This window comes from Amia ocellicauda, chromosome 1 (assembly GCF_036373705.1).
Source record: "Amia ocellicauda isolate fAmiCal2 chromosome 1, fAmiCal2.hap1, whole genome shotgun sequence".
Classification (NCBI taxonomy): Eukaryota; Metazoa; Chordata; class Actinopteri; order Amiiformes; family Amiidae; genus Amia; species Amia ocellicauda.
The window spans coordinates 44,693,430-44,757,221 of record NC_089850.1 but is presented as its reverse complement, the minus strand read 5'-3'; the positions used below and the strand labels follow the sequence as shown (position 1 = coordinate 44,757,221).

At 37.5% G+C, this 63,792-nt stretch overlaps 1 protein-coding gene across 1 annotated transcript; it reads right to left on the bottom strand.

The window, feature by feature from the left end:
• Window positions 1-5,437: 5,437 nt before the first annotated feature.
• enpp1 (ectonucleotide pyrophosphatase/phosphodiesterase 1) lies at window positions 5,438-33,178 on the bottom strand. Its single transcript, XM_066706365.1, has 25 exons — window positions 32,876-33,178; window positions 30,079-30,151; window positions 29,769-29,894; window positions 26,923-27,048; window positions 26,047-26,107; window positions 24,281-24,378; window positions 22,131-22,207; window positions 21,925-22,044; window positions 20,267-20,376; window positions 19,988-20,053; window positions 18,913-18,985; window positions 18,174-18,282; window positions 15,209-15,337; window positions 15,081-15,112; window positions 14,572-14,699; window positions 13,725-13,794; window positions 11,760-11,847; window positions 10,455-10,636; window positions 8,139-8,178; window positions 7,604-7,761; window positions 7,179-7,314; window positions 6,805-6,879; window positions 6,406-6,538; window positions 6,058-6,214; window positions 5,438-5,680 (listed from the first exon to the last, which is right to left on the bottom strand). Exons 1-25 carry the CDS (start codon window positions 33,026-33,028, stop codon window positions 5,516-5,518), a joined length of 2,685 nt encoding a protein of 894 aa, XP_066562462.1. The 5' UTR covers window positions 33,029-33,178; the 3' UTR covers window positions 5,438-5,515.
• Window positions 33,179-63,792: the final 30,614 nt, after the last annotated feature.

The following is a 63,792-nucleotide window of genomic DNA, read 5'->3' as shown; positions in this document are numbered from 1 at the left end:
TTATTATTATTTATTTATTGGCAGACGCCCTTATCCAGGGTGACTTACAAAATATAAGCACAATACAAAGTGTTTAACACTTAGTGCAAACTCTGTCTGCCTGTGTCATCCGTTTTGATAATCAAGTTGTATAAAAACAAACATGCAACCTTTACAGTAAGAGGGACATACATTTTCATTCAGAGGACTTCAGAAGCTTTCACACGCAAGACCAGACAATGAGATTTGTTTCCAAAACAAAAAAGCTGTTTATTAATTTCAGCCATTTTTCAGGGGTAGCTGCTAACAGTAAATCTTAACCGTCATAGAGTTTCAGGTGTCCTATGGGACACTGTGAAGATAAATAAACACGGGTAATGAAATAGTCACTCTACTCAGGCAGCCGTCTTTTAATTCCGTCCCCAGCCTGATTTCTGTCAGGACAGACCTTCTCATCACAATTATGTTTTACCCTCACAATGTATGCTGGGACAGAAACATCCTGCACGATGGAGCCGTCCTCGCCAAGAGTCTGCTGTGACGGCCTGACCAGCGGCACTCTTGGCAGCTAGCAGTTTCATCTGGTCATGTGGAAGATGGTCCTACACCTTCCATCAGGCAGAGAGACACTCCTCTCTGGGCTTTAGGGTTGGAGATTGTGCTGGGAGAAGCACCACTGTGAGAAGCGGTTGAGCTTCAAACCACTCCCAACGAGAGCAGAGTGGGGGAAGCGGACATTGTCCCATAGTACCACACAGTCTGTGAGCTCTGGCCCCTCCAGTCCTCTCCCCTGCAGGGGTACAAGTCTGTGGTTCACCATAACCAAAAAAACACACGTAGGTGTGCTGTGCAGTACAAGCCAATGGTTGGGATATAGGAGGTGACTCCATTCCTGGAAAGAGCAGCACCCACAGAGATTTCCTCTTTCATGACAGTGCCTGGATTCTTGACACCTTTCCTATTGGGGCTCCAGGTTTTCATCCTTTTCTTTCACATACTCCCTTTCTGAGCTGCTCCTTTTCTCACCAACAGCTGCATTCACCTCCGGCCTCTTTTATTCTTAATTAAGATCAGATGGACAACTGAACAGTAGAGCAATATGGATTTCGACATGTGAGGTATACATTAATGTAACTGGATTCAGTCAGTTTTTGCTGCATACAAATGCTTTAATTTTGATTAAACAACACTCATTTATTTTTGGTGGTGGAGTTAAATGTTGAAACTTATATTAAGTGTTTTGTTAAAACATGTTTATGATTTGCATTTCGTGTTAAAAGAACCAAAGCAACTGACAGAATTAAGTTCTGGTTGCATATGTTTTTATGTCTTTGACAAAAGTTTAATTAACAATGATTTACCAGTTGAGAAAAACTGTAATAATAATAATGATAATAATCACATAAAAATGACCCAACCACGTATTAAACTACCAGAACCAAATCAAACAATATCTTAAGCAATTTTACTGCTAATCGCCTCTAGTTCAGACTTTTTAATTTTGTCTCATTCAAGAGCCCCTGTCCATAAGTACAGGAATGTGTGTAGTCTGGACATCGTGTAATTGCATGGCCTTATATTACACATAAAACATGTTCATTAACAGGCAGAGCACCACCACATGACAAATGCATTGGCACCCTCTAGTGGGTGATGGCGGAAGGTCATTCAAATTGTTAGATGATTTATTTATTGTTTATTAGTAAACTCACACTGTACAGCAGTACATGGCTAGGATCTGTGCTTTTTGTCATTAATCTTCTCTTAATCATTTGTTTTAGTAAGCATAGAAGACATATTCAATATTTTATAAGGTGTTAAACATATTGAATGACAAAACATGATTATAGCTTACAAAGACCAGCCACGTAGGGTGAATAAGAGTTGACTAATGGTTAAAAGTTGTATTGTTTTATTAGTATTAAACAAACGTTATAAATATACATACAACTGTTGGTATTCTATTAATCCTGACAATATTACACAGTGCATTCACACAACACCTGAATCACTGTATGATTAAGCAACATTTTAACATTTGAAAAGCTCTACACTCAAAGCATTTAGTATTATTTCTAAAATGAATACAATATTGTGAAGTGCACAGTCTATGGCCCATGTCTATGCACTTACCATTGCTATAAGCTAACTACTTTTAATACACAATCAAATTAGAGGTACCTGTGGTATATCGGGTTTCTGAAAAAATAAATTGTAACTTATTATTTAAACATGTTATGACATTGCACAACTATAACTTCACAACTTTTAACTGGCACAAATAAGATGCTTTTTAAGCACTTATGCCTGCAATTCAACGCAAGACAAAATATAATTTAGAATCATAGCATAATAATCATAATAATTGTTTTACTTAATCAGATTATAATCTTTACACTCTGTATATTAAAAAATGGCTTAGATTTCCACCATTTATTTGGCAATAGTGTAAACAATTATACACTATATGACAAGAACTATTGGGACAATCCCTCTCTGGCATTCATGACCTGTACTATATAACCCCATGTCTGGCCCAAACGCTTCACAAAGGCAATTCTGCACAGGGGTGACAATTGTGGGTGGACTTTACACAGGAAATTGCTTGGCAAATGCAATCGTTCTCACGCATGAATACGGCAGCGATCTGTACAAAGGTCACTAGACCATCAATGTGGGTTACACAACGCTGAGGAGGCATACTGGGAATTTATGTGTCACGCCAAGCATGTGACTGCAGCCCAGGGACTGCTTCAGTCCAAAGATCGCTGTTCTGGCTGCTCCGGGCGAGGGCATGATGTCACTGTCACCATGTGGGCAGGTTTCCCATTTCTGGAGTTGGGCTGTTGGGTTATTAAGTGTACAATAATGCCAATAAACACAGTGACATTTGTGGACCACAGTGTTCTGCCAGCTCTGGTGAGCAGTTAGCAGTCTGGTGTAGACTGCCCAGGTCAGCTCAGTCATCGTACTGCAGAGCACATTGCTGGAGGAAGCATTAAACAGCTCTGATCATCTATCAAAAGGTGGTGATAAGGGTCCCAGGATGGGGTTGGTTATTAAGGCAAAGAGTAGACCTACTCCACATTGGTTTCATTATTATTTTACAATTGTGTCTGTTGTACCAATAGCTTTTGTGATATAAATGTGTTTATGCTTTGAAGAGGCACTCCATTCCAGTGTCACTTTCGCTGTGTGCCTGGGGTCAGGGGCAGACTTGGACCAACAAACGGCCCTAAACTTATACACAGGGAGACAACGGCTGGTGAAGTCTGGGTCCCAGTAAAGTGCCGTCCGTGGGGGAGGTTTTGGCATGTGTGGTTCTGGGTGTCTACATAGGGCGACCGGGCCCACATGGGAACCAACCGGCCCACCAAACTAAAAACTGGACCGGCCCTTCTAGCATTTGCCAGAATTACCCGATGGCCAGTACGCCTATGCCTACGGGGTCATTCTCCTGCTGAAAGGTCAATCTCTAATCCCAGTCTTAGGTTTTTACAGACTGAAGCAGTTTTTTCTCAAGGTAATGCCTATATTTAGCTCCATGTATTTTGTCTCCTACCCAGAGAAGCTTCCCAGTCCAACACTGCCAACACCATGCAATCAGGGTTAGTGTTACCCTGAGGGATGTGCTGTGTTGGGTTTGCAACACACATAGTGCTTTCTATTTAGGCCAAATAATTCAATTTTGATTTCATTGGACCACAGAATATTTTGCCACTGTGGGACCTTACAGAGGTCCCTCATGTGAACCACCTCTATTGTACACAGATAGACTCCATTCAACTTATGAATGTGTGAATTCTGAAGGCAAAAGGGGTGAATACTTTTCTAATGAATTATTTTTAATTGATTGCTTTTTTCACCTCACACTTTTTTCCCCACATTGAACATGTGGAGTAGGTTGTGTAATTCAAAGGGAAACAATCCCATTTAAATGCATCAGTAACACAACAAAATGTGAGAAAGTCCAAGGGGGGGAGAATACTTCCTATAGGTACTGTATACACTGGAGGTTGAAATTATAGGGTCACTTGCAAATATTAATGAAATCCTACTAAGAAAAGCAAATTGTACATAAACCATAATACCCTGAGTGATAATGACCCTAAACACACAGCAAAAATAAATGGAAGAAAAGAATGGAAGAAAAAATGAATGAATGGTATTGGGATTGACACAGTGTCTTTCCTGTCACTGACCTAACCCCACAGTGTATGGTATGATAATTTGGTGAGAAGAGGTTCCAATAAAATGTCAGTAAAGTATAAACTCCACATTATTTTCTTTCCAATAGTTATTCTGTGTCTCCAATAAGGTTTCCAGGTGATATCATCATTTTGACCACCAGTATGTGTATATGCATTAATGGAAAATGCATATGCATATGTTTTCATGTGCATATTGCACTGCTTAAATATATAAAAAAACATATCTTGAAAAATGTACCAAAAAATATACTTTGATGTGCATTGAACAAAAATAGCACTTTTAACATTCATGGTTTAAAACCGCTTGCATTATCATCACTATTATTATTATTTATAGGCAGCATAATAATTTATAAAATTGCAAACCCAACTTCCCCCTCCCTTCTCGATTGTCTTCACGAAGAGCTATTGACAGGAGCATTGTGTGTTGTGCTTTGGCTTACTCTGTCTGTAAAGCTCAAGAAAGCTAAAAAATAATAATCTAGAATTAAAGCATTTACTGTGTACATTATAAGGCCACTAAATTACACTGATTTCTAATTTGTGGGAAATGAGGTTCCCAACATGATTCAGAAATCTTACATTATGTGCATTTTATGTTAATGAACTGTTCCTGAATTGAATACTGATAAATGTGTCAATCTCACAGGAAATGAATTTCAGTAAAAGACAATTTCATTTCTGCGTGAGATTATCTTGATTCATGTTTAAGATTGCAGTAGTTATTATATTTTACCACATCATGAATTTAAGTGACATATAATGAAAAGGAATGCCATTTAGTAAAAATGTTGCACTCTTTATATAGACAAAAATAGCTTCCTGAACGCCAGTCACTGAGTGCTTTGTGTTTCTGATGCAATCATCGATTCTACACCTTTTCCTACTGCTTTTAAAACTTTCACTAAACAAAAAGGACAGCTAAGCCCTCAATGCAATGTGTATTGTAAACAGTTTAGACTGAATAAACACTTAAGTTCTAGTTCAAATCAGAAACCTGGATTATTGTTGGGGCCAAGGAAATTAATACATGACAAAAACACAACAAAAAGAAGTAGCATAATACAAAAAAACACTCCTTCATTTGTTTGTATCAGACCTCTGTCAACATCAGAAACTGAGCTCTGCTGTCAAGAGAACAATTGTAAAATTGTAATATAAATGTATATATATATATATATATATATATATATATATATATATATATATATATATATATATATATATATATATATATATATAAAAGAGCAAAACATTACATCAATTAATTTCAATTTGAATAAGAATAAAATGCACTTAGATATTTGCACACTCTCATTCAGACATTAGTCTTCACTCTGAAACGTCTGTAAAAAGGTTTTCAGCTGCAAAGTTTCAGTAACTGACCCCAGTTTGTGGTAAAAGCTTAGTCCAGTTAGTAGTTCTATATCTCTCACCCGAACCACGTGGAACTTCAACCAATCCTCAACCCACAGAAAGTTTTCTCCAGTCTGGGGAAAAAAAAAAAAAAAAAAAGTTTGAAAAAGACTGAACTGGTGCTTGATTATTACTTGCATTAGTACTGTGTGTCGAATGGGCCAGCATGCAATGCTTAGAAGTTTTCTGAGCATTGCAGATAATCTCAAATCTTAATTCCTGCCATCTGTTATAATAAGATGTGTCAATTCATTACACAAAAATAAATGCTTCTAGATAGGGTAACAAGAAAATATGTTAACATTTTTTAAAAACTTACTTTAATATTAAATAATGGTTTTCATACTATGGTTATGTGTTAAACAGCACAGATTCTCATCATATCCCCCAAGAAATACAAAACTATTATTTTTGTGGAGCAAAGGAAAGGTGAGGTGAGAAAGGGACTCACAGCACAGCTCTCGCTGTTGTCTGGTCTGTGAGGAAGAACGAATGAGACGGCCTCCAAAGGTCCCTCACAGTGAGCAGGAGAGAAGGAGGAATTCATACAGCTTGTCAGAATCAGAAAATAGTGTGTGGGTATGGGAATCCTAGAGTCTGTGACATTCCTTCAAAATTAAAAGAAAAACACAATGGAGGAAAAAGTTCAACAAAAGTTCAATCACAATCACTAATCAATTCAGTCTGTTTGTTTTCTAATGCCCACAACAGCAAAATAATCCTTATTCCCCCTTCATTCTATATTCCCATTACCTACGTCATTTAAAACAGTCTCAGAGTTGGAAACTAAACTACTTACTTTTGGATTATATCCTTGGTATCAAAGTGTCCATTAAAGTCATAATCAAACACAGGACCACTGATGACATTCAGACCATTCCTTTCTCTGGAATATTTCCCAATTAGCGTGTCATGAATGTAGGTCCAGACATCTAAAAATGAAAGGAAACCTGATTACCAGTGTAAATTGGTCCTGTAGTCAAGCCTAAGAACATAACCACTAGGGGGCAACATTACTGCTAACAAAACCATACAAGCTACATTTATAAGTACAAATCACTTACAACACGCAAAACACTTATATAGTAGAACATGCAATAGGTATGAACTGAAACATTGAGAAAGGGTACAATATACTTGCTGAAACACGTGGGACATTTAAAAGTGAATTAACTGAACAGATATTACAATAATTTACCTTTAAAAGCATTGTACATTGGCACAATGTTGCTCGTAATTAATGAGTCAGGCTCTCTGCTGCTTGGCCCAAAATCTAAAGAAAAGTGGGATCACAGAAACAATTATTTTCAAATTATATGTGTATTGTAAACAGTACATGCCGCCAAACCTAAACAGCCTTTCCTTGAAATTGAAAAATCACTTGCAACACAGAACAATGCAGGGAGAAATGAGAGCAATGATGCACATTCATACGGATTGCAGTTTTACTGTAAATTTACTGTTGTTTTACAACAGACAGGAAACAATAAATAAGTGATTAAGAGTTTACTTGTCAGTCTCTGTGTAATTTAGTCATGTGTTGTCTAATGTACTGTTTTCAGAAATACTTACTAGGGGGATAGAAGAAGCCAAATTTGAAGATTTTATTATTTTTGTAGCTGGTACAGGTCTGGCTGTAGACGGGCAGGATTCGAGGATCAGCTCGTAAACAGTCTGCTCTTTCCTGCTTCAGGGAACTGATATTTGTCTGTTTTTGAAAGGAAATTTTGTAAGATATAAAATCAGTGGTTAACACAAGAATGCATTTGATACATAACTGCTGTAGGCGTTTTGTATACCACCACAGAACCGTGCAAAGAGATTACGCACTCAAATAAAAAATAACAATAAAAGGTATTTTCTTATTAGGTAAGAATCCCAGGAACCATTACAGAAAGTGCAAAGAACTGTTATAATCTGCAAAAAGTAATGGTCTGTATTTAATTTATTTTTTATGGCCTGTGTAATGATTTATAGAAAATAAAGTGATGACTTACTAAAACATGAATAGTATATGCAGTCCAAAGAGGCATGAACAGATCCTGGCTATATCCACTGATGTAGTCAACATTATTTAAAACGCAGTATCTGGCATCCCTCTGAAGAACTCTTGGATGTCCATATGGCAAGTGCAAAGTTTCGGCTTTTGAAATTTCTAAACAAAATAATTTTGAAAGAACAGATCAACTCTGAGATGTTGAAATACACATTTCAGCTGTAATGTCTTAGCCTGCCGGGTAAGCATTATCTCATAATTTCTCCTCTCTCTTTCTGGAAAAAAACTCCCCAAACCATTTACAACTCCCACAGCATTGGATCTCAGCTTCTCCCTGTTGCAATTCTCTTCACTGTATATGCACATAAACATTGTATAGGGCGATTACATTACAATTGTAAGATATTAATCTTTAAGCAAGCTATAGTTGACACGTTGAGTTTTGGGGGTCTATCTAAAAAGTAGTAAAGCGCTGGTTTGATTCCGAGACAGAATAATTTTATACTTAACTCTCATAACAAAACTCAGAAACTTACCACTCTCCACAATGAATAACTGTTGGTTCAGTCTTTCTACCTAAAATATTAAACATATGGTTCATGTTATTATTTAATAAAAGCTGTACAAAGAACACCAATGTATTTGATACATAAACTGATTCACTTCACCGTTGGGAATGAGAAATCAACTCTAATTCGCAGGTTATCCTACTCGAGGATTTACTAATTAAAGGGCAGAGTAATAATCAACGAACATTGGTACACATGTCCTGTTGACACTTAATACATAGTAACATAGTGAATATTAGGTCAATAACCCTAATATTTCCCCATCAGCCCCAATTCTCAAGATCGTCTAAGTTCTGTTCATAATGTTCCTTTCTGCACCAGACAGCCTGGTTTTAATAGTAAAGAGAGGGTGTCCTCCACGGTCGATTTCTTCATTCCTTTCTGGTTTTCTGGCCTTATTTAGCAGAATTTACGTGGAATAAGAATAAATGAAATGATCAGCAGGTCAACAAAATCAAATAAGAAAGTATAGATGGAGTCAGGAGCTCTGCAGCAGGACTCCTCTCAGACAGCTGCCATCAGGAGACCCTGCTTTGTGTTATCTCTTGTTTTGACAAGAAAGTGAAACATTAATTCTGTTTTTGACTTAAACTGATTTTCAAATTAACAATAAGTAATTCAATTGCATAAAAAAAAATCTCTATTCTGCTTGCGGACTCCATTAACTTTATTGTTTAATTTTTTTAACGTTATGAATTTGGGAGTTCCGGTTTAGTTCTGAGAAAAAAAGACATTGGGAATTAATGATTTTGAGGACAGTGTTCACAGTTAGACTTGCTTCCAAACTCCTATTGAAACTCTTATGGCTGGCCTGCTTGAATCATTACATAAGAAACATAAGAAAGTTTACAAACGAGAGGAGGCCATCCAACCCATCGTGCTCGTTTGGTGTCCATTAATAACTGAGTGATCCAAGGATCCTATCCAGTCTATTTTTAAATGTTCCCAAATTTTCAGCTTCAACCACATCGCTGGGGAGTTTGTTCCAGATTGTGACAACTCTCTGTGTGAAGAAGCGTCTCCTGTTTTCTGTATTGAATGCCTTGAAGCCCAATTTCCATTTGTGTCCCCGGGTGCGTGTGTGGCTGCTGATCTGGAAAAGCTCCTCTGGTTTGATGTGGTCGATGCCTTTCATGATTTTGAAGACTTGATTCAAGTCCCCACATAGTCTCCTCTGTTCCAGGGTGAAAAGGTTCAGTTCCTCAGTCTCTCAGTAGGACTTTCCCTTCAGACCTGGAATAAGTCTGGTTGCTCTCCTCTGAACTGCCTCTAGAGCAGCGATATCTTTCTTGAAGTGTGGAGCCCAGAACTGTACACAGTATCCAGATGAGCTCTAACTAGTGCATTGTACAGTCTGAACATCACTGCCCTTGTTCTCAATTCTACACTTCTGACAATATACCCTAACATCCTGTTTGCCTTTTTTATTGCTTCCCCACACTGTTTGGATGGAGAAAGTGAGGAGTCCACATAGACTCCTAGATCTTCTCATGCGTTACTTCATCTAGTTCTATTCCTCCCATAGTGTAATTATAGTGGACATTTTTGTTACCTGCATGCAATACCTTGCACTTGTCCACATTGGATTTAATCTGCCAGGTGTCGGCCCACAACTGAATATCATCAGGTTATTAAAGTCGCTTTGAATAACCCGTGCTGCCGAGATTGTATCTTCTGAGCCACCGATTTTAGTTTCTTCTGCAAATTTGACAAGTTTGCTAACTATCCCAGAGTCCGGATCATTCATATAGATTAGAAAAAGCAAAGGCCCTAGTACTGATCCCTGTGGAACTCCACTAACAACCTCACTCCAGTTAGAAGCAACTCCTCTAATCGACACCCTCTGCTTCCTATACATCAACCAGTTCATAACCCATCTACTTACTTCTTGTGGATTGGTATGACATTCGCCATCTTCCAGTCAGTTGGCACATCCCCTGTTCTAAGTGTCATTTGGAATATTTGAGTTAGCGGCCAATAAATAATTTCCCTCATTTCTTGAAGTTCTGTTGGAAATATACCAACTGGCACAGGTGATTTGTTTGTTTTTAATTCTGCTAGTCCCTTTAGTACCTCCTCCTCATCTTTCCTGATTTGTCTTAGACTGCTTGACTGGACTGACTGTTAACCTGGCATGTTCTCTGTTTTGTCTTTTGTAGAAATCTCTGTAAACTATGAACTGTTTCGATTCTTGATTACTACTACAGCATATTTCTTAAAAAAGGGCCTTTGTTTCTTAAGGAATGGGCGAAAAGTTAGTACTTATGAGTTATGAGAACACACCTGAGACTTAGTATAGGAAGTGCATGAACATCCCAGGTCATCCACTGTAGATGCTTGCTGGGAACAGTCCAAAGGAGGAGACAGTTCTGCCGGGTAGGTCGGGTTATAAAACGGTTTCTTCAGAATATGGTTCAGACTCCCATGAGTCCCGTTGTTTGGGGCAGGTGGGATTTTTAACAAGTCTGGACGAGAGAAGCAACAGGTATCAACACAATGTTTTGAGACAAATTAAAGTAAGCCCTTTTACTGGCCATGTCATTAAAGTAAAGTGCTTTTGTACGTGAGTGGAGGGCATCTGGCCATGGAGTCTGGCCTTGGTTAATCATTTCATAAACTGCTGGGGTGTCATGGAGTAAACCAATTCAGAACACACAGCTCTTGCTCTTCGGTAGAGTTTAATGCCAGAGTCATGCCTGTAGATTGTTTAAATGCCTGTAGATTATATAAACTTTAAAGGGGCCTAACTCTGTACACCAAATCAATCACTGGTGTCTAAATCTTAGGCCCAATATGGCTTACAGTAAATGTTCCACGGAGTATTTGAGAACATGGCAATATGCAGAGAAAATAAACTTACTTAGCCACTATCGTGAATGCAGATTTTAAATTTTCGGTATTGGAGGCGAGTGACACAGGTTTTAAACTGGACTTAATGTTCCCTGATTTAACCCATGGGTATTCCTTTTTGATGAAATACACAGTTGCTACTGTACCTGTTAACCATACTAAAATCATCAGATTGGAACAAAGATAACATTCATACTTGACCAAAAATATCATTATAAAATACTAATTACCATTATTTTGTTTTCATAAAATAGAAATTTGAATTATTGAAATCTGTGTTCTTAGCAATGTATTCTGCCAGCACATTCAGCATATTATGATGTATGTGCAGTCTGAAGTGTACCAATACATTAGTGTTATTGTGTTTTGCACTCTAGGTTGGATAATGGTTTGCGTAATTGTTGCCATTCCCAAAGTCAATTTCAACACAGCTTTTGACAACATAAAGAATTCTGAACACAATCCAAACACCACCACAAATGCCAAACAAGCATCAGAAACACCTTATTATTAAAATGCTTTACTAAAGCCTCACGCAGTTTCTGACAGTGAGGTGTTGACAAAACTGCACACATAATTACGATTAACATTTATCAATGTTAACCAACTTTGAATCTGAAAAAAAAAAGACAGATATGGGGGAGTAAATGTTCATCTGTGCCTTTATGAATATAATCGCATACTACCTCATCACATCAAGAAATAATTCAATTTATACAAAAATATGATTAGGCTTACCACAGAGAAGGTTATAGACTTCAATATTTTCAAAGGGTGCCACAGCGGTCTTTGATTTTATTTCTGGTCCATAGCCAATGAAAATTGCCTGTAGAAAACCAATGTGTTGAGATGTTTAATGCAGATTCCTATACACTTTTTTTTAAATACAAGTTTTCACATTACAGACAGTTAGACTGTTACAAATTCATTTTTTTTGTATAACCAAGCCCATCATGATGGCAATGGATAATGAAAATATATCCTGTAGGTAATGACTTCAGTACACTGCATCATAAAATGTTACTTTAAATAAACTTTCATATTGCATATTGTTGGAATGACTTGGTTCAAGGAATTGCTCTTACTGCTTACTTTCCACACACTAGGAAAGGAAAAATGGACAGAACAATCTACAGTCATGGCTGTTTATATTTCCTATACTTTTTTCCAAATAATGTGTCAGATTGGAATGTTGTAAAAGCAATGAGTCCTGTCTGTGTTGCTAACTCCTTACAGGAAGCTTACATTACAGAAATCACACCATTTCACTCCCAACGCAAATAGTAATTTGATACAGAGTTCATTTAAAGGGGTGAAATCAGAGTCCGGAATTTTAACCCAAGGTATATCTTCTATCTCAAATCTTATGAAAATGTGTCTGAAATAGATGCATTAATTTCTACCGCAATATAGCAGTAATGAGAAAAAAAAAAAAAAAACCTCACTGTCCATAACTACAAAGCAGCAACTAGGACTTTTATATATAATATTTTAGATTCCATTTAAATTGAAGGGCAGCATGTCCTGTCTTAATGTATACATGGACTCTTTCCGGCACTATTGACAAGAAGGTGCAAACAGAAGAAGGGACACTGTGATATCTTGTCTCTTGCTACAGATGAGCCAGAGCTGGGCTGTTTCATGGCTTTGTGGCTTGAATGCTAACTTTGGCTGAGCAAACAAATCTACAAGTCCAGGTCAGACAAATGCAAAATGCCAAGAGCATGGTGAATCGACATAAAAGAATGACTAAACAACTGCTCAGTTTACAGGAATATGGTTCCTCACCCGTGGTTGGTGAGCACACATTTACACAGTTAAAACCATTACTCCCACATTACTGTAACAAGCCAGAAATAAATGTAAGCAGAGATCCCAAAAACAGGGAGCGGCTGATTAACAGAGAACCGCAACGGACTGGAGAAAGCTCAGATTAAGTGGAGTAGCTGAAAATCAGCCAGGGGAAAAATCATCAGAGAAATCCTATGGTAAGCCAAATGATATCTTAATAAGGTGCTTTTTAAATAAGGTTAATAAGGTGCTTTTTAAAGATATCTCTAAATGATTTACAGATATCTTTAAATAGAGATATCTGGAATTATTTGAAGATATCTTCAAATATTTGCAGATGTCTTGAAATGATTTAGAGATATCTCTAAATATTTGAAGATATCTTTAAATGAATTACAGATATCTCTAAATGATAATTTGGCTTGCCATAAAATCCAAAACAGTGCATGGGAAATTCCCCTGAAAAGAAAGTGGAGTATTTTGTTTTCCTCCTGAACCTTTGCAACAGCTAACTTCCCCTTGAGCTTTTTCACTCAGCCTTGGAATCACATGACTTCACAGCCGTGGCCAGGAACATTCCTTTCCCATGTAGCGGGCTGCGAGTGTGCAGCTTTGTTTGGCAGAGGGCTATAGATATCAGATTCCAATACATTTTACACTACCAATAGAAAGTGACACATTCATGCAAACTCCTGCAGAAACACAAATGATATTTTGTATAAGTTGTATAAGTTATAGTTATCCAAGTGTAAAACAAACTAAAGCCTGTCACAGATTAGATCATTTTCAATAGCTTGCATTAAAATAAATAAAGTTGGATTTACGAGGGTCATGCCATACAACTACGCCCTTCCCCAACATGCTGGATGTAAGTGGCATATATAGAACAGATGGTCAAGTCTTAAATCTTACCTGCATATTGCTGAACATATTGTCTGAGCCATGGAACCCTCCTTTGCAATACTTCAGAGCTCTGGGTTTCCTGAGAGAAAATGAACCAGAATGAACTCACTCCATTAATCACTTTACCGCTGTAATAGACTTATGGTGAACTACAATTAGGTCAGGTCATACATACATTTAAAGACAAATGTGACTGTTGTCTTAATAGTTAAATCAATAATTGCGCTACATTCATCATATGCAAGACATATAGTCCTGCATTTTATCGGTCATTTGACGTATAACATTGACGCATCACAACGCCCGGGATTTCTTGCCGTTATATATCGATTCTGTTAAAATAAGGGGGAAAACACAGACACATCAAAACAAATCAAATGTAAAGGAATAATCTATGAATCAGATCACAAATCTTGAACATTTAAATAAGGTTCATTTTTACATTTGGTCCAAACTGGCCTATTTTTTGCATTAGAGATCAGTACCTCTTTATGCATGCAGCCTTCCACACTGACCCCAGCTACCAGGGTCAATAAATAACCCAGGGAGAGTAAACGTGGTAAACTATCAAAGGCTTCCCGTTTAAGAAGAGCTCTATGACTACACAGAAGCACAGAATATATAACCTTTGTAGTCCTGTAGAGCCAGCAGTGGCTGAAAATCTTTTGGATTTTTTAAAAACAATGTTTCAAACTGGCAGATCAAGAATTGTCTAATTGCAAGATATGATTCCCTGCCCACTTCGATACAATTTTACATTAGTTTTGAAATGCAACTGTTCTTGTGCCCTTTCGCTTAAAATAGCTACACTATCCACTCTGCACAATTGCTGTGCGGTGGTAAGAAATCAACTCACACTGCTGCCTGCCACCGCTGCTTCATGTACAGATGGGCTTTCTCGATCCTGACGTTATTGGCGAAGTGGAAGCGCTTGGGAAGGTGATGCTTGAGGTAAGGCTTAAGGTGCTGGTCAGGACTTCTGCACTTCAATAGAAATCAAAACATGATAATAATATATATATTTAAAAATAAATGTGAGAAACGTTACACCAGAACTGTTAAAAGCCTCTGTTTTCAGAGCAGTTTGGACCATATAGTCACAGACGGTTAGAAGGAAAATATAATCTGTAAACTCAAAAGAATGGGGATGACTCGACAGTGCACATTTCAGAGGATGTGTGCATCTGTCATTATCTCTCCTGTGTTAGTATGAGAGCTGTAGCGGTGAGCTGAACTGATACAAAATTGGCAATTCTCAACTAGGAAGACTTAGAAGGAAAATAAACAAACAAATAAATAAATAAAATTATTCCAAACAGAAAAAAAACAAATGCCTTCCGCAAATGTAGAGTAAATTCCACATACCGACAGATTCTTCACAACGCCCTCGTAGTTAACTAGAAAAAATAAACCCAAGAGTTAACGGTCAATCATCATTCTTCAATCATGGTAAAATACTACAAAACTGAAAAAATATATAGCATATAGCCTACAAGTGAAATAGTCTTGAGGAAGATTGTTCGGCCTAATTCGAGCAGCGGGTCCTTGTATTACGGTGAAGTCGTCTACATCCATGTAATTAGACACATACTCAGCTGTCTTGCAGCTGGCTTCTTCCATTCCTGAAATAAAACATACAAGCATTATGTTATGGACATTTCCCCCCCTTTTGATTTGCTAGTTTGAAAAATAAATTAATAGGAAAATCTAGGAGAACAGCACAATAATATAATTTTAATTGATCAGTCAATTGAAATATATATTAAACAAACAATTTAAGTGAGTGGCACTAATGGTTTTAACTACATAAACACTTCAAATTAAACAATGAATTTCAGTTCTACAGTGAGGGAAAAAAGTATTTGATCCCCTGCTGATTTTGTACGTTTTCCCACTGATAAAGAAATGATCAGTCTATAATTTTAATGGTAGGTGTATTTTAACTGTGAGAGACAGAATAACAACAAAAAAATCCAGAAAAAACGCATTTCAAAAAAGTTATAAATTGATTTGCATGTTAATGAGTGAAATAAGTATTTGATTCCCTATCAATCAGCAAGATTTCTGGCTCCCAGGTGTCTTTTATACAGGTAACGGGCTGAGATTAGGAGCACTCTCTTAAAGGGAGTGCTCCTAATCTCAGCTCGTTACCTGTATAAAAGACACCTGTCCACAGAAGCAATCAATCAATCAGATTCCAAACTCTCCACCATGGCCAAGACCAAAGAGCTGTCCAAGGATGTCAGGGACAAGATTGTAGACCTACACAAGGCTGGAATGGGCTACAAGACCATCGCCAAGCAGCTTGGTGAGAAGGTGACAACAGTTGGTGCGATTAGTCGCAAATGGAAGAAACACAAAATAACTGTCAGTCTCCCTCGGTCTGGGGCTCCATGCAAGATCTCACCTTGTGGAGTTTCAATGATCATGAGAACGGTGAGGAATCAGCCCAGAACTACACGGGAGGATCTTGTTAATGATCTCAAGCAGCTGGGACTGTAGTCACCAAGAAAACAATTGGTAACACACTATGCCGTGAAGGACTGAAATCCTGCAGTGCCCGCAAGGTCCCCCTGCTCAAGAAAGCACATGTACAGGCCCATCTGAAGTTTGCCAATGAACATCTGAATGATTCAGAGGAGAACTGGGTGAAAGTGTTGTGGTGAGATGATGCCAAAGAGCTCGATTTTGGTCTCAACTCAACTTGCCGTGTTTGGAGGAATGCTGCCTATGACCCCAAGAACACCATCCCCACCATCAAACATGGAGGTGGAAACATTATGCTTTGGGGGTGTTTTTCTGCTAAGGGGACAGGACAACTGCACCGCATCAAAGGGACGATGGACGGGGCCATGTACCGTCAAATCTTGGGTGAGAACCTCCTTCACTCAGCCAGGGCATTGAAAATGGGTCGTGGATGGGTATTCCAGCATGACAATGACCCAAAACACACAGCCAAGGCAACAAAGGAGTGGCTCAAGAAGAAGCACATTAAGGTCCTGGAGTGGCCTAGCCAGTCTCCAGACCTTAATCCCATAGAAAATCTGTGGAGGGAGCTGAAGGTTCGAGTTGCCAAACGTCAGCCCCGCAACCTTAATGACTTGGAGAGGATCTGCAAAGAGGAGTGGGACAAAATCCCTCCTGAGATGTGTGCAAACCTGGTGGCCAACTACAAGAAACATCTGACCTCTGTGATTGCCAACAAGGGTTTTGCCACCAAGTACTAAGTCGAAGGGGTCAAATACTTATTTCCCTCATTAACATGCAAATCAATGTATAACTTTTTTTAAATGCGTTTTTCTGGATTTTTTTGTTGTTATTCTGTCTCTCACTGTTAAAATACACCTACCATTAAAATTATAGACTGATCATTTCTTTGTCAGTGGGCAAACATACAAAATCAGCAGGGGATCAAATACTTTTTTCTCCCATTGTATATGCTTCTTTTTAATTATATCAAGGTAAAATAAATACATTATTTTCCAATCCCACCAAAACTTTACAGTATGTCAGTACATAAAGCAAAAAAATGATAGATTCATTAAGATTCATTTCACAGTTCTCATGAGAATACCCTGTTACACGACCATGGAAAACTTATTCAAGATGTAGTGTAAAAAACAACCACAACAACAACAAAAAACAGGTTAGTATAGAAAACTTTGATTGCAGAAAATTACTTTTAAAACTAGCCACTTTGTTAAATACATTTCACATGAGTATCATTTTTTAATTTGATTTATTTTTAAACTACAGTGATCCCACTAGCATCCTCTCCACCCAAGATTGCTGGCTGTTGTTGGGAGACAATTGAAAGTTTCCATCCAGATGAAAACCATAATGTGTCATACTATTATATCTGGAATCTCTGAATTTAAAATAAAGAAGGCAATGCCACCATGCCATTTCCTCTGTGAATTAGGTTTCCTTTCTTTCTATACATGATACCTATAATCAAAATCAAGAGAGTGTAATCCCTATGCACTTAGTACAGTCTAAGTACAGTCTTTCTAAGAGTAAGTCAACATACAGAGCAGCTAGGTTGGACTCTGGCATTCAACAACACACCCCTTTCACTGTCGGGATGCAGTGAGAGATTGCAAACTGCCCTGTACTATGACTGTTAATAACTACCTCTGACCATGACTCACGCTTTAAAAAGGAAAACATATTCAGTATTAAGCATATCAAACAATGCAGGGTTTATATCACTTAATGTTATGGTACTCACAGACAAATAATAATAATTAAAAAACCAAAACCAAACAGAGCACAGTTGTGTTTGTAATTCTACCCACAAAAGCTTTTCTGTTATTCCCTCTATTTATACATCACCCAGCTGCAGCAGGCCTCCGGGCAGCGCAGGGTGAACTGTTACAACAGATATCCCCTCCATGTCTGAAGAAAGGTGATAAGGTAGTACATAATAACATGGAATAAGAGTGGCGGTGTGTTTACCATGATCAGACACAAGGATAAGGTTAACACATCTATGCAAGTCTCTCTGTTTTAGGCCATCCATTAGCAGCCCCACCATTTGGTCCACCTTCTTCAAGGCTATTATTACCTGCAAACAGAAGACAGCAGTGAAAAAATGAAACTGGTCGAGAATCTGAACTGAAGCTGTATTATTATTATTATTATTATTATTATTATTTTTACAAAAGTTTAGTATTATAAGCAGATATTTTGAAGATAATTTCTTTAAAAGGGCAGCAGTACAGAGTAGTGGACTCTGAAGTGGAGGGGTGTGGGTTCAATGCCAGGTGGAGAGACACTGCTGTTGTACCCTTGAGCAAGACAGTACCTAGACTGCTCCAGTAAAAACATAGCTGTAGAAATTGGTAACGATGCATAAAAATAATGTGATATATTGTAACAATTTTAAGTCACCCTGGAGAAGGGTATCTGCTAAGACATATAATCATAATTAGATTCATATTTCTTAGCAGACTGCTCAAAATTTTCATCCTTTAATAGCTACAAAATGTGGGAAACTGCCTAAGTTTTAATAGAGCTATAGATGTATTTAACAAATGTTGATATATGTACAATGTACACTGCCATGCTCACATAATAACAATTAAAAAAAAAATGTGGTTAGAGATGCTACAACATTTCAGCAATAATACAAATAAAATATTAAACCATATTTAAACATGATGTATTTGTGGTTTTGCAAAAACATGTTTCTCACCTCGCTGCTCACTGGTCCATACCAATGCCCTGAAGCATCAGGCTCCTCCAAATACAACGTGTAAAACTGAGCTCTGAAAAGAACATTAACCTTGAATGTAAAATGCAGGGAATGGAAAACTGCTGCTGGTGAAACAGCACAGGAATTTGTCACAGGAACTGGTGGATGTGCAGCAGAATTGCAGGAATTGTTTTGTTCACAAACTGACAGTAAGTTTTTAGGTTTAAACACAGTGGATCATTTTTAAATACTGTACAATTAGTCCATTACCACTTTTCTTACTCTCATATACTGTCTAATAAGATTATGTGACCAACTGCTTTTCCTGACATTTTTAGTTAAATGCTTCTCTATGTTTATGAATAATATTGTTACAAATGTTAGTGACAAGTATATCATGTTAAAATTTCAGACAAAGCTTAAGCTTTCAGACAAAAAACAAAACAAAAACTAAAACTTAATCAGGCCTCAAACTCAGAGTGTTGCCACATAGCCATTATACGTACGTGTATGATTTAAAATGATGTATTCGACCTCAGAAAGATCTTCTGTTGAGTCAAAGAATAATAATTCTCTAGTTAGCCACAGGGCCTCTTTCCCGTGACTAGAACACATACCCACTGCACAAACATGTAACTTTCTTAACATTAATCATTTAGCTTGACTTATGATGCATGTTTGAACACAGATCTTTGTTCTACATTGAGGAAGTCAAAGCTGTCACACAATACATTAAAACTATTATTATTGTTTTCTTGACAAAACACTTTCAAGTTTACTAATTTCCCTGTTTCACACCGTGGACATGATACAAATTATGGTCACTAACAATGACAACTATCCAAACCCCGGGCATTTTCTAAGCCATATATTTTTCTAGTAGTGTGTTTACTACATGAATACACAGGGGTTACTGACTTACTGACTGACATCAGATAATAAGAAAGGCAAGTTCTATAATGGGAGAAGCTTTTCAGAAAGAGCAAAATGCTCTTGACTTGGCGTTCATTAGCAAGGGAAACGGAACCTCTTAAAGAATAGATAGAGTACATATATGGTGTGTTATTGTTCATACCTTTCTGCTTCAGGTAAACTCAGCCACCGAAACACAGTTGCAACCCTCTCTTCAAATGCGATACTCCTAAGAAAACAAATACAAACCTTCAGATTTGTCTTCAGGGATATTTCTGGGATATCGTCTAATTCTTCACAATCTATTATGTTACAAAGATGTCATGGAGACAGTATGCTTAGTCTCTCAAGAATCATCAAGGAATCATGAAAACAAACTGTGAATGTTGAGATTATAAGTGCATAGTGCACGTAATATAGATATATATAAACAAATCCCAACCTGTTATATTCAATGTGGAAGTTGGGGTAGGTCCCATTGATTGCCACATCTGATCCAGGCCAGAAGAATGTAGCAGCCTTTAATCTGTTATACATAGCAGTCAGCCAGATCTAGAAAGATAAGACAGTGGCTTAATAAGGAGTTGACTTACGAAATCTTACAAGAACTGAACATGTCAGAAAGAATGATTAATTAAATTACCACTTAGTAACCAAGCAATCTAATGGATCAAAATAAAGATCACCCTCAAACCCTTGAGTGCTCCAGGAGATCACATTTCCATAAAACCAGGACATGATCCCCAGAGCCAATGAGACTATTCAGGTCTTATTACAATACAAGATAAATTACTTATCAACATGTGTTAATCATATATGTTTATACATTGAATAATTATGATTTCCGAATTAACAACCAAAGCATACCAACAATGATTCAAAGTATTTCCCTGCAATATAAGACAGATATTCCACAACAAAATGCCTCAACCTGAAAATAACCTGCCATAGGAATGAAGTGAAAGATTATGGTCTTCTCCTTCCCTTCGTACTACAAGCATTCCTGAAGCAGATGAAGGGAGTCTTTAAACCGTAGCATAATGTGTTTGAATTAAAAGGTTGTGTGAAGGAGCTGCCAGGCGACAGACAGCAGAGGAGTAAATTGGGAAGGTGACAGGAGTAAAGGTCCAGAAATGGGAGCTTTTTTTCAAGGTACAGTGTCAGATAGAACCATGTATAATTATCCTCAATAAGAACAAAATAAATCATTTCACAAAACCAAATGAAAGACAAAACACAATCTGGGACTGTGGCCAACTACCTAATACCCATAGTCATTTCTGATGACTTAATACAGTCAGGTACAATATTCCCTGCCACATAGCTGGTAGCAACAGACTACACCCAGACTGTTCCATACCCAGCCCAAAAGGGAGGCAACACACAGGTTTATATAACTGTAGATCACTCCACCCCTGGAGTCACACAGACCCACACAAAAAGCAAGTAAATGATTCATTCACTAAGCATTTAACCCATTTTAACATTTATCCTACTTTTAAGTAACCAAATCCATGTAACTGTCTGAAGTCAATATGAACCTGTTTCAAGTAATGGCTGATGGATAATTTGCATTTACAACAGAAAATCAACACAGATTTAGGGTAGAACATGTCAGAGCAAATTTGACATAATAACCACAGCTACGCATTTCTAATCTGTGTTTGTATACAACATGCAGCTTTCATTAATTTAAATTCATAGTAAATCAAATCTTGTGGCTAGATAGACTCATCTTTTTGGAGAAAAAATATAGTTTTAATGTTCTTGTAATTGTCTAAGAATGCTTTGAAGTTTGTCAGACACCAGTGAGGAACAAGTGTCGTTCGTACTTCACAATCAAAGCAAATCAACACCATTCACAGTCTTATTAGTGGTTATGCGTGGTGATGAAAGCCATTATTATGTCAAGAGATTAACAAAAATTGGATAGCAAGAATGATCTCTTAAAATTTGTCATAATACTCATAGTTTTCTGTACAATTCTGAACTGAAAAATATTTGTTTTTAAATAGTCCGCAATCTAAGAAGACTTTCCACAACCACGATATCCCCTACAAAATGTTTGGTGTATAGATTTGAATTACAATGCATACTTACAGGCTGACCTTGGTACCAATCTTTATTGAACTTTTCAGGCAGTTTAAGGCCGAAGGTGGCATTTCGAGTCACGTCATACATATGGTTATCCACAATGCCGTGAGATTCTGGATAAAGTCCCTGAAAGAGACATAGATGTTAGTGGACTTGGTCAATTTAAAATGACAACCGTGCTTAGAAAAATACTCCAGTTCAGAAATACTCACTGTAACAATGGTGTAATGATTGGGAAAGGTCTTTGTAGGGTAAACTGGTCTCATGTCAGTAAAAGTTCCACATTTTTCTGAAAAAACAAACAAACCCCCATAAACAACCTATTTTAAAAGTTTGATTCTTCTTATAATAAGTTTGTTTGCTTAAACCCATAACTCTGCAGGAGAAAATGCTTCTTGTAAAACTTCACTTCCAGGCAGGTAAGGACACTGAACTGGCACTAATAGTGGTAGTCTGGCACAACTGTTTGATTTGATGTTTGCATTCCAGTGACAAAGAGCCTGATGCTATGTCTTTCCTTGTTTTTAAAGGGCCAGAAGTAAAGTAGATGTGGTAAGAGCCATGTGTGTGGTCCTTTTTCTCATCGTCAGATATATCTTCACTAAAACAAAGAACCTGAAATCATCATAATGCTTTCCTAGGTTCTCACATAAAGGCTTGGGCAGCCTAGTTTCCTTGCTCTATTCCTGGCAATATGCTCTGAGAGTATTCTCGGTCAAATAGGCAAAGAGTCTAGCTCAGAATAGCAACAGGAAATCATGATAACACCAGTAATATACAGTGTGAGTCAGGAATACAATAACTGGAAAATTGGAAATTAACTTTAATAACCACATACTTCTTCTTGGTCATTATCAAGATCTGGTCTGACAAATTCAGAGTTAATAGACCTCATCTGAGTTTGTGGAAGGGACACTGCTCAGTGATGTGCTTCAGTATTTGTATTTCTCCACAGGTACGTAAGGGGTTGGCTCTAAGGCCCCATCGGCTGAACTGGGGCCCCTGATTAGCAGAGACCACTACCACTTTGCTGATCTACAGGGAGTCTGCAGAAAATTCCTATAATGGGAGGAGGGTAGTAGGTGAGTTTGTCAGCATTGAGTGTTAAGTGTGGGGCAACACAGATTGTTTTCAAACAGCTTGTGGGTTGTGGGTTGTGGCCAGCTGGTGGATGTGTGGGGGAGTGATGTTTGCCAGACCAGGGAGCCAGGGTAGGGGTGTTGAATAGAGTTTCCAAAACCGGGAGAAAATTCCAGGCCTGGAATTTTGGAGTTTAAAATGTATGAACCCGGGGTCCCCGGGGCACCCGGGCTTGATGACAAATTATTTCATAGACATATAAATAGGAAAAATAAGCAATATGGGAACAAAAACAAGTCACTAAAAACACTAAGCTCACTCTAAACTTTTCTCTCATACAACGTTTTCAGCACAGTGTGTGCACCATGGTATCTTGCAGACGCACGTCTCACCCTGTCACACACTGTTGGACACATAAAACTTATTATTTGACTGAACTACTGAAATTTTTGTTTTTCCCCCTTATTTTATTCATATCAACAAGGTAATACTAAATAAGTAAAATAACGAAATTTTTGTGTCTGTACTTTATGTGGAGCTGAAATTAAACACAAACTCAGCTATACTGCATTATTATTATTATTTATGAATTCACATAGTTATTATTTATTGATCATTTGTAATAAACTGAAGCGACCTTGTTGAGCCCCCAGCTGTTTGCAATACCTTGTTTGCACACTTTTTGCATTTGGCTGATTAGCCGTGTACGTCTTGTAGGAAGTAGAACCAAACGGAGCTTGGATCGAAACATTTTTCGTATTTAGCAATAGTGCTCAATTATATTGTAGGTTTTGCCGACAGGATACTGAATGAACATTCCTGCTTCAATCTTCTCACCCATTGAAAAAATTCACTAAAGTATACAAGAGTTCACTGTTGTGCCGTGCACGCAACACCCCGGTTTTATACCTATGCCAAATCGTCCGGGTTGCCCGGGTTTTCAGTGCCCTGGGTCCCCAGGCTGGAAGCACTAGTGTTGAATGAAGGGTTCCCGTTATGATTCGTGTGATTGGGCTCAGCTGAGCAAGATGTGTGTGTGATGGGCTTGACCAGACAGGAGCACAATACTCTGCTAGGTAGTATGAAATCCAGAGAGGCACCACAGAAACGGTTTTATACCTTCTTCTTCAGATATGTTTTGCATTGGTATGGTTACAATGCAGCAATCCAGGCGTTTCTGCCAATTTGCTTTATACAAATTCCATCACATCATCCTAGGACCTAACTAGTATAATTTAATTCTATATTTAAGCATTGGCCTAGTTAGTTCATTTTTACTTACTTAATTTGCTTATTGCTGGCATAAGACGACCCCATTTTTTCAAGTATTCAGCTCTGAAGCCATCCAATGAAAACAGGATAACAGGGGGTTTTGAAAATCTGGAATAGATTAAAAACATATTTCTATTCTTTAAGGCCCCTAACTCTTCTTAATTAAAAATGGAAAGTACAGAAATAACACAGAACATACACAGTAGATAATATATAATAATACAATCAATGCATTATCTGCACTTCACTAAATAATAGCTCAATGTTTTCCAAAACTTAGAACAGAACACAGACTGAGGATTCAGCCCACACACCCACATGATTGAAGACAGGACGTCATCTGTTGAAAAGGTTGTGGGCAAAGCCACAGTTTCTGCTCTGGGTTCCTGCAAACATTACTAGCTTCACTTCACTATATTTGTCTCCTCCTATTGCAGACAGCAAAACAAGAGCCACCCACAAAAATTCAAGGAAAATAAAATTGTACAACTCCGCCAGACAGCTTTAAATATTTGTGTTAATTTAATGAATAATCAATAATCCCTCTCATATCATTATTCTCTGGAAATATAATCTGACTCTAGTCTTCAAATGTTACACTGAAAAGATTTGTTGTGATGGGTGTGGACAATTTATTAACACAAATATTGTTAAAAAAGGGGGTTTAATTTAGTTAGAAGACGTGACTATTACAAAGAAGGATCCGAGCAGGTTTTACATGATGATTATGATGTTGATGTCTATGTTGTTTTCTGCTGCCTATTGGCATATACCTAAAGTCTTCAAAAATGCCAAGTGTTCTGAGCTGAGCATGACTTTTTGGGCCTACTTTATTAAAAATAAATAAAAATATGCTTACACCTTAGAGATAGGGTGAGATGGTACAGTATTTAGTTACTAATTAATTATTTAGGATTAATTACGGTCTTAATTGTCATTTTATTGACAATTAAATATAATCATAAATCTCTAAAAACCATTGCCATTCTTACTTAAAAAGGATTACAGGTTTGAGACATGCTAGCATTTTATCAGTATATATTTTTCTTCCTAAATGTTTTGAATCAAGTCTACAAATGCACATATCAAATGGCACACATATACACCTCAAAACATGCTGCAATGCTGCAGGGGGCTAGCAACTGGCCCCTGGTATCAAATCCCAGATCTTCTGTGTACCAGTCAGGTCATGACCCCTTGGCAAGGCAGTTAGATGAGACATATGCTCTTTGGACCCACTCCAATATTTGATCTTATATTCATGTTATTTTACAAACTGCATGAAAGGATTCCAGAGTTTAATTTGATGATACATGCCAGGCAGTGGAGCTACAAATTACAGACTGTCATAAGTCAGACTGTAAGTATATAATATAATATAAAATTATATAATACTGACACAGGTGTTGGTAGAGCCCTGCAAGCCAGGGTTTCCAAGTTTCTATTTCAAGACTGGTAACCATAATCTTTCATTTGTGTCTATTTGTCCTGGGTTGCAAAACTCCAACAAAGTATATGAATTAGCTTTACAGTTTCATACCCAATCTAAAACCACAAAAGCTTAAGATGACATAAAACAAAGAAAGGGCCGGCTGTACTGCGTGGTTGAAAACACAAATACAAGATTAAATCAAAACAAATATCAGACTCTGGGGAAACAGTTCTCAACAGAATGCTTTGAACTGGGCCTGGACACGGCTAAACATCGCAATTGCAAGGCAAAATAAAATATACATAAAAGGGCTCTCTGGACTTGGGTAGGAGAGGTTGTGTTACCCTGATGGACATTGTGCCAGGTCAGTTTCTTCACAGTCTTGCTCCTGCCAGCTTTTCTCACCTACAAAAGAGACACAAATCAATGATTAATATCATCTTCAACAAAGCAACTTCACATATCAAACATGCAACAACCTTTTTCCAATCAACCATCTTCCCACCCTGCTGCTAAAGGCACAATGTAAGGTGAGTCTCTGCGTTCCGGCTCAGACACCGGGGTCCAGAGAGGGACATTACAGCAGAGCTTTCAGTATAGTGTGGGGCTGGAAATGGCCCCTCCCATCCTTTCATTAAAGACCCAGTGCAGTGCTGCAGCCCAAGACTCATCATCGTTCCCTTGTAAATGTGCATCATGATACAGGCATCAAAAAGAAAGGAATTACAATTCTGTGACAAATCGGCTGGAAGACGTTTAGTTCCTATTCACAATTAAACACTTCCCAATCAATACTTAAAAAAAAAAAAAAGGCAAAGCCATCTCTCTAGAATTATTTTAAACCCGCCCCTGTTCACGTATTGACTGTGTATAGCCACATTAGTCATACAAGGACCACAAATATCACTTAGCCACAAATGCGATGACTTGGTAAGTTTTATGTAAAACCAAGGCACTATCTTCACCACTTCAAGAAAGCTAATGATGGTAGTAGTACTGATGGAAATAGTATTTTCTTATAGAGTGGCTGCAAACTGAGATATTGTGATCTGTCTTAAAGAAGAAGAAAAAGACAAATCAGTGCTAAGGCTAAATATATGCTTTAAGTAAACCCTATAACAGAAGAATGTTAAGTATGCCATTAAAGTAATAACAGGCTTTGGTGAAATTGCAGGTATTAACATAAAGAGTGCTTTTAGTTTCAACATCATAGCTCTTACCTTTACAAATACTGTTATAGTTTGCACAGCAATCTCCTACTTTCAGACAATCAGTAGAGCAGGAACAAAGGCTGTGCGGATGCCTTTTTTCACCACAACGGAACTTGGTACACGTCCAGAGCTGAGCTGCAACATATAAGATCAATGTCACACACGTTGCACAAATTGCGTTTTCTCAGACATTCCAAGGCAAAAAGCAGAAGAGAACTAAATCTGAATTAAATTAATTTGATGTATTTTCTCTCCCCTCTTCTAAGTAAGAGATACACTACATGGCCAAAAGAACGTGGACATCTGCCCATCGAACATCTCATTCCAAAATCATGGGCATTAATATGGAGTTGGTCCCCTTGCTGCTATGACAGCCTCCACTCTTCTGGGAAGGCTTTCCACTAGATCAGGGGTGGCTAACCCTGGTAATGGAGAGCCGCAATCCTGCAGGTTTTCCAGGTCTCTCTAAATTACCAATCAATGGATACCTTGAACACAGGGCCATTTTGCCTAATTAAGACCCACAATTTATTCTATTAAGCAGTTAATGATCTGGATAGAACAAAAACCTGTAGGCCCTGTGGCTCTCCAGGACCAGGGTTAGCCAGCCCTACACTAGATGTTGGAACACTGCTGCGGGGATTTGCTTCCATTCAGCCACAAGAGCATTAGTGAGGTCTGGCACTGATGTTGGGCGATCAGGCCTGGCTCACAGTCGTTCCAATTCATCCCAAAGGTGTTCGATGGGGTTGAGGTCAGTGCTCTGTGCAGGCCAGTCAAATTCTTCCACAATGATCTGAACAAACCATTTCTGTATGGACATTATACAGATGAACGGGGGCATTGCCATGCTGAAACAGGAAAGGGCCTTCACCAAACTGTTGCTACAAACTTGGAAGCACAAAATCTAGAATGTCATTGTATGCTGTATCGTTAAGATTTCCCTTCAGTGGATCTAAGGGGCCTAGCCTGAACCATGAAAAACAGCCCCAGACCATTATTCCTCCTTCGCCAGCTGGCACTATGCATTCGGGCAGGTAGTGTCTGTCGGACTGCCGGATGGTGAAGCATAATTCATCACTCCAGAGAACGCATTCCCACTGCTCCAGAGTCCAAAGGTGGCGAGTGAATCCATTAGTTATAAGGGGTGTCCACATACTTTTGACCATGTAGTATGGGTGTGTGGTGTATATATATACACCAATCAGCCATAACATTATGACCACCTGTCTAATATTGTGTAGGTCCCCCTTTTGCCGCCAAACAGCCCTGACCCGTCGAGGCGTGGACTCCACTAGACCTCTGAAGGTGTGCTGTGGTATCTGGCACCAAGACGTTAGCAGCAGATCCTTTAAGTCCTGTAAGTTGCGAGGTGGGGCCTCCATGGATTCGACTTGTTTGTCCAACACATCCCACAGATGTTCGATTGGATTGAGATCTGGGGAATCTGGAGGCCAAGTCAACACCTTGAACTCGTGATTCATCAGACCAAGCCACCTTCCTCCATTGCTCCGTGGTCCAGTTCTGATGCTCACGTGCCCATTGTAGGCGCTTTCGGCAGTGGACAGGGGTCAGCATGGGCACCCTGACTGGTCTGTGGCTACGCAGCCCCATACGCAACAAACTGCGATGCACTGTGTGTTCTGACACCTTTCTATCAGAACCAGCATTAACTTTTTCAGCAATTTCAGCTACAGTAGCTCGTCTGTTGGATCGGACCACACAGGCCAGCCTTCGCTCCCCACGTGCATCAGTGAGCCTTGGCCGCCCACGACCCTGTCGCCACACACACACACAGGTGCGTCTTGATCATATGTGCAAAAAATGTATTCACCCAAAAACATATTTCTTTCTCATAAACTCATTATCCACATCAATATATCATAAATTACTTCGTAATAAATATTACCCAGTTTTTGTACAATCAATTAATCAAACAAGTGTCCATATTTCAGAGTTAAAATCACTATTTCAGCGATTCGGTCTCAATCCAGCTATTGCACAATACTTGGGGCAGGAGAGCTCACTGCCCCACTCCAGCAGGCGGGATTTAAATGGGACGTAGTGGTGAAACATGCCTGCCCCTCACTCTTGTATCAGTCCACATGGTTAGGCGGCTGGAAAGACGGCAAGCAATGCGGCTGTGGCTGCACCTGCAAAGTGGCTGCAGAGCTTCTTTGAAAAAAATACACACACACTACAATTGCAAGACAACTTGGTAATTAAATAGCTTCCCCCCGACAGACCAGACAGCTCTACATTACTCAACAAACTACAGACAAGGGTAAAACTTACAACAGGAAATGTTCAAGTGTATGGTAAGATAAGAAAACTTGGCTGCTCTAATGTGGTCCCTGCATATTGTCCCCGTCATCGTTAGCAGGAGATAATGGACTAACACGGGGTGAAAGATTTTAAACTTCAGAACGGGCCAAGAAACACGACTGAAAGGCTGATCCTATTTCTTGTCAATTTAAAAACTGACACATTCTCCTAAAACTCAGTCACAGGTGACTCTCAGCTTTACTGAATTCCATTTAATTTTCATGTCATTATTCAAAGAACGATTTCAAAAGTCGGCGTGGTTATCAATTCAGGGATGGCTCCACCAGTATTATTAGCCACGAGCCACTACTGTATATATATTACATATATGCACTGATTAACCTAATCAAGTGCTAGGTCTTAAAAAATGCTCCCAATACTTCCAATTGTGACAGATACTAGTCTTCGACTCTAAAACACACAAGTAGCTCCAAAAGGCCAGAGTTATTCTAGTTGATCTTTGCCACAGGAAAGTGGAAACATGTGGTTTCTCAGTCGTCATGGTTTTGAAAAACATTAAACACACTTACTTGGCTCCAGACACACTTCCTGGAAGTCCAGACAGCAGTTTCCCTCCTTTAAGCACAAACTGTCACATCGGCACACGTCATATTTGTGTCGGGTGTCAAAAGTACATCTGTTCTTGCAACTTTTGCCTGCCGAAGAAAATTATGAATTGCAGTGAAATGTCATAGAAAACAGGATAACAGTAATGTACAGTTATAGAAAGAATCCCACACAACTAGTATCTGAAATACATTTCAAATTGAAAGGAAAGTGTAAAAGGAGTAAAACTCTAGTTCTTTGTGTGGGCATTGTCCAACAGATAAAAACAATTACCTTCATCAGGACAGCGGCGTTTCACTGCAAAAATTATGGCCAGGATTATGATCAGCAAACAAAGCAGTACCACCTATTAGGAAATAAAATATTGATTTTAAAGTGTTTTATTGAGGCCAGACTCATGTTACATAATGATATTGATATTTCCATTTTCATTCGAGACTGGGAAATGTGTCTGTGCCTTAGCAACAGAAAAATATGGTATACGCATACTGGACTCATTGAACAAGGCTGATCGCCAAAAGCAAACACAAAATGTAAACAAAGAGTCCTGATGGATGACAGATGTCTCACAGATTTGGGTCCTTGCACAACGTTTTGTTGCCTGCCAACTCTTTTTTCCAGTTTTTGTTATTGTTTCTATATATTTTCCTCAAGAGCAGAGGTGCTATCCCAGGACTCCAGAACAAAGCTAACACTTCTCATTAGGTCTTGTCAGCACTGCAATAAATACATCTGTTTCCTTCCTCACCACTCTCTCCAGCTATTCCCATGATCTGGCTGCTGATCTTGCTGTGAGATTCAATGTCACAATAAACAACATCTTCATCAGTGCACGTCCCTACCTCCTCTGTAAAACTAAGGGTTAAACGTACGGTTTATTGAGAAATGCCTTCAGATTCTTCAGTGTGATGCAAATTCTACAGTGAAAGTAAATTATTAAGTTTTAATCAATCCTACAGGAGTACAATTACTCCTACAGTATAAAGCCTTTGATATTTATACACAACTTTTAACAGATTTTGGATAAAGCAATTACATCTGCCCCTCCCCCAGTGCTCTTCCAATTAGTCCCATACTCAGATGCGAATGGACTGGTACTAGGGTGTGGGTATGGGGAATTTTGGAAGAAAATCCAAAGGGAACGACTATGTATTAAAAGTAATTGGCACTCTGACTGAAACCAACAAAACAGAGAGTGTGAGCACAACAAGTAACCAGCAAAACAGGGAGGTTCTAAATGCAGCACAGTCAAAATAATTTCCATGGTCTAAAAGGTTTGACACATTTGGTTTTACATTCATGAAGCTAGAGGGGAATAAAACTACTTCCAGATTACTCTGAAATAATCATTTCTTTTTGAGAAATAGTAAAGAAACACTGTTAAAAACAACCATAAGATAAGCAATGGTCTTATACAATCCAGTGTGTGATAAAGACTACACTAAAACTCTTCCACAGAACTTGGTCTTCATGGTGCTTGCATGTACTGATTTAATCTTGCCATCTTGCAAGAGGAATTCATCATTGAATCCACTCAACAAACCAGTATGCCAGACATATGGAAAGGTTTATCTTAATTGGAGTAAAGAAATACCATATGTAGCCCAGCATTCATTGCTTCAGACTGTTGTTGTTTACTGAGCTGGGCATGTGGGGATCTGTTTTTAGTTTTCTTCTCAGTATCCCTTGAGTATAAATGGTCCAATTTACTACAAGATGTTTATGTTCTACAGGTCTCTCTGGATCTCTAATGCTTTAATTCTCAAAAATAATATACCTTATCTTTAATTTAAGCAGTGTTACAATACATTTAAAATGAGAACAGTACAGTTAGACATGTGGACTATAAGGACAAGATCACAATGAACTGCTGTGTCTGGTAAACTTACACTAAGATAACTGAAGCAAATAACCTAAACTAACATTTAGTTTATAAAAGGAACCTTGCCGTTTTGAGTGGAAACACGTTTTACACATTGCAATGTGTCTGTCTGTGCAACAACAAACTACTACAGACTACATATCTTGAAAGCACAACATAACATATAGTTGCCTGACACTGGATACATTTGCCCAAGATGAACCAGTGACAGCGGGCCAGCACAACAACACTCAACTAAAACAACTGTGTGAGGTTTGTTAAAAAATATGCAAAACTTTTGGGAAAAGGAGAATGATTATTGGCCTTCAATGTCAGGTTTTAATGTCACTGTTCTCGTTTTCAATTGCTGAACACAGCTACACATTGACTCATTGTAAGTCAAGCAAGTAAAAAAAAAAAAAATGTCCTCTTAACCTTTCTGCTAAACTGATATAAACTTTCTTCCAAGTTTGAGACAAGAAAAGTAGATTTTATTTTATATATATATATATATATATATATATATATATATACACACACACACACCACTTTATAGCTTTACCTCGAACAACAGAGGGATAAAAACAGAAAATAATACAAGCCGCTGCATGCTCGTAACAGAGAAACAAACTGTTGAACATGGAGGAGCATTATGAACACTTTGCACAGGAGCACATTATCTGCCAATCCAGCTGCTCGGGGGCAGGCCAGGCAGATAGACAGGCACGGCCGGGGGAGGGTGATCCATGCCGGCCTGATCTGACACTTTCCCTGCAAAGACCTTACGATCTCAGTGATCGGAGTAGATTCGTGCATTTAATGTGACACATTGGTGCAATTGCAATATGTGCCGATGGTACACGATTATGTGCTTATAAAAACGCCTTTAAACTAGGGCTTGCCATAACAAGTTAACTCCGTGTGTGCATTCTGTTTCATGTATGTATACAGATCTGTGTACATGCAATACAGACAGCAACATGTTACAACTTACAGGCGCTGTAAACGACACCTGAATCATGTACACAAAGGTTACTTCAGTGGATACAATAATGCTCTTGACTTTGGACGGATACACTCGGACATACAATGTATCACATCTGGCAAAGTTTTTCGCTACAAATAGTGGTTTCAAACAGTTTCCGCATTATCTTCTCTGTAATCTGGAGGTTTTGTAAGCTGTCCAAATTAGCTTTTTGGGCGACTCACCCCGGTGAGAAGTTTGCATGTGTTGGACTTGCTGCTCCTCTGCTGTTTCCCCCGCTGCCCCGCCGCTTCCTCCGGCCCGAGCATAGGCGTAGAGACCGCCGGCTGCGCTGCCGCCCCGCCGCTCATTAGTATTTGCTCTGCCTGTCTGTCCATTTCTGGATCGTTTTTTTTTCGTTTTTAATCCCCACGTTTGAGAAGATGTTTGATTCAGTATTTAAAGGACAGGCGCGCAGAACCGCCTCCTTTCCTTTGACGTGCAGCTTTTGCTTCTCACTGCCAGAACTGCATGTGTGCCTGCGCTCGGGGCAAAGGGTGTATCAGACTCGGCACATGTGTGTGAAAGCAGACGAGCTGTACAGATCAAAGAATTATATACATATATATATATATATATATATATATATATATATATATATATATATATATATATATACACGTATATATATATACATATATATATATATACATACATATATATATATATATATATATATATATATACATACACATACATACATACATACATACATACACATATATACATATATACATATATACATATATACATATATACATATATACATATACATACATACATACACACGTATATATATATACACATATATACACTCACCTAAAGGATTATTAGGAACACCTGTTCAATTTCTCATTAATGCAATTATCTAACCAACCAATCACATGGCAGTTTTTTTCAATGCATTTAGGGGTGTGGTCCTGGTCAAGACAATCTCCTGAACTCCAAACTGAATGTCTGAATGGGAAAGAAAGGTGATTTAAGCAATTCTGAGCGTGGCATGGTTGTTGGTGCCAGACGGGCCGGTCTGAGTATTTCACAATCTGCTCAGTTACTGGGATTTTCACGCACAACCATTTCTAGGGTTTACAAAGAATGGTGTGAAAAGGGAAAAACATCCAGTATGCGGCAGTCCTGTGGGCGAAAATGCCTTGTTGATGCTAGAGGTCAGAGGAGAATGGGCCGACTGATTCAAGCTGATAGAAGAGCAACTTTGACTGAAATAACCACTCGTTACAACCGAGGTATGCAGCAAAGCATTTGTGAAGCCACAACACGTACAACCTTGAGGCGGATGGGCTACAACAGCAGAAGACCCCACCGGGTACCACTCATCTCCACTACAAATAGGAAAAAGAGGCTACAATTTGCACAAGCTCACCAAAATTGGACAGCTGAAGACTGGAAAAATGTTGCCTGGTCTGATGAGTCTCGATTTCTGTTGAGACATTCAGGATGGTCAGAATTTGGCGTAAACAGAATGAGAACATGGATCCATCATGCCTTGTTACCACTGTGCAGGCTGGTGGTGGTGGTTTTCTTGGCACACTTTAGGCCCCTTAGTGCCAATTGGGCATCGTTTAAATGCCACGGCCTACCTGAGCATTGTTTCTGACCATGTCCATCCCTTTATGACCACCATGTACCCATCCTCTGATGGCTACTTCCAGCAGGATAATGCACCATGTCACAAAGGTCGAATCATTTCAAATTGGTTTCTTGAACATGACAATGAGTTCACTGTACTAAACTGGCCCCCACAGTCACCAGATCTCAACCCAATAGAGCATCTTTGGGATGTGGTGGAACGGGAGCTTCGTGCCCTGGATGTGCATCCCACAAATCTCCATCAACTGCAAGATGCTATCCTATCAATATGGGCCAACATTTCTAAAGAATGCTTTCAGCACCTTGTTGAATCAATGCCACGTAGAATGAAGGCAGTTCTGAAGGCGAAAGGGTGTCAAACACAGTATTAGTATGGTGTTCCTAATAATCCTTTAGGTGAGTGTATATATATATATATATATATATTCCACCAGAATTTAATAATTATTAACTTTGACATCTAGGCCCGAGTCAAAACTCAGATAAGTCTGACGATCACAAGATAAAATCCTAATACCTGATGGTGTGATTTTGTTAGACCAGTGATCCTTCTGGATAATGCACACCTGCCTTCAGGCATTGCATTTTTAATCTGGCATTCAGGATGAAAGGTTTGATTTGGGACGGGCCCTGCTGAGGTAAATAATGAGGTAAATATTCACATTTATAGTCCTGCTTACTAAGATGGTAGATGCAGTTATTTTGGACTATCAGCAGAATACAAAGGAAACCTCATATGACAGCGTTCACATGAAATTTCAAAACAAAGTGGTTTTCTTGACCATTATTACTGTCACTTATTCACGCATTGGGCTGGCTGAGTATCTGCAATGTTAATTAGAGTGAAAACAAACATGTAATCAGCACAGTGGGTGAAAGAGATGGTTTCAGTACAATTCCAAAAAGGCCTGAGTGAAAATAACAATAATTTAGGGAAAGTGTATAGTTATTATATAGTTTAACATACACATTTCCAGCATGGCAGCTTCTGGATGCTAAATAGAAATGAGGCAACACGAATGAAAAGGGATATATAATCTGATAATATAAGCAATAAATTAGAAAGATTAATATACTGTTATCCCCACCCCAGTTACAGTGGCACAAATACTTTCACCATATTTAAAGATTTCACAGCATAGCTTGAAATTAGGCAGAGAAACCACAACTGTACCATGTTTTATTAAGGATTATGTTAGCTTTTATCTTAAAAAATTTAAACACGAAACAATACCAGTTGAAATGTCCACTGAACTGAAGTGACTACAAACAATGAAACAAACAAACAAGAACAAAAAACAGATAAGATAAGGTTTTAGAGATTTTTAGTATTTACTTTAGTTCCTCAATGTGGACTCATTGTGAGTGTATCAAAAAGTCAACAAACTTTATGAAGGAAAGTTCACTTATATGCCTTAACTATACACATGGTAGCAGTTTATCAGTTTCAGTTATTCATGAGTTTGGTTTTCGGGATCTAATTCAACTGATTCTGTAGAGGTAAGCAAATTATATGAGTTTGACAACGAAAGTCAGCTAACTTGATTATAAAGAGTGTAGGCCTAAATAAATAATTCTGGTTGTAGCCTAAATAATTCTGTGATAAATGCATTGTGGTTAATGAGTAATGCGTTTAGTGTCTCTATTTACATATTGCTTTTTTCTGGTTTAGCATATTTCAACTAAAAGTGAAGTTTGTTTGGAGTGGTTTAGCAATGTGTTTCTTATGTAACTGCATGTTACTTCTTAGTACTTTATTTTAATTCTCAAAGTTAAAATGGCTGTCAGGTTTTCGGTTAAAGAGGAGATTTTATATAACATCAAATATTAATGCAGTGAAAATAATACATGTTTTTTTGGTTTGTGTGGTACATTGCAGCTAATTGACGAGTTTGGTTAGTTTATGTTTATCTATTCTATTTTATTAAATACAATGTATGTATAATTTTGGTAATAATGTTGCAAGCCATCAAGATATCTATGGTGGGGCCTCAGTAAACAGCTTCTTTCAAGGTCGATTAATTGCTTGAGTGCCACGGTTCTAACAATACAAGTTAACTTACTGCGTGTGCATACCTATCTATAATGAATATATCTATCATCTTGCATATTGCATAATATACATATTTGTGTGTGTGTACAGGCTTTGAGTAAATATACAGTTAATTAATTATTACATGGGCAGGCACCTTTTCCCTTTTCCCAAGGGAACCTATAAAGGTTTAGAATACTAGTTGTGTAGTGTTATACACTCACCTAAAGGATTATTAGGAACACCATACTAATACTGTGTTTGACACCCTTTCGCCTTCAGAACTGCCTTCATTCTACGTGGCATTGATTCAACAAGGTGCTGAAAGCATTCTTTAGAAATGTTGGCCCATATTGATAGGATAGCATCTTGCAGTTGATGGAGATTTGTGGGATGCACATCCAGGGCACGAAGCTCCCGTTCCACCACATCCCAAAGATGCTCTATTGGGTTGAGATCTGGTGACTGTGGGGGCCAGTTTAGTACAGTGAACTCATTGTCATGTTCAAGAAACCAATTTGAAATGATTCGACCTTTGTGACATGGTGCATTATCCTGCTGGAAGTAGCCATCAGAGGATGGGTACATGGTGGTCATAAAGGGATGGACATGGTCAGAAACAATGCTCAGGTAGGCCGTGGCATTTAAACGATGCCCAATTGGCACTAAGGGGCCTAAAGTGTGCCAAGAAAACATCCCCCACACCATTACACCACCACCACCAGCCTGCACAGTGGTAACAAGGCATGATGGATCCATGTTCTCATTCTGTTTACGCCAAATTCTGACTCTACCATCTGAATGTCTCAACAGAAATCGAGACTCATCAGACCAGGCAACATTTTTCCAGTCTTCAGCTGTCCAATTTTGGTGAGCTTGTGCAAATTGTAGCCTCTTTTTCCTATTTGTAGTGGAGATGAGTGGTACCCGGTGGGGTCCTCTGCTGTTGTAGCCCATCCGCCTCAAGGTTGTACGTGTTGTGGCTTCACAAACGCTTTGCTGCATACCTCGGTTGTAACGAGTGGTTATTTCAGTCAAAGTTGCTCTTCTATCAGCTTGAATCAGTCGGCCCATTCTCCTCTGACCTCTAGCATCAACAAGGCATTTTCGCCCACAGGACTGCCGCATACTGGATGTTTTTCCCTTTTCACACCATTCTTTGTAAACCCTAGAAATGGTTGTGCGTGAAAATCCCAGTAACTGAGCAGATTGTGAAATACTCAGACCGGCCCGTCTGGCACCAACAACCATGCCACGCTCAAAATTGCTTAAATCACCTTTCTTTCCCATTCAGACATTCAGTTTGGAGTTCAGGAGATTGTCTTGACCAGGACCACACCCCTAAATGCATTGAAGCAACTGCCATGTGATTGGTTGGTTAGATAATTGCATTAATGAGAAATTAAACAGGTGTTCCTAATAATCCTTTAGGTGAGTGTATATAGAAAGCAAAGGGGCGCCCTCTGTTGGACAATTAGATTGTACTTTTTCTCGGCGGCAGCTAAAGTGATACAATCAGAAGTATGATTGCGAATGTGTCAACCAGTATCAATATAATATTAAAAAGATCTAGACCAAAATAGAATTTATGTATTTATTCAATATCACAATGGTAAAAAAGGAATATTGTACTGATGTGCATTCGGTAAACAGATCCCTCAAGAGTAAGTGAATCAGAGGAGTTGACTGCAGACCTCAGACCTGTGAGAGAAACACTGGAAAACTGAAAAGCAAGTGATATTGAGAATAGGAAGCCCAGGAGTATCAATTGCCTTGTATTTCAATATGTACATTATCTTAAAAAAAGAGTTTTCTTAGTTGTTTTACCACTAGGTGGCAGCATTAGCTCTAAGCATGACGTTTGTGTTGGCTCTGTTCTTGTTCATCTGGGAGACGACTCAATGGTACTAAGCTGAGGAGTTCATATTCAATGGAAAACATGTCGCAGCTGGAGGTTTTACAAACCCACAATTACCAAAATACTAAAGTATTTGGTGTTGTACAAAGAAGACACAAATGTTAATGAATAATTAATACTCAAATGGCTTTTATGACAGTCACCAAAACACTTGTCTTTTGGTTCAGATTGATCATTGAATATCACTTATTTGGACATCTTTGCTATTACATGTGGTCCCGATCAATGTCTGCCTTTATGTTAACATATTTCTGTGTATTTTTAATAGCACAATGTGATGCTGAGATTTTGTCTTAAACATGAGTTGCTTGTCTTTTTATTTTGCAGTCCACATTCAGAATATATGACATGCATCATTACCGGGATGTCCATATGTAGGTGTGCAACCCTCGATGTATTACAGACAGTGACCAGTTATACTGATAATATTCCACAAATGCAAACAAATCCCAAGTTAAATACATTACTTAAACGTTTCTCACAGATATTCCCTGTGGTCTTTGTAAGAAGACAGTTGATTGATAATTCTGTGCTTGTAATGCTATTCGGATATTTATTAAAACTGAAGGAAACTCAGCTAGGAAGAGTAACTGAATGAAATGAATTTTATATTTTCAATATGTATATGTAGCTTCAAAGTCCTTCTTTAAATACAAAATTAATGGTTATGTATTTTTTCATAGGTAAGTAATAAAATATATAATAATCCCTCATGTCTGTTTCTGTCTTTAAAAAAAAAAATGTTAGAAATGTAGTTTACACCACTCCTAAACAAGTAGATCCTAAAGAGAGATTTCTGTTATACAAAAACATCTGTGTGTATATACTGTTAGTGGTAATGCATAGACTGTCTAAATTAAGCTTGTTCTAGCTTAGCTCAAAAAACATTGAACTTTTACATTTAAAAATGAATAAGTGATAAGGAGTGATAAAATAAGTACTAATTCCATATACACGTACACTTGCTTATTAAAATGATACATAGTGTTCCTCATTGTTAAAACTGTTGTAAAAACTGTTATTTCCACAAACATCAAATATTTAGTTGTCGCAGTGATACAACTTTAGTAAATTACAATTTTATCTAAAACTGTACACTCAGGTGCCCTGAGAAGACAAAACCACGAACACTAAAATGTGTCCTAACCACAGAAAAGAGAAACACTGTGCTTTGGTAAACCATTATTTATTCTTTGCCACAAACCTATAAAGCGGTTTCAAGGTGTCCCATATGGAGTATACTTGAATGATTGATTATGGCACTAATCGCACTTACACAGGACCTCAGCCTACTGCAGCAAAAACTGACCAATCACAATTAGGGCTGGGCAATTCTCGAATATAATGTTAAAAAAATAATGTTCATAAATAATAAAAGGATTTTTTGATCTCAAGACAATGCAGGGTAATAGAAGATAATAACTGCAAATTATGAACCAGGACTTTCTGACAGCTTGAACTTTGTGATTTAAATCAGAAATAAATGGAATGTAAAGTTAATAACCTGGTTTCGCGTTTGCATTAAGCCATTTAAACCACTTTTGCAATGGCTACCTCCTAAGCAAAACCTCAGGGAAGGTAATTAGCCTTAACCCAGATCACAATTGTATTTTTTATTGCATCTTTAAATGTGAGTGTAAAGGTTCACGCATTTCTTCACTGACAGATATGCATCTTCCTCCCCATATATGCAAGCACTTAAGAAACTAAAGTAAATATTTCATTAGGATATAAATTATGTATTTGGTGAAGCAGGCCTCTGGAATATACTGTTCTGACATTTTTTCCCCCTGAATAACAATGTCAAAGTGACATCCCCCCCGGCCCTCCCCAATCAACACAGGCATTTCTTTATTACTACACATAGACTTTTACATGTGATTTATTTATTTATTTATATATATGCTGTGTTTTCAATGGCTTTGTGTATATCAGGGAATAACTGCAGAGGGAAATGTAGAGATACTTATATTAAAGAAAAAGAGAAAAGGGATCAGATTGGTAGCCGAGTTCCTAAGCAGACTGAACCTTTAAAAATGCCTTTTTACACCTGTAAATAGGTTAAGGGGTTTGGCGTAGAATTATTCTATTTATTTATTTTTGAAAATGGAAAGAATTACGACAACAAACATTTCTGAATTGTGAAATGGAATTTGATGTGGATTTAATCTAAACTCAATTGCAATGATAACACCACCCAGGGAGTATTTTCTGTCATCTGTATTTCACAGCTTTTTAATTTCTTGTGTCATGTGCTTGAAAGAACAGATGGGACTATTGTAGGGTCAGTCCCTTTACCCCCATTCCCACTTCCCTGAAGGACTGAATGTTGTGCACGGTGCTGAACTCTTTGTGTCTCGGTTCTCTCGGGGCCGTGCTTACTGACTTCTCCACTGAGATTGCATTCTGCACACTTTTCTTACAGTTTACTTGCTGATAGATGCACACAAGCAGTAACTGTTTGCATCGATCATTGATAAAAGGCTTACATCCCAACATGAATATTCTTTAGATCCAGATTGGAGACAAATCCTTTGATAGGGTTATTTGGGCTGGAAAACTAAGTCACCATGATGTATAACATTAAAAATATCAATCACACAAAACATCTGCGGTAGACATGATGCACTGTTAAATGTGATGAGCAATAAAGTAGCAGAGTAATATCATGATAGAAGCTGATCCATTAAAGGAGAACCTCTCAGTTCAAACGTTTCTTCACAGCTCCTTATAACAGTGACTGTCTGTCCGGATTGAGCATTTTCCAGTATCAAACTGTGCAGTATGGGTCGCAGCTGTCTGGAAGGAGAAACAAAGTTGTCTCTAAACAAAGAACACACACACTTTTTTTTATCTAAGAGCTTGGTAAAGTAATGTGTTTATTAATTTAATAAACCCATGTTTAGAAAGAAATAGTGGTAGATCACCTCCACCTGGTCATCCGTTTTTCACACTGACAATATTTTATGATGTGTATAACGGGTTATGTGTATCTAAGGGTTCTGTCTTTCTTATTACTGCACTTTTCCTTTAATTATTATTGGACTGCAAAACCTGCCCTTTAAAGGTAAAATAACTCAAGCTAAACTAAAAAATCTAATAAGTTATTGTTATTCCTGTCAGAAATACATCCATATTTCAGAATTAAACCCTATTAAATAAAGGTCTATGAAAATTTACAGATTGCCCCTTTTCCCTTCTCTTTAACTCATTCTAGATTATATACAAATTAATGAAAAAAACAATCCTCCTGTAGCTATACACCTGCAGGACAAACGACTAACCTTTTAATAAAATGCTCTAATTGACCTGATGCTGTCAAAGCCTATTTGAATACAGTTTAATGCAAAACCACTCAGATCTAATATGAAATCTAATAGAAAAATGTATTTCTAGTTTGAAAAGGTGTTACACATGCTAACTAATGGAGAAATAAAATGAAAACACATACAAACACACATTATATGTTTAATTTATATTTCTTTTTCCAATAGAAATGTTAACTTTTTATATCAGGATAGATATCCTTAAATGCTATAGGATGTTAAGTGTTTTACAGGTTGTATGTCATGATTTCAATTATTGACAAATGTACTACCTTTCCCTAGTTATAATCAATAATTGTAATCGATGGTTTCGCTGTGTAGTCAAAGGATGAGAGCATTTCTAAAACACATGGACAATCAGACTCTTCCAATCAATTATTCCAATTACAATTCTATAACTGAGACCTTGCATACTTAAACAAAATAAGAGCTCAATATTTAGAAGTGATGCATGGATACAAGCCAATAGAAAAAAAAATCCCTTTTTTAATATTAAGCTTTAAATCCGAAGCAGACAGTCCACCTAATAAAATCATGAACTGTCTGAATTATATCTTTGTTTTGTGAAGGAACCCCAATTCATTTTGAAGATTCATGATAATTAGTTGATTCCTGCAGTATCACAGCAGTGTCTCAATGGTACAGTGTGAATTATGCTTTCATGGCATTGTATTAAGCAACAGGCTTTTGATTAAACTTTAATCACTGTTCGACATGTCCTGCTGTTGCCTGCTTTACTCTTTTAAGGGTAATTTATTTTGAGAAAGAAATTCATATATTGATATATATTTAAATAAAAATAAATAAATCAATATGTTATCCTGGTTGGCCATGATCACAAGTGATGTAATGTTTATGTAAGGTAATATATCATTTGAAAACCTGAAACAATAACTAATAAATATATCAATAAATAGCTTTATATTTTCTGAAAAGAATGGACAGCTATGCAATGAGATAATACATATTTTATATTTTTTAAGTTTTGCTGGTACATTTTGATAATTACAGAAAGGTTCAGGGATTATTTGCTTGGAAAGCATTAACAATTTAACATATATGCATGAAATATAAATCTATTTAATACAGAGCCACAAATTTAACAGAAGTGACCTCTTAGATGTTAAAAAAGTACAGTAACTTGTATATGCATTGATAGAAATCACAAACCCTAAAATCATATTCATTATATATTTTTCAAAACAAACAAACTTTATTTTAACAACAGATCAGTCATATACAGCTCCTGTATAGCTTACTCATGTGGGTGTCAGTTTATTTTTACAGAAACAACCCATATCTGAGTTGGACAGGCCTGTAAGACCAGCACCCTGAAGACACATTACAGTTCAATAACAGGCTGGTTCAGTACATATCTTACACACACAGCCAGGACAATTTACACAACATACAGTTTAGGGAATTAAGATGGTCCTCAAAGAATAGTACTACAAAGTACAAACAGGATGAACTTGTGTTTCAAGGTGAGCTTTAGGACCATAGCAGAGTGTGTAATTGTACATACAACTCCATATATACAGTATGTTAAAGTAATAGACACTATGTCCTGCAAGCCTGCTTCTGCATGTAGCTCATTGCACCAGAGGTTATTTATGTACAGGGAGATTTTATTTGAAGGGCACCCTGACTGGCAGTTGCTGTTATTTGGGAGAGAATGAGGCACTGGTAGAATTTTATGTTGAAAGCTGTTACATTTATCAGTGCAATAACACCATCACAAAGCTGGGAGTGTAAAACACTGGTTCAAGGAGAAGAGCAATGAATACTTATCAATGCCTGCGTAAAAAGAAAAACTGACGTCAACCCCATAGACAATCGCAGGGATGAACTGGAATTATGAATCCAGGAGAGAAAGCAAAGACCGGCTTCACCCACTACACAGAGACAGTGCTGTGACAGGAATTGCACATTAGTCCTTAGGTCACCTTTTTGTTAAAAGCTGATGGAAGTGTGTATTATAGGATAGCAGTGTTTAATAGTGGGGCTTGGAAATGGGCAATGAAAACACTTTGGTTTTGGTTGTGTGTTCAGCCACTGTGAAGGTTTTCTTAAGATGTCCTTACGCTTTCGGTTGTCTCTAGAAACTGCAGGATGAAACAGCTGTACATGAACATGGAAAAATGTGTCGGCCCTGTATTTCTCTATATATACAACTACAGGATGGCAACGTGGGACTGTGCTCTTGTTATAAAGGATGATGGATCCAGACACCAGACACCGTTGCTGTTATTTCTCTGAGCTATTTTACGCAGAATTGCTCCAGCAAAACCACAACTGTACAAATGGGAACACACATCAGTCACTTTGGATGAAAATCCTCAGCCAAATAAACAGGGATAACAATCTGGACAGGCAATTTTAAGCTTTTCATTTTCTATCACAATTTAAATCACACAGGCTTTGCAGCTTTCGGTTCACTTGTGGGAAATATTTGTAATTTGTATCATAAGCTTTTCCTACAGTAAACATTTATTGGAAATACATCAGATGAAAGAGAGTGTAATGAGTATTTCTGTTTATGGTACAGCTGTTGGTGGGTAGACATTTATGTACAGATCAGATAAAATAAACATGGCTATTATACTTACATATATGTCTACTGAGTAGGTTGTTGAGTGTGTTGTTTATGATATGATAATAAAATCAGCACAGCTGTCATCACTATGTTGTCTGAGAGTTACAAAGACATTTTCGGTGGAGACAGAAAAGATACACAGCTTGCAGCGAACCAAAAGCCCGTAGACTGAACTCTAAATTATTGTCTTAATATTTCTCTTCAGTAAAATTAATCATGCATTCTAGACTGAAGTCATAGAACACCCTGACTGTGACCTGTAAATCAGATTAATGAAACGAAACAGGGCCCAGAAGGACTGACAACACTCCTGAAAAACTCATTGTATTCTTTAGAAAAAACTGTCAAGTGCAAACTCTTTTACATTATGGCTCAACTGTCTGGAAGTATCTTACTGGGTTATTAGAATGTACCTATCCTTTGCAGAGTTATCAAATACAAGTCAGTTTAATTTAGTTGAATGAAAACAAGATTTAAATGAAGCACCACCCTTCTGAAAATAATACATATTTTAGTTCACCACAATTTAATAACTAAACCTAAAGAAAAATCATGGACCTAACAAAATTCAAATTGTATTTAAATTTGTTTGTATATTGGATATTTTATTTTGTAGCTGTTTTTGTAGTGTTGCAGGCTATTGCTTTATAACCAAAACATGTTTCACATTCTGACATATTTCTGTCTTGATCTCATTAGTTATCATGTGCTGTAATTCAATGACTTCAAGAACTGTACAGCATGCACATCCCATATGCTACACCAGACTGGGACACATTGGTATTATTAGGGTGATAAAGCAATTCAAATGATCCTACCAGCTATTGCATATTTATTCCTCTTAGGAAAGCCCTTTGATCTTGAACCAATAATATTTTGCATATTAATCTAAAATATATGCAAAAATCATAACAGTTTTTCTGATATAGTTTAACGCAAAATAAATACAGTATTCAATTTGAAGTGCGGCCTTCCTTTTTTATATAAATCGTTTAGGTGCCACCGCAAGATAATTCTCAAGATTTTCACCCGTGATTATCTAGGTTACAATCCGGCTGTTACGAGTGAAATGAGTTGGATAGCATCATCTCAGCTCTTAGTGAGACTTAACCTACATTAGAGAGGAAAAACAACAAACAACTACTACTACTACTACCACAGATGATGTGAATCTCTCCACATAAGCAAGGGCACAATTCCCACCAAATTTGAATCTTAAACTCAAAATAAGAGTCCTGTTTTTCCCAACTGTCAATCCAAATGGATGTTCTGCTGAATCTTAATCTCTGCGCCATCCGAGAGTTTTTCATCACTGCCAATGGGTTTAAAACATGTACAAAGATGCTCTGAAGCTTCTTGATCTGGCACTTCAAAAGCAGCCGTGTTCAGCATGTCCTCTGAAAGCCTATTGGATGACAAAGAACTGCTATGGACAGGAATAAGGCCTGCGCGCTGATCTTAGATTCAACAGTTGTTGTCTTACTGTAGTGAAGCCCTTCTCCTGCGGCTTGCATGACCAAAACACACACATACCAACCAAACCAACCAACAGACACACAATAAAATTGACATACTAATAATGCAACACTTATTTTGTTGACGTAATTATTGATTATATAGTGCCGACCGATTGGCTGTGACTTTGTGAGGCTACGATACGCCTGTAGACAACATTAGAGCTCATGGTACCTGTCTGTTTGTATTCCTCCTCAAGGACAGACATTGTGACAAAGTGTGAGAAATGTACGCTTGGATGTGTGTTTGTTAAAAGCAACTGTTTGCACACATTTGCACACATGAAGGGCATTAAAACTTTCAATATATGGCATCAATCCAATTTCTCAATGAGATGCAATGGGGTTCTGGCAAATTTTTAAATGTAGTTTTACATGTGGAAATGGGCATGGGTTTAAATCTTTTTTTCACTGTAATTTTTCTCAATCTTTAAAAAAAAGCTGGTCTGCAAACTGATTCTCCTGAGCTTTTTATTTTCTTTTTACCTAAACATACAAGCACATGAGTGAATAACACCGCATGCAAACTGGACCAGAGTCATAGGGATTTACAGCTGTGGCTGCCTGTACAAGAAGGAGGATAACCCCAAGGATGTCAGCAAATAGTGGAGCTTAGTGACGAATTCAGATTTATTTTTCTCATTAAACGTGAAGTTTGTTACAAAGAGAAACCCCAGCATGTTTGCAACATTGTTTAGTTTTCTGTATGGTAATTGTGTACGGGGCCATTAATACCAACTTTAGACGTTTTAAATCAATGGTTATCTCACTGAGCAGCATTATGTTGGACACAATCTGAGACCTGCGTACTTACAGTAATTACAGCACCATATAAAGCCTTACATTTTCAATGTTTGTCAACATTCAGACACTCAAGATTTCCTGACCCTGCCTAATTATCACCTTTCTATTTTCCTTCACCAGAATTACACACATTGATAATAATGTACTGATTACTTATATGAATATCCTATTTCAGAAAATGTTGCCCTGTTGAACTTACTCCATCACAGATGATAGGAAAAATAAATCTCTCTCACAAAAGGTGAACCAAACATTTGGAAAATCACCTACATTGTGACTTGAATACTAAGCTATGTGAAACTTTAAAATTTAATCTATATGTAAATCTCACCTGCTTCCGTATGGTTCTTCTTCCTATTTCATGACTACAGGGAAAGCTTTTAGAATGAGCAATAATATCAGGTAAAACAATTTTTTTACATGAATACATCATATCTTCACAAAAACCACCTTTTCTTATTTCATTTTAATCTAAATTAGAAAACAGTATCACACGTAATACAGTTCCCTCAGTTTCATTATATTGTCCGTCCACAATTCTCAGCGATGTATCATTGTACAGATATGTTATTGTTGTTATATTACAATATATATAGTATTTTTTTGTTTTGTTTTTTGTACCAGATGCAGATGCCTGAAGAAATAATCAATTTGAATAATAAGTAATATGAAATTGCATGATCACAATGAAATAAAATGCAAAGACTGTCTGGTAAATATAACAAAGTACATTTTCTGATAATAACAAAGGGTGGGATTTACCACAGACACCCTGTGCAGAACACCAGCCTTCGCAGGAGTGGTGCAGAAGAGTGATTTAAAAACAGATAGTTGCAATACTCCACAAATGACCCTAGACTATCTAGAAGTTTCTTCCCTTATCCTTACACCTGGTATTCCACACTCCACAACAGCTCCAATGCGCTTCCTGGATTCCTGTGGACTATGACTTTGGATTTTCACAGCCCACTGATGACAATATAATTGATCTCTGGGTCTGAGGCATTACCGTTCCCTGAAAAAAAAAATCTCCTTGTGACATACACTCACCTAAAGGATTATTAGGAACACCTGTTCAATTTCTCATTAATGCAATTATCTAACCAACCAATCACATGGCAGTTGCTTCAATGCATTTAGGGGTGTGGTCCTGGTCAAGACAATCTCCTGAACTCCAAACTGAATGTCTGAATGGGAAAGAAAGGTGATTTAAGCAATTTTGAGCGTGGCATGGTTGTTGGTGCCAGACGGGCCGGTCTGAGTATTTCACAGTCTGCTCAGTTACTGGGATTTTCACGCACAACCATTTCTAGGGTTTACAAAGAATGGTGTGAAAAGGGAAAAACATCCAGTATGCGGCAGTCCTGTGGGCGAAAATGCCTTGTTGATGCTAGAGGTCAGAGGAGAATGGGCCGACTGATTCAAGCTGATAGAAGAGCAACTTTGACTGAAATAACCACTCGTTACAACCGAGGTATGCAGCAAAGCATTTGTGAAGCCACAACACGTACAACCTTGAGGCGGATGGGCTACAGCAGCAGAAGACCCCACCGGGTACCACTCATCTCCACTACAAATAGGAAAAAGAGGCTACAATTTGCACAAGCTCACCAAAATTGGACAGTTGAAGACTGGAAAAATGTTGCCTGGTCTGATGAGTCTCGATTTCTGTTGAGACATTCAGATGGTAGAGTCAGAATTTGGCGTAAACAGAATGAGAACATGGATCCATCATGCCTTGTTACCACTGTGCAGGCTGGTGGTGGTGGTGTAATGGTGTGGGGGATGTTTTCTTGGCACACTTTAGGCCCCTTAGTGCCAATTGGGCATCGTTTAAATGCCACGGCCTACCTGAGCATTGTTTCTGACCATGTCCATCCCTTTATGACCACCATGTACCCATCCTCTGATGGCTACTTCCAGCAGGATAATGCACCATGTCACAAAGGTCGAATCATTTCAAATTGGTTTCTTGAACATGACAATGAGTTCACTGTACTAAACTGGCCCCCACAGTCACCAGATCTCAACCCAATAGAGCATCTTTGGGATGTGGTGGAACGGGAGCTTCGTGCCCTGGATGTGCATCCCACAAATCTCCATCAACTGCAAGATACTATCCTATCAATATGGGCCAACATTTCTAAAGAATGCTTTCAGCACCTTGTTGAATCAATGCCATGTAGAATTAAGGCAGTTCTGAAGGCGAAAGGGGGTCAAACACAGTATTAGTATGGTGTTCCTAATAATCCTTTAGGTGAGTGTAATAGCTGTTAATGTCAATAACATAGAATCAGATATGTATCAATTACACCCCCATAAAACAAACAAACAAACAATACACAGACGTAAATATCTGATTCACCAGAGACTTCATTTCCATCATCCCTGGTTTGATTAAGCTGAAGAGTGACTCTGTTTCACAAGTGGATGAAAGATTTGTTGTGAAGGTTGGCAGGGCATCAGTTAGGTTTCATGTGGAGAACCAAATAAATCTTCTGGCTTCCCAGGTTAAAGAGTAATTCCAATGCTGATTTGCCTCACTGCACACCTTGCAACCTCTGTTATGTAAGGATCTAGTCAGACTAGGAGGAAATCAATTATCCCAACCATAGCTATGTAGCAGCAAAATATACACTGGTTCAATAGGGGGGATAATATAACCTACCTATACACTGCACCAGGAGAATTATATTCGAAATACACGTTACTCTAAAGAATGGCATATTATTCACCCGTCTATTGAATATACTTATGTTGTTGCCTCACAGTTCATTCATACCCTTGATTATTTGTAACTATGTTGAAACATTCCTTTTTCTACATTTTGTGACACTTTATCAAGGGTATGAATAAAGTATATAATAAAAAAAAATTAATTTATTTTTAACTACAAACAGTGTCACTGTAAGACAAAAAACCAATGCTGGCATTAGTGTGAAGAATATTTTTCACTTGACAAGCTGAGAGCACTGCTAACGCTATTGAACAAAAAACTAAATCACAATAATTTTGTTGACAGAACAAGGGTCTCTGTGACAAAAATAAATCTCTCTCAGTAAAATGGAAAAGGATCTCAAAAATGTGATGTGTATGATGAGCATTAGAGCTGAAGTGTTATGTAAAATATTAATTTTAATTACAAAACCCTTAGTCTCGTTACAGTTGAAACTATTCACAACCTTCATTTGAAGTGATGTACGGTTATCACAAAGAAACCAGAGGAGAACAAAAGAAAAATGCAATCTGAAACTGAGCAGAAAGAGCATACTCCAGTTTTCCACTGTGAGTAAGAGACATACTTTAAGTGTAAAGCCTGATGTGGAAAATATCATGTAAATGTATCAGATTTTCAAAGGAAGATAAATTAACTATTTGGTTGGCAGTTTCGGTGAGCTGTCAGTCTGATTTACAGTCTACAGGGACCCTAAGAAGTAGATTGCATGTGGTAATCCTATATAAGCCTCAAGAGAAGCCAACAAGACTAGGAAGGATTTTCTCAGCTAGGAAGAGATACACCCATGCTGAGACATCTATAACTAATTATCACAGAAAGATACATTTTGATATTCCATTAAGAATGTCATAATGAGCATAATGAAATAACTGAAGTAATCCGGAAATCAAACACAAGCAGTCTTCTTCATAGTGGTGCAGCTAAAATAATTCTTTACACTTCTTTTCATTACTCGCTTATGTTCTTCTTATAAATGCATAGAAAATAGTATGCAGTTCACTATCACGCCAAAATATTTCCACTCCTTATGAGCTAATAGAGCTTGTGACAAGTGAAATGGCATTTCCAAGAATATTACCATAGCAGCAGGGAATTTGATTTAATAACATCAAAAGCTTAGATACAGCTTAACCATTTTGAGAGGAAAAATGGCAGTTTGACCCTTTTGATAGTAAATACAATTTAAATGTACTTTAAGAGGAGCTTGCCAATTCCAAAGTGCATTGCTCGAACTCAATGTTAAAACTATTACTGTTAAAACTACTGTTATATCTAGTTTATGTCCCTCTGTTCATTCTTTTTCAATAACTGCTTCACCCAGGACAGGGTGACTGTATTTATTTGTGTGTGTATATGTGTGTACATCTATAGGCAGGTGGTGATGATGTATAGATATATATTATAATCATCACCATCAACCCATATTGATCCAGTGCAGGATCCAGTGCAGTTTCCACTTCGATCTACAGCTTCTCTTTTCCATGTCACACCTGCAAAGATTATGATTTCATCTTCCCATCTTTAATGTGGTCGTCTTCTAGGTCTTATTTAGCTTCATTTGACCACCTCTGATCTGTTCTTCTTGCATTGTGTCTGGTCCATTGCCACGTTAACATTTTCACTTTTTCAATGACGTCACATATTTTCAGCGTTCTCGGATCCATTCATTTCTTTTTCCATCTCTTCTTGTTATTCCAAGCATACATCCCTTCCTGCTCCTTTGCGTCATCCACAGTTTCTGTAACATTTTTTCCTTTATTGACCAGGTTTCACAACCATAAGTGAGCAATGGTAGTTTGCATTGATCAAATACTTTTCTCTTCAGGCTAAGGGGTAGATTTCCTTTCAACCGCATGCTGTTTCTACCAAATGCACTCCATCCCATTTTCATGTTTCTTTTGATTCCTTCTGTAATATCTCCATCTGCACTGATTTAATGTCCAATGTAGACATTACTTTTGACTTCTTCGAGTATCCATTGATCTACTACAACATTTTCTTTAGATTTACCCAAGCTGTTAAACACATAAACACACACAGGTATACAGTATATGTATGTTTATGTATGTATTTAGGAAAACACTCAGCTTTGTACTGACAACCACAGGCTCTCAGTGTCAATTTTTTTATGTGTGCTTAAACACTTTCCAGTAATATCCAAAGCCCCTGGAGTAAGCCCCAAAACATAAGTGATGTCTTTACAGTAAATCTATACTGTAACATACAGAAAACTAAAACAATACCAGACTAGTTGCTGAAGCTCTATGTATTTATTTGGAAATCATGGGCCCTTTGCATTAGAGTTTTTAGTCAGTAGGCTAATGTAAACCAAAACTAAAACACTGCAGAACTTAATTTATCTGCAGTGAGAGATAAAAGTATGTCATATGTAAACTCATAAAATGTCTGTGAAATCTGCTGTTCAAAATGAGCAGGTCATAAAACATATTCCTGTTCCCTGGCAGAAATCTAAGCTTTCATTGTCAATATAAAATCTTATTTTTGTTGGAGTTTATCAATGTCTTTATTTAAAACACGTACAGCAGAAACATAACACAATGCAATGAAAATGCACTTGTATTTTAATCACCTAGCACAGTGCACAGCAGGAAGTTTTTTTGTTCTGTAGGCCTCAGCAGAGAATTGAGAAGTTGGAGGGATAATTATAGGAGCTTTCATAGGTTTGTATATTGAGGCACTGATGCCACCATTGGCACCAAATGTATTCTATGCACATTGCAAAGAAAGGATCTAGCTTCTGGTATCATTGCTGTTAAATTAGTCTTTGAAGGAAAGGATCATCATTGCCAGATAAAAGGCTGCAGTTACACCAACACAGGATCAATGTGTGTGTGTGTGTGTGTGTGTGTGTGTGTGTGTGTGTGTGTGTGGTGGGGGTGTGGGGGGCTTACAATGGTGATCACTTCCCCAAAATTGTAAATTGCAACATAAGTACCTATATTGTTGTGGAAGAAACCACGTTGGAACGTTCGTTGCAATGCCTTTATTACACGCAGCGTGGAGAGGAACAGTGAATCAAGAAGACTCCAGAGTTGCTCTGATTCCATACTAAAAGTCATTTTATACACACACAAGTCAAAGATCTGGTTATAATTAACAAGTCATTACTACGTTATCTTAAAAGCTAGCAAAGCAGAAGATATATCATTATATGTAACTGTTCATAGGTCAATACCTGGATTAGAGAGCAAACACTTAAATCACACTGTTTGGCATCTTCTCCAAAATGCACATCATAAGTATAAACAGAGGTCAAACTACCTTCTGGCCTGAGCCTTGGTTTGACCTTATCTTTTTTAAGTATACATGTAGTAAGCCTTGTGAGAGAGGAATTTCTAAATTTCCTTTCACATTATTCTTTTAAATCCTCCTGTCACATGGTCATAACCAGTGTATTACCATAAAACATGACTGAATGTTTATGCTGTACTTGAATTTCAAAACCTAACAGTTACCATCACATATAAAATGACTTACTGCACTTGTAAAAAATAGGTTTTCCAGCATAATAGTTATATTACGGGATTAACAAACAGGCACTTCAAACTAATGAAAGACTGATCATCATTTTGATTAAAAGTCAAAAGAGCTCCAGGGAAAGCACAGGAGGCAGTTGCTGTGATTGTGAGGTTACCTAGCAACAAATAGCTATGTGCTCTTTTCATAGAGAATTCTGGAATGTGCTTAAAAATCACAGGACGTCTGATACAGAAATGAAGAAATACCCAGAAAAAGTGCACGCACACAGAACAAGTTGTTTAAAATTAACCATTGGTGTGGTAAACTTGTTAAACTACTACTCAATAAAAATTGCACAATAAAAATTGCACAATACTATTCGTATTGGTCACTTCCAGTGTAATGCAGGATAAACTTATTTTTTTGGTAGCTGTATTTAAAAACCAAAAGACAATAAACGTTCAAGACAAAAAGGAAAAATAAATAGATTAATTAAAAGAAAATATATGGTTAGTGATGATTTAAATCAATAATCCCAGTAAATTATGTAAATACTGTAGTGATTATTGTCCTGCTTCAGTTAAAACAGAATAAAGTCGACAACTCCTTCACTTCTGCACAGACAAAATGGATATTAATTATTTTGCACATTTTCACCTTCCTACGCAAATGTGCAAATGTGTGGTGTAGGTCATATTTTATTTGTTTTATAGACTGCATTGTCATCCTACAATTCTGTTTATGATTTATAAAAAAAACTGAACTGAATAATTTAGAGAAATCAAAGGAAATGAAATATGAAAGTCTGCAGCCCAGCATGAAAACATAATTAATTGGAAATTGAAAATATTTCAAACTCTGACAAAGTCAGTTCAGAATTTCAATGCGAGAAGTCTTGTGTTCCTACATGATTGATACCACATATACACACCTAAAAATAAACTTCTGTCTGAATAATTGTTTGAGCCCATCTTACATCAAACATAAGAATTAATACAGTTTGGAATACAGTATAGTATTTTTAGAAGTTGCCAGGACATGTTACAGACAAATAAATAACTATGTGCCTTTCAACACTCACAACAAATTTAAAACATTGCAAGAATATGACATTTGTAGCACCACTTGCATAATTGTTGTAGAAACTGTTGGCACACGTTTTAATTAGGTAAGGTGTTTTGGAAAAGCGCATAATGAAGCCCATATAAGCAAATGCAATTGCAATATATATTAGATTTTTTTCTTTAAACATGCACATGTTCCTGTTGTCAAAATGAAAGTTAATGTTTTTTCAAAAGAAACGTGGTTGGCGGATATTAATGTTTGCCCACAAATGAATATTGATATTTACTTAACAAAGTGAATACTAATATTGTTGCTTGACAACACCATAAAAACCAGGAAACAAGTTATCTGTTTAAACAGTCTGAAGGTCTCCACAGATTCATTTTCCAATAGATTTTCCGATCTGCTGTAATTATGCTACGTCCACTTAGATAATTACAAAATATTTTGTGTACGACGAAAATGTAATGTGACTTTTATATATATTAGTGAAAGACAGCCTCTTCACCCTGACCAGCATAGAATTCTCAAAATATATTTGCCATAATTTGACACAAAAATGCATGTATGCATGTACATATAAGAAACATTTCAGGAAGTTGAAGATCTCCCCTTATACCCTACACTTATGTGCATTTAGTAATCTTTGCTTTTGCTTTTTTGTTTGGATAAAAAGTCACATTAGAAATTAAACTGGCATTTTAAAGTTTCTCGTATGAAACACGCTCAGCAGCAGCAGCAGTGTGTAGGCTTGTAATAGTTTAAAAGCATTGAAGTGGTCAGCCTGGATTTTTAACTGCATCCATTAAAATCTGTGACAATTGTATATATTGTTTAATGAATATAACATTTCTTAGTTTATTTCAATAATTTATCCTGTTAAAAGTGCTTTGGGATTTGAATTCAGTTGTTGATATACATTTTGTGTTTGAAGTGTAATAATAATAATAATAATAATAATAATAATAATAATAATAATAATAATAATAATAATAATAATAATAATACATTTACTCTTGTTAATACAGATTATAACCATTGCGCTGGTGTGACCAGTTTTTGTTCAAATTAATGCAGAAAAACTTCAGTCTCTCTGATCTCCTGCTGAGAAACCCTGAGCCCACAATGTCTGCTGCTCACAGTACTCTAACAGCCTGCAAGAGTGAGTCCCTGAGCACAAGCACTGCATCGTCTCAGCTGCAGCCTCCATGGCCCCATTCAGCACCAATCTTACAACTGCAACACATATCTGAGATGATTGATGATCTCTCGGCTTCTACTGCTTCATCCTGAAGGAAATTAAGCCTTATCAACAAAAAAGAAAAACAAAACCAAGTAAAGGTGACTTGGGATTCATTTAAAAGAGGATGATCTGTATTGTTTCTTTCTATCAAATGTTACAACCCATACTTAAGATACAAAATGTACTGCAAAATCAGATTATGAGCTTTTGGAGCTTCAAACCCATTTTTATTTGTAATTATGTTTTTCAGATTGAAACTACAGTAACGAACAGAACGCTCTATTCCCAGATCCTGAAGAGACGCCTGCTGTGTTGTAGCTCATATGTGGGTGAAGCCAGGCTTACAGCAATGCATACGACATAAAGTCAACATTGTGCTGCATCATCTTATGAGCCAGCGTTGGGAAAAGTACTAACACATGTTTTTTAACTGAACTAGATTTTTTTTAATCATAATAATTAGGGGGTTGTAATACCACAGTAGGTGAGGAATGTACACTACCAGTCAAAAATATTAGAACACCCCCATTTTTCCAGTTTTTAATGAAATTTAAGCAGTTCGGTCCAATGAATAACCTGAAATGGTACAAAGGTAAGCGGTAAACTGCCAGAGGTAAAAAAAAAAAAATGTAGGTTACAAAACTGAAAAATATTGTACATTTCAGAGTCATATACTGTGTTACTACACTCTCTTAAGCATTATTTGGCAATGTTACATGCAGCTCCTGTGCATAGAAGTTACACTCTATTCCTACAATGCGCACTTGAAAGCTTATTCTCTTGGCTACCAGAGCGTTTCATTCTCAAACACATCCGATTTACAGTTTCCGTGTCGCTCACCATCATTCAGAGAGGTAAAAGCGCAGTCTGCTCCAGGGGAGGGGGGGTCTCATTCAGACGGACAAAGATCACTCAGTTTCTTTGCAAATAGGATGGTTTTGTTCAGAACAACCTAACGATTAATCTGGTATATATTATTTGATATTCTATCAAAAACAAGAGAAGTTCAGATCCAATTATATACAATCGATGCGTATTAGTACACTGTAAATAGTTTTCCATCTTGACATTTTGAGCTCTCTATGGGTTGCTTCTACCAAAACGTGGATGGTCTTGTTTTGATCAGTAGACTGTCTGTTTCCAGAATATGTCATAATTGTCAATATTTTCTCAGATTTTGTATTCCTACTCAAACTAAATAACCCCCCACCCCCCCAATTCAGAATGGGGTATAAAAAACATATTTTTCACATCAAAGAATGCTTCACATCGTTAGAAATCTGAGAGTCAAAGCTTCCATGGGATACCAGATACCTGGCAATCAACACAACAGTGAAGAGTACAAATGAGATTAAAGAGAAGTTCATAGATTTGGTGCCCTTTTTAGGGTACCAGAAGGGTTTGTCAGCTTAAGGGGTTGCATTTTGTTAAACAAAACAATTCCATGATTTATTTTTTATCTCCAGTTGTTTATTTGTTCTATGCTTTAATTTCAGACTACACTGAGACATTAAACTGCATACATTTCAATATAAAACTGGAAAAATTGTGGTGTTCTAAAACTTTTGACCAGTAGTGTACATTTGTTGGCAACGGAAGAGTGATCTACTTTAATTTTGTAACAGTGTAATTGCAGTCTAATTGAAAAATTGAAAACTCTCAGAATAGAATAGACAAGGAGTTTAAAGTAAAAAGGCAGGAAGAAGTATACACAAAAAAATGGGTTAAAATCATTGCTTACATTTCTAGATACACAATGTTTATACACTCACCTAAAGGATTATTAGGAACACCTGTTCAATTTCTCATTAATGCAATTATCTAACCAACCAATCACATGGCAGTTGCTTCAATGCATTTAGGGGTGTGGTCCTGGTCAAGAGCAACTTTGACTGAAATAACCACTCGTTACAACCGAGGTATGCAGCAAAGCATTTGTGAAGCCACAACATGTACAACCTTGAGGCGGATGGGCTACAACAGCAGAAGACCCCACCGGGTACCACTCATCTCCACTACAAATAGGAAAAAGAGGCTACAATTTGCACAAGCTCACCAAATTGGACAGTTGAAGACTGGAAAAACGTTGCCTGGTCTGATGAGTCTCGATTTCTGTTGAGACATTCAGATGGTAGAGTCAGAATTTGGCGTAAACAGAATGAGATCATGGATCCATCATGCCTTGTTACCACTGTGCAGGCTGGTGGTGGTGGTGTAATGGTGTGGGGGATGTTTTCTTGGCACACTTTAGGCCCCTTAGTGCCAATTGGGCATCGTTTAAATGCCACGGCCTACCTGAGCATCGTTTCTGACCATGTCCATCCCTTTATGACCACCATGTACCCATCCTCTGATGGCTACTTCCAGCAGGATAATGCACCATGTCACAAAGGTCGAATCATTTCAAATTGGTTTCTTGAACATGACAATGAGTTCACTGTACTAGACTGGCCCCCACAGTCACCAGATCTCAACCCAATAGAGCATCTTTGGGATGTGGTGGAACGGGAGCTTCGTGCCCTGGATGTGCATCCCACAAATCTCCATCAACTGCAAGATGCTATCCTATCAATATGGGCCAACATTTCTAAAGAATGCTTTCAGCACCTTGTTGAATCAATGCCACGTAGAATTAAGGCAGTTCTGAAGGCGAAAGGGGGTCAAACACAGTATTAGTATGGTGTTCCTAATAATCCTTTAGGTGAGTGTATTTACTTATATCCCCAAAATATGTTAAAAATAAATGCCTTAACTGTAATCCTCTTTTACTTTTTTACAACTGGTAATTTCCTGAAACCTCTGTAAAATAGAAACCTTTTGGAAGTCACATGCATTAACATTCAGTGTAAAAGGAGAGTGCACACAACTGCAATGCCATTTGTCATTGTGGGGAAAGTCAGACAATTTTACAGATCCAAAGTGGCAACATAAAACAAGGGACTGATCAACTCCAGAGTCAGCTGTGATCTTTTTGATGCTTTGATGGTTTATGGTTTGATAGCCACATTAGCAGCTTGTTTAATACAGAAAAGGTGAAGCTTCTGTCAAGGAGAATGTTGTGTTTTCTGTGAAGCATGTAGACAGATCTGTTTTGCTATGGTTCTGTGTTGCATCTTTTGATGCTATAGACAACAAACCATTTGGAAAAGAATATCAATATTAACACAAGGCATGTATGTCTAAGGTGTTTTTTTATATAGTCTATATGTATATTTACAAAGGGCATCATGAACTTAGGTCAACAGATACCAGCAGTTTAATACATTGGTTAGACAACAAAGCTGATCTGTGATTTACCTAAGGATTGGATTACTGCTTATGTGGTCCATCTGTACATTATTCATTATTAGGACATCCCTGCTCCCCACTCCCTCAGACAAAACTTCCCAATCCATCCCCCCCAAAACTTCCTCCAGCACAACGCATAATCTGAGATTAAGCCATTAAATCAGAAAGTTGAAATCACTGCTTGTACTGTGCAAGTGAAAGTTGTTGTCTGGACTTCAATTGGAACATGTCTTTAAGCCAATGTCAAAAACTGTTATATCCGTTATAACTATTATATTCAGTTAAGTCAAGCAGAATAGTATTGTCCAAAATGTGATATACTCGATTCATATTATAATGTCGCATTTAAACTCTCTGGATCTTGACACTTTAATAGTACTCTCCATGAAGCATTATATTTGCCTCAAACTTGCATCTGATTATGTGTGTTCTCCCTTGTTTGTTTTGCAGAGAAGAATGCAAATGCTCCCCAAACCTGAGATGTTCATTATCACTTATAAATATGATGCATTTATTTATTTATTAAAGTACGTGATGTGCCAGTGCAATGTTTTCAGCAGAGAGTCAAATGCTTTCCTTTTGAGGTTAAATTGGGCATGCATGAATGCATTTGTAAGAAAATTAATAGGACCTGCCTGGTGTCAAGAAAGTAACGATTTGGACTGAAGCTATAATTCTACAATTATGCAGCATGTCTTAAGTGTAGCTTGTGGAGTTTACAGCAGCAATATGATTTTAAAATTATGTTTCATGAATAATAGAAGATGCCTGCTTTCATAGCACGAGAGTAAGGGAAACACAAACAAGGAGCACCGGTAGCTTGTGAATGTGTTTATTTAAAGATGTTCAGGCTAGACTACATCATTGCTATTCCATATGGTATTCAAGCTGCAAGCAACACTGCCTCAGGCAAAGCATTTCAAAACAACATACACAGGAAAAGGGGACCTTATAAAAGTGATTCTTCTACTTCTTCTTCATCTTATTATAACATATCACACACTGTCACTGATACATGTAATCCTAACCTGACAACATATTTGGATTGAAGTCCTGGTAACATCTAGTTATAGAACTGTCGTTCTTTGGTCTAATCCAACATTTAAAATATGCAGATGTTTTTCACACTACTGTCAAGCTAATTCTACATCATAATTTGTAGGACTATTTAATCATTTAATCAAAACAACTATGTGAAAACCTGCAAATTAGTTATAGGTTGAGGACTGATACAATACATCTAAATGAGGCAGACAGCCTAAGGCTTATTATCATGTTGAATGAACAGAACATCCAGCCACAGCCGTACTATGTCTATTGCATCATGTTGATTAAGAGAATGAAATTGTGATCATTATCATTCCTGGTCAACCAGCAAAACAATGCTGAAACATATTTTCCCATTCCATATTTTACTGTAGGCCTAAAATATAAAACATCTCTCATGTCTTGTTTTACATGTTAATTAAGCTCTTATCCAGTGCAATTTCAAACAATATCATGTCCATTCCAAATCACTTTATTTCTCTTCATTGCCTTATCTTTTCCTGTCATTTAAGTTTCCCAAAAGTGTACATTTTGACAGTACTAGGGTCTCAAATATAACATATAGGCTATATTAAGAATTACTACAGGACATTAAATAATATCCATGTTCTGTGGCTCAATAGTTAAACATTTAGAAATGTGTGAATCGCTGCCTACACTACAGCTTTGGCATTCATAATGTCTAAACTTTGGCAACATCATCTTTCAAATGATGCCCATTTCATGATCGGTACACACATGTAGAATACAACCAGTGTTACCTGTGACATAATTTGAGTGGATTATGTAGCTGAAGTTCAGATCTCACTTAAAGCAGCATGGTGACAGGGTGGCAATTTTCACATTGCTGTAGCGCTAAATATTGATCTCTAAAATGCAGAGAAGTTAAAAAACGCTACAGGAACTTTATATGAATGTCAAAATGGAAACCATAGTGATGAATTCAAATTTATCTTGACAGGAGAGTCTTAGCACCTTTAACAATGTCATGAGATGAGCCCAACAAGACAGTGATGAAGAAGAATGCAATTGGAACAAATACACTCGTGAAGCTGTGTGTAACTGAACTTATATGGTGTTACAAACATAACGTTGCCTCTTCATGCCTAAATGCAGGATTCTCTATTCATCAAAGAATGATTTTGAGATCTAGCCTTGAGGTTAAAACATGTAATCCATGTGTTTATGTTGGCCACCGAGGCTCACTGGCAATATGTCTCTAGTTTGTTTATGTAATTATGACCATTTACCAGAAATTGATTGTTAATGTACTATACTTACTGGCATTTCCATGCTGGTGGGATTTAGTCCCTTGACAAAACTTTTGTTCTGTCATCATGTAACTCCTTTCTCGACATTCTTGCATTTGTAAGCTAAACAAATTCAAAAGGGCAATTTGGGGTGGTCTCTTACCACACCACCTGGATGGCATCACAGGACCAGTGAAGGAGGGTGAAAGCAGGCAGGAGGCCAGGGGCGCCGCGGCAGAGGGTGGGGAGGACAGAGAACGACCACAGCAACTTCTGGACCTGGCAAGGCACCAAAGGAGGTGACCCGCAGTGATGATGACGTTAAAGTGTTGCAGGGGGAGGCAGGAGTAACGTTGGCAGCCACAGCACCTGGAGCAGCTACCAGGATGCCCAGCTAGGGACCAAGGACCTCCAAGCAGACACACAATAAGTCTTTCATTGCTGTGTTTTTTCCTCAGGGCTACTGTTTCCTTAACCTCACAGCCTATGCCTGCATTCTCCACCAGTGTGACATCATGTGGGGTTGGACACTGGTCTCTGTAGGAGGAATATAGCCAGTACAAAGGAACATGAACGTGGTAAATATGGTGCAAAGCTGTGATATTTACAGTGGCTGGTGAGTGAAAAGACAGACATACAGAAACCATACACCGAAGCCTAGATCTTCTTTGAGCCTAACTAAACAGAATGGGTCCCTCACTAAACATAAAGTAATAACAAACAGCATGAGAGAAACACAGAGTGAACAGTCCTAAATGAGGCTTCTCACCCTTCCTTTACATTTCACTTTGTAGTCAATTGAATATGAGAACATTTTTAGGCAGCAGGGATATATCAAATCAGCAGGGAAACAAGTGTTTTTTTATTGCACTTTGTGTGAATCTTGTACAATGGAATTGACATTACAGACTCGAAGACATCATGTTGCCCTCAGCATGAAAAGGTGAAAACTGGTGTTGAAGGGCTTTACAATTGTCATTACAAGACACCCCTACATTGTGTGTTCATTTTTTCAGTTTATTTTTCAGTTATATACCCATGGCATAAGGCATTCTAACTATCAAGTAAGCTAAATATACACAAATTCAGCATACAGAATTTAGGGAAACCTTCCTTCCAAAATAACAAAAAACAAAGCAAATGTTAGAACTTAATCAGAAGGTTACATAGCAGTAAAAAAAAACAAAACAAAAACATATATACTATTACAAGTTGATGATCAACTACAATGATACAGTATTAATTAAGTTATACACCTCTGTATATTAATTTATAGAGTGTGAGGTAACCTGTTAAATTGATGTAATCCATTAAACAATGCACTTAAGATAGTACTTATACAACGTTTATCATACTACTTGCCTTGCATTACTAATACTTGTATTGTTTATTTTGATCTCCCCTTTGCTCCCTTTCCCTTGGCCCTTGACTGTGACCTAACATCTTGTCTGCACTCGGCTTTTACAGTCCAGGATGTAAGACCTCATATATTATGTGAGTTGGAATTTGTAATATGTTATGCTTTGTGCTGCACTGTATTTTTGCACTTTGTATTGTGCTTATATTTTGTAAGTCGCCCTGGATAAGAGGGTCTGCTAATAATAAATAATAATTATAATAATAATGCTGTCTGTCAGCTGTCAAGGAAATCTGAGGTTTTGATGTTCAATCAGACCTTCCTGAGATGAATGACTACATTAATAATATTTGTATAGGTTGTTATTCATTATCTATTAATAATACACACACACATACATAAAAATATATACTGTTTTATGGGATTACTAAATTCTGTCAGGTAAGGTTTATGAAAGATATGCCAAGATACAAAACATGTTCCACAACCAAAATGGACAAGTGTGCAGACCCACATTTGCTATTATCTATGGTTAAAATAGAGGGATTTCATGATACTAGTGGCAGAATAACCCATTACCAAATGGTGTAACTGAAAGCAGAACTTGAGGAGCGAGGTTGAATATGGGATTTGACAGCTCTGCAGGAAATAATTAGGTAATCTATCAAGGGAACAGCAGAATTGCCTGCAATGTAAGGTGGCTCAGCCAACAGAGTTGCAGAAAGAAAACCAAGCAGGAATAGGTACAAGTTTTTCTGTTTTACAATTTAAAAAAAACTGACACCAATTTTTCAGAAGACTAAGTTTGCATGATTTGCATTGCATAATATACTGCAGTGGAGTTTATGCTTTTGTCGGCCAACATCACTGATATGTTCTATTGATTTTTTTATGTATGAATGCAGACCCACTGTATGTTCTCCAAATGAAGACAAATGTAAAGGAAAAAAACAAAGCCAAAGACAAGTTGGAACAATCTAACTATTCTATCTATTTTCTCTGTTGTATGAAACATGCTAACTGCAGCCGTTAAATTTCACTATAGCAGTAGTTGGAATGTCATTATTTTGTAATCTCAAAATACAATTACTATATAATCCTGAGGGTCACTGTCAAATGGCTTTGCAGTGAAGTACTGAGCATGTGCAAAACAATACAGAGTTTGAACAAAATAATGAATTGCTGCTATTCTCAGTTGGCCACAGTATCATATTTTTATTTCAAAGACAAAATTTCAGTACATTTATTTAACATTTTCTGCAGCCAAGGAAGCAATGGCAGCTTGCTTTGGCATCTGTATTTTGGAGATGTGTTGCTATGATGTTGTCTTTTTTTTAATGCAAATACATACTTACATGGAATATAACTGTAAACCATAGATATAGTAACATGCAAAGACATGTTACCATATCTAAGTTGTGTAATATATACAAATAAGGACTATTCTGATAATGTTCATTAAATGTTTAGATTTTCCATCATATTATAAGCATTTTTCAAAATTGTTAAACTGTAGTTAACAGATCAGGTCATCCATAAAAGACAAAACCTGATTATCACCGAAATTCAACAAGACAGGTGTGCCATAAATACTACTATTAATTAAGCAACAAAGAAAATGTTGGCTATGTGACTAACATCTCAGTATCTCTTTCAGGTAAACAAGACCCTGCATGTATACTATTTAGACTATTTCAGAGACTGATTTTAAATAAGGTTGGGTATTGTACATGTCATTTTTACTGGTAAATTACATTATTTTGTCTTTTAATGAAAAGCATGTGTTCATGTAAACCTGACTAATTGGGACTGGGCTACTTCTAACTTATATAATTAT

Bases quoted from the DNA above. Each gene is read 5' to 3' on its own strand.
- enpp1 (XM_066706365.1), bottom strand. From the start codon at position 33,028: ATGGACAGACAGGCAGAGCAAATACTAATGAGCGGCGGGGCGGCAGCG. The intron at 30,152-32,875 runs GTGAGTCGCCCA...ATTTCCTAATAG, and splicing joins CATGCAAACTTCTCACCGGG to GTGGTACTGCTTTGTTTGCT. The intron at 27,049-29,768 runs GTAAGTGTGTTT...TATATGTTGCAG, and splicing joins GGAAGTGTGTCTGGAGCCAA to CTCAGCTCTGGACGTGTACC.